Genomic DNA, 72,089 nt, shown 5'->3' with positions numbered 1-72,089 from the left:
ACACATGCGGCTCTTTGGCCCCTTGAGTGTGGCTCTTCCACAAAATACCACGGCCTGGAGAGTCTATTTTGAAGAAGTGGCGTTAGAAGAAGTTTAAGTTTAAAAAATTTTGCTCTCAAAAGAAATTCCATTCGTTGTACTGTTGATATTTGGCTCTGTTGACTAACGAGTTTGCCGACCACTGCCCTAGTATAAACCATGATCATTTTTTTCTCAGTTGTCAGCAGTAACTCTGAACTGGTCTTCTTTCTTTAACTCTTGACTTCTGTAATCTAGTCTCCCATATGAAAGTTAATATTCTACAAATGTTAATCAGATCTTTTTCACTTCAGTTCTTGCTATAAAATATACACTGGCTTCGCATTGTCTTTAGGATGACATTGAAACCTACTATGGTGGCAGCAGGTCTTACATGGTCTGGTTTATCTCTTTACACTTTCCCTCCATGTTCTGGTCTCTCTCAATGTCTGGTCTGCCTTAAAGACCTTTGTTTTTTCTATTTTTCTATTTCCTTTGCTGGAAATTCTTTCCTACCTTTTCATACTGCTGTTTCTTTTCCATCTTTTAGATCTCCATTCTAAGGACCCTTGCTCAAAAATCTATTTCTGAATACTTTTTCTAACTCAGTGTTTCCTGCCACAACCCAACCCCTATGCATTCCATCACTCAGTTTAACTCCCTTGTAAAATTAATCACAAATGGCAATTGTGCAGCTTACTTATTTACATTTTTATTGAATTCACACCATCTTCCTGCCTATATCCAAGTAGGCTGGAAGCACCACATGAACAAGAACCTTGTGTGCCTTTAAAGAGGTAGTTTGGAGCAGTGGTTAGGCTATCACACTCAAGATAGATTTCTTGGCTTCAAAGCCCAGCTTTGCCACTTATTAGACATATGCCCCTAGAAAATTGTTTGACCTCCTATACTCATTGGTAAAATGAAGGCAGTAAAAGAACCTGATGCATAAAATTGCTGTTAAGAGATCACTATCCATATGACATCCATGGCACAATGGTACATACTCAGCAAGTCTTAGCTGTCACTATTGTTAACCACATATCTGTTTAACACACATTTGCTGAATGACCGATACATTAATTTTATGTATTCAAGGAAGGCTTCTGTTATCTCACAGAACAGATATAGAATATACAGTGAAAGGGGTCCCTGCCTGGGGGCTGAAGAGTTGAGTCCTTAGTAACTGTTCAGAAGCTGGCTGAGAGAGCTGCAGGTGAGGAGACAGGTGGGGCATAGCATGTTGAAAAAGAAAATGGTAGCAATAGAAGCCCAAGTTCATTTAGTACTTATTCTGTGTGAAGTTCTGTGAGCCATTTTTTCTATTCCCCCCTTAAAGTCACTGATGCATTACTCTGAAGTTATATTATGAAGTACTTTTTACGGTTCCTTGTTACACCAACAAGCTATGTACAGTGTTCTCCATTGCCCCAATAATCTTCTCATCATATACCCCCATGCCTAGTTATCACTTACCTGTCTTCAACTCTTAACCACAATGCCATTTCCTTGAGAAGCTTCATCTGACCTTGGTGGAACATTCCGGGGGTTCCTGTATGATGTGTTCATCATGCCAACTACGTTTCTTGTCTTGTATGTACCATAGCTTACATTAATTTACATGTTTATTTTAGTCTGTTCTCCTGACTAGATTCTATACTTTGTGGGGCCAGGTCTCGGTCTTGTTTTTCTCACCAATGTATCCCCAGAGCCCAAAACACTGCTCCCCAATGGTTGGCACACAGGAAATACTGAATAAATAAGTGGGCATTAATACTTCAGCAGAATGAATCTGTCCCCAAACCTAACTATTCCTCTTCTTTGAAGATTGAAAAATGAAAAAGCCAGTTTTATTTGAATTGACTTTTTGTGCTTATCAACTCCCATGCTTCTTCCTTCCTTCCCAACTGAATTTAACCCCAGATAATGATGAAAACAAAATTTGTATTAAGCTCTAGAAGAGAAGTTACAGAAAGAAGAAAAATGAAGAGAGATAGCAATGGGAACTGGAAGATAAAGTCAGAATATTTTCTAGAATTTAAACTTATTCTATTGACAGTTTTTAATAAAAATCATAAATAATAAATAATTATATTTTTCTCTTTGAAAGTGAACAGACACAGTCTCATCTGATTCTTGTACAGAGTTATCTGTACATTCACTACAACTCCACTGAAAGTTTGATTTTTTTCTTTTAAATTTTAAATGGCAGTAAAGACTAATTCTACTGATAGCATCAAACTTATAAATGAAAAAAAAAAAGTTCTGGTCTGATTAACATTATTTCTTAAAAGTCAGCTTCAACAAAACCCAAGAAAATTCAAGAGAAAAGAATCACAAAATAATAAATTTTAATCATCACTTGATGTCAAGGTAATTCTTATCAAAATAAGAATGACTTTAATTCATTATGAACCACACACATGGTTTGCAACTTTTGGTTATTCATGCCAATGATTTCCATTAGGGCTTATTATGAAACTAGCTGGAAGGCTGATGGAATTCAGAGAGAGAAAAAACACACAACAGATTCACAATGATGAAAGTATCAGCAGAGATGTCAAAAATGAGGGAAATACCAAAATAAGCTATTGTTTTCCCACTCAATTGATGGTTTATGAAAAGAGAAATGCTTCTGGGGGGAGAGATAAGAAGGAAACATGACAAGTTTGAATTCAAAGATAATTTGTAAGATATTTATCAAGTCCAATTGTGAAAAGTCCTATTTCACATGCAAAAATCAAATTTCTTATCTGGAATTTGACTTCTTCCTAGCTGCTAGCAAATAAATATTTTAGTCAGGGATACAATTTTTCAGAAGGGCATATGAAAGGTATATTTACCATTTGTATTGGATGTAAGAACAGGAAACTGAAATTACATTATTGATGAAGTAACTGAAGACCTTTATAACGAAGCTCTAGAACTTGGAGATGCTAATTCACACAGCCATGTTAACCCTCGAGGAAAACTCTGAAGGGCAAAGGAAAGAAAATAACATAAAAGTTGGGGTTGAGGATTGAAAAGGTCACTCCAACTAGAAGTCAAGGATTACTTTTCTGCCATAGCATCATAATGAAGTGACTGAAAAAATCTGGAATTTCAAGCAATCTATCCACTGAAACATGTTTAATGTATGTTTTATTTTGCAGACTCTTTGTGTACTTATTTCTACATAATGGACTTTTAAAAATTGACACATAAATCATAATAAACTATATTAAAATGCACTATATCCTTTTCTGCATCTATTCTTTACTCTGTGTTCTTCCCACTGATTGGAGAACACCTCTGCCATACTCTGAAACTCCTACTTTTTATTCAAAACTAAGCTCTGAGGGCTACTCATTTGGGATTTTTTCCATGAGCACCCCCACCAACGCTAGGTCAGGTACTCAGCTCTTTCGCACAACATTAGAACCTTCCCAATAAATCTGGTCATTGATTACATTACAGATTCATTTTTTCACAAGTTTATAGGCAGGTTTGCATAGTGGTTATGACAGGGCTCTGATATCAGAGTTCTAGAACTAAAATCCTGGTTCAACTAATTCTAATTGTGTGGTCTTGGACAATTTCTGAACTCTGACTCCATTTCTTTATTGGCAATATGGAGAATTTTAATAGCACTAACCTCCTAATAAGAACAGGTGTCACGATAACACAAGGTAATACCATTAGTAAATTGTTCCCCACTTATTCAGCACTCTCTACATATTAGCTATCATTCTTAGTAGTAGTAATAGTGTGTCTCATGCTGGAATCTTTGTTTTTTCTTAAGTCTGATTGACATTGGAAACCCCAAACCAATAAGTACAAGAACTTTCTAATATGTTTAGAGTTCTGTGTACTTAGAGATAAGTACACAGAAAGAAGGAAGTCAAGATATGTATAATGATATAGGGGAGAAGGCAGTGAACTCAATGTGTGATACAACTTCAAAAATAGGTTAGAACTTATAAAGAAAGTGCTTTATAAATCTTATTTTAATAGTGGAGAGATCAGTCTGGCCAGAAGAGACATTTGAATCAACCCTGGAATAATATAGATTAGAACTTTACAAAAAGAGCTATTTTGAGTTATCTTTCAAGGTGACTTTGAATTAGATTATATTAAGATCTATTTTAAAGGACTAAAACTTTAAAAAATTATTATTTTATTTTATAAACGAAATTATAGACATTATATAGTACATGAATTTTATGTTTCAACAACAAAAAACATAAGGTAATTCACCTCTTCTGATGAATTCTCCTTCTCCCTATGCCAAGCATTTATGAAATAAAATGGTTAGATGGGATAATAGCTAAGGCAGATTACAGTCTTTTAAGATTGCCTCTACTTCTGACATTCTGACACTTTAAGAAATTCTGTTTTCCCAATTCTAAGGTAGAGAAGGAATAGTAATATAGCAACATCCTTTGTAGTGAGCTTTCCTCAATGGAAGGTCATTTAGAGTTTAATGGGATTAATTTGGCTGACACGTTCCATTTTAAAAGGAATCTCAGTTCCTGTGCCAACCGGCATGGATTTTGACTGGCAAAAGGCTCAGATCCTGCCAATTTCACCCGGTGTACAACCCCTCAAGCCCATGACTCTGGCTGAGAGCCGCTCCGCTGGCAGACACTGGTTGCTGAGATGATGAACAGACAGTTGGACAACATGTTCCTGGGCTCCTATGGAGCAAAGCCTGCTTGTCCTCCAGGCGACTCCAGCCCTGTCTCTAGGACCCTCTTCCCAATCTGTGCTAAAGGGCAATCAGATTAGAGGGGACCTGTGTCCCTCTACCTCAGGCTTCATGCACAATTGAAGATGCATTTTGTACTAAGAAGGCTCATTCCAAAAAGGCAAAGCCAAAAACTTCCTTTCAGGGACTTAACATTGGCAGCCCCATATATTCCCTTCTCCCTGTTCAACCTTTCCCTTTCTGTATCTTCAGAATCTCCAAGGAGTGGCTTTCAGTTTGTGGTACCAGCATTTTTCAACAGCAACTGCTCTTTTATCTTTCTCCAATGCGGGGAGGGCCATTTCTTTTAAATTCTAGTTGCTTTAAAATTTTTTATTTTATTTTACGTTTCTTCCTATGGATAGGGATGGCATTGGTGACTGAGGGCAGAAAAGTTATAAATTATTAGGACAAATCCAGCAGAAGCTGAACCCACTGGGATTCCAAATAGATTTTCCCTTCACACAAATACCACCAATTAGCTAGATAGATTCCATTTTTATCTTTCTTCTAAAGCTGTGGGTGAAGGAGATCATACCAGAATAGACAGACATCGATTGATGAAACACATTTCTGTGACCACTATATTTTTGCACATTGAACTTAATTGATTTGAGAAGACTTGCCTTGGAGGAAATGCATGGTGATGCCATCAAACTACCTCATGGCCTTAGAATCTGGCCCTGAAAGGCAGTATCTGTACTGATGAAGATTTATACTTTGGACTCAAACAGACTTGGCTTCAGCCTAAGACCCACTTCTTACTGTACATATATGTGGTAACTGGGCAAGTTACTTGATATCTTTTTATATAGTCTTCCCCTCTCTATGCTAGGATAATAATAATGTCTGTATTATTATAGAACTATAGTAAGATTAGGTGAATTAATTTAAATGAGCTGTAGTAAGATTAGATGAATTAACTTAAATACTTACTAAACACCAGCTAACATGAAGGCTTGCACAGTATTTTCTTTACCTCTGTATTCTTTAACCCTGAATCCAGGATTCTTGGCCTCAAGTGAAGTATTTTATAGCCTAAATTATACTGGAGGTAGAGGTATGGAAAAGAAAAGGTTAGTTTACAGAGACTTAGCAATAAAAAAATAGGACAAGGTCAATCCTTTTATGAGAGATAAGAGTGAAACCAAGAATAAATATTATATTTGGAACTTCAGAAACAAAGAAGATGGTGATACAAAGGAATGAGAAGTTAGGAAAGAAAAATGTTTTGAGGCAGAAGATGAAAAGTTTAATTGCTGCTATATAGGAGTTGAGACATTGATAGAGTATCCAGGACAAATGTCCAGCAGGAAAATGCAAGAATTGGGAAAATAATTTTGTTGAATATTTTTAGAAATTATGAAAAGATTCTCAATATAGTATGATTCTGATAACTTTATTTTAGATATTTTTGCTCAATATTTTTCATAGTACAATTACCTTCTTCTGTTCACCAGCATTTGAATACATTTTTAATTTAATTTTTAAATACAATTTTCTTTTTGGAGGAACTTTACATTATAATTTGTGTGTGTGTGTGTGTATGAAGGGGGAGTAGATTCTATTTTAATAAAAATAATTTTACCATTATCTGAAAATATCTTGCTCTTTATTCTAATTTAAATGTCCGCAGAGTTAATGAATAAAGTATACTTCCTAGAACCTAGGGGTTCTAACTACACAGGAGTGTGTTCATTACTTATTGCTTCATTAATTAGCAAATCAGAAATCTCTCAGAATAAAACTCCATTAGGAAAGTGTCTCCTTTTTAAAAAAGAGGTTCTGAGAATAATCCTATTAGGCTAGAAGCTTGCTAAGCTTATCAACTCTGGACACATTTCTTTACTAAGGGGAGAAAAAGATCCAGCTAGAATGAATGTGACAAGTAAATGCTGATAGAAAAAAAATTTAACCCCAGAAAATAAAAATCATATTATATCCAAATGTCAGTTTCATGCCAGAATAAATTTGGTGACCTTTTACGATCTAAGCTTGATAACATTTAGACACGAAGTGAAAAACTCAGTCTATCTTCAAATGTTAGGGTCAATGTAATTCTTTAAATAGGCATATGTATTTTTAAAAATTAAGAGAAAAAAAGTCTTTTGAATATTTACACATATGTCAATTCTAATGCTCTTTATTATTTCCTGAAGATTTATGTTTCTAACCCCTTCAGCCTAAAGAACCTCTTGAAGTCCAGGTCTAAAGGTTATGAACTTTTAGCTTTGTCTTATCCAAACATGCCTTTGTTTGATCTTGAATTTTGAAGGGTAGTTTTGCTGAAGATTAAACTACACATCCACTATTTTAAAATTATTTTAGCACTTTAAAGATATTGTTCTGATGAGAAGTCAGTGATTCTTGTTCCTTTGCATGCAATGTGTTATTTTTCTTTGTCTACTCTTAAGTTTTTCCCTTTGGTTTTTAACCGGTTGACTATGTTAATTTATTACTTTAACCAAATTTGGAAAAAATGTAGCCATTATTTTTTAAAAATTGTTTTTCTACCCCATACTTTCTCTGCTCTCATTCTGGGACCCCTATTACACATAGCGTAGACCTTTCAGTATTGTCCTACACATCTCTGAAGCTCTGTTCCTTTTTTTATTTTCAATCTTTTCTATTCTTTAGATTAAATCATTTATATTGATCTATTTTCAAGTTGGCTGATCTCTTTTTTGTCTTCTCCACTTTGATCCACTAAACCCTCCAGTATCATTTTAATTTCAGATATAGCATTTTCTAGGTATAAAAGTTATATTTGATTCTTTTTACAGTTTGTTTTTCTGATGATATAGCCTAATTTTAACATACTATTATAATAATGATAATAGCTGCTTTAAAATCCTAGTCAGATAATGTCAACATCTGGGTCATCTCTGGATTGATCTCTATATTGTCTTTACTCTGGAAAATGGGCCATGTTTTCCTGTTTATTTTTATGTTGAGCAATCTTGTATTGCATCTTGGACATTGTGAAGAATGTTATAGAAACTCTTAATTCTATTATGGTTCTTTGAACAATATTGATTTAAAAAAAATCAGGCTGGTAATTTGGTTAAAGTGAAATCTAAAAAATTTTGTCTCTCCAGCAGTAGGTGGCATGCAGCTCAAATTTCAATGCAGTTCTTTTATCCTTGAGACTGCCTTCTATCTAAAGCTATACAAATTGGAATTGTACCCATTGCCACTCTCTTTTTACAAATATTGACTCCACTCCATTTTTCACCCTCAAATGCCTTCAGTTGGTTGCTTTTTATACCTGTTCTGAGTTTGTAGTTGTTATTTACTAGAGGGTTGGTCTGATAGGAGCCACTCAAGCACCCTGGAAGGTGAACTACATAAATCTTTCCCCACTGCCCAGAAAATGGAATGGCTGTTTGCACTAAATTCATTGTCTTGAGCATTTACTTGGTCTGATCTCATCTACTGTTCTTTTTTCCTTTCCTCATCCAATTTTCCTGAAAAAGTGAAGTGGACTTTTATAAGTGAAGATTAAAATGTTTGAGCAGATGACAAAAAACTGTCTCCTCTTAGTCCTAGAGAACTAACACATTATTAAAGTGCAGGGAACTTGCCTATACTACAACTGGGCAGGTGGTTTCTCAAGAGAAAGAACAGCCTGGCTGGTGTGGTTCAGTGGTTCAGTGTCGACCTAGGAACCAGGAGGTCACTGTTGGATTCCCAGCAAGAGCACATGCCCAGGTTGCAGGCTTGATCCTGGTGGGGAGTGTGCAGGAGGCAACCAATCAATGATCCTCTCTTATCATTGATGTTTCTATCTCTCTCTCCCTCTTTCTTCCTCTCTGAAATCAATAAAAATATTTTTAAAGAGAAAGAACAGTAAGTATATTATATAAATAGAAATAAAATGCAGCGTGAGTCTGAATTGCAGAGATTATTTTAAATCTGCTGCTTTTCTACATAATGGGAAGGCTAATATTAACTCTTTGACTAGAAAACCACAGGTACTGAGTATAAGAAGATGAATTTATAAGAATTCTTAAATTAAATATAGTACATTAATCATTATTATCTTGTAGAGTATTTCATAAAATTTGTTGAGATGAACATGTATCTTAACATATTTCCTGGACAAAGGGCTATCTGATTTGAAAAATTTGAAAATATGGGAAATAGAAATATGGTTTATTACCTCCCATAAGTTACAGACTTACCAAGACTGGGAGTGCAATAAAATCCTCTTCGCATTGGTTAACTGTGCTGACCATGATTAGTGTTTTCTTGGATGATTCAGAAAGTACACTGAGATCTTTCCTTGCCTTGCTTTCTCTTTCTACTATCTCTGTCAAGGTAACTTCATCCTTTTTCATAGCTTTAACTGCCATCTATGAGCTGCTGACTCCCAAATTTATCTTTTTGCTATCTTTTGATAGTCAAAACCTCTTCTCTGAATACATTCATTAGTCTATCTGGCAGCTTTTCTTTGATGTTTCACAGACATTTCAAAATTAACATTTCAATCCCCAAATATATTTCTACCTAGTATTTCTCATTTCAATAAGTGGCATCACTATTTACTCATGCTAAAAAGTTTGGAGTCATCATTGATTCTTCTCTTAAATTCAGTCCATTAGTGAGTCCTGTTTTTTGTTGGTTCTGCTAAAAAATGTATCTTGAGCCCATTGACTAGTCCAAGGTTTACTATCAGTTAAATGTGGAGATAAAAAAAATGTTTATCATGTTATTTTCTGAGAAATTAAAATTCTATCGATTATTTTCAAGCCTAAAATGTATTGTTTCATGTTTTTAATTTCTTTATTATTACCTGATTAATGAAGAGTAGAAAATGTAAGAGTCCCTATGATAAATAGATCAGGGTTTGGTCAGAAAACTTTGGCTACAGGCCATATCTTGTCTGCCTCATGTTTTTGTAAATAAAGTTTTATTGGAACACAAGCAAAGTCAATTCTTTTAAATATGCTATGTGGTTGCTTTTGTGTTCCAATAACAGAGTTGCATAGTTGTGACAGAGGCTGGGTGACCCACTGGACCTAAGATATTTACTATCTGACCTCTTACAGAAAAGGCCTGATTTAAATAAATGCTGGAATACTTTAAAGATAGTGACTTTTTAGTTTTAAAATTAGTGAGTATTTGGGAAATTATCTCTTTTTTTTTTCTACACAAGTGCAGGTTACACTTCTTAGGGAGTGTCAAGGCATGAAAATCATGAATGAAAACTAAAAATATCAAGCATCTAATATTCTATCAAAGTAATTTGCATATCCTGCCAACACCTTAAAATGATGATAATCGATCAGTCATTTTAAATAAATGTGAATATAATCAATGTTTGATGTTGTATATTGAAGAAGACAATGAAAACAAATAGCAAGACAAGATTAATAACAAGATAGCTGTAGTAAATCCTTATCTATCAATAATCACTTTAAATATAAATGGATTATTTATCCAATAAAAAAACATAGAATGGCTAAATAGAGTAAAACACAAAACAAAACACAATAATGATATACTGTTTACAAGAGACTCACTTCATCTATAAGGAGACACATATGTTAAAAGTAAAGTAATAGAAAAACCTATTACATGTAAATAGAAATCAGAAGAGAGTAGGGATAGCTATACTTATATAAGAAAAATATACTTTAAGTCAAAATTGTAACAAAAGACAGAGAAGGTCATTTTATAATGCTAAGAGAGTCAATTTATCATTAGGATATAGAAATTATAAATATACTAGTGGCCCAGTGCATGAAATTTGTGCACTGGGGCGGGGGTGGGGGGTGTCCCTCAACCCGGCCTGCAACCTCTCCAATCTGGGACCCCTCAGGGGATGTCTGACTGCTGGCTTAGGCCCGATGCCTGCCTGCTTGATTGCCCTTAACTGCTCTGCCTGCCAGCCTGATTACCCCCTAACCGCTCCCCTGCCAGCCTGATCACCCCCAACTGCCCTCCCCTGCTGGCCCGATCTCTCACAACTGCCCTCCCCTGCCGTGACCCACCTCCTCCGCCAGGACCGGCCTCCTCCATGCCATGCGGAGCCGCGGGACCCTCAGGCCTCACTGTGCGGAGCCGCCACCAGGCCCCACCTCTGCTGTGTGCGTTGCCATCTTATGGTGGCCATTTAATAGCGGCCATCTTGTGACGATGTCACACGCGAGGGCCACCTAGGCTTTATTAGTGTAGATATGCACCCAACATCAGAATACCCAAATATATTAGGCAAATACTAACAGACCTGAAGGGAAAAATAAACATCTATGCAATAATATTAAGGATTTTAATACCCCACTGTCAACAATGAATAGATAATCTACACAGAAAATCAATAAGTAAACACTGGTCTCAAACTACATTTTAGACCAATGGGACTTAGCAAATATTACAGAACATTTCATCCAAACAGTAGCAGAATACACATTCTTCTTGGTGCACATGGAACATTCTCCAGAATACATTATATGTTAGGTCACAAAACAAGTCTTAGCACATTTAAGAAGATTAAAACATCAAGTATTTTTTCTGATCACAATGGTATGAAACTAGAAATCAATAAACAGGAGGAAAATTGGAAAATTCACAAAAATGTGGGAACTAAACAACATACTGTTGAACAGTCAAAGAAAAATATCAAAGTTAAATTAGAAAGTATTTTGAAACAAAAAAAAAGGAAAACAATACCAAAACTTGAGGGGCAACAAAAGCATTTCTAAGAGGGGAGTTTTTAGTGATAAATGCTTACATTAAGAAAAAATAAAGATCTCAAATAAACAAACTAAGTTTACACCTAGCGGAATTAGAATAAAAAGAACAGATAAGCCCAAATTTAACAGAAGAAAGGAAATAATAGAAATCAGAGCTGAAATAAATGAAGTAGAGACTAGAAAAATACAATATAAATGATCAGCAAAACTAAAAGCTCTCTTCTTGAAAAAAATTAACAAAGTTGACAAATCTGTAGCTAGACTGACTACAAACAAAGAGGGAAGACTCAAATAAATAATATCACAATTAAATAAATAATATCACAATTCCTCAACTTGTACACTTTAAATATATACAATTTTATTTGTTAATTATACCTCAATAACACTGGAAAAATATGTTATCTTCAAAAAGTTTGGATGAATATAAGAGAACCAAATGCAACAGAAATTTAAAACCATGTTTTCCTCTAACATGAAAAATTTGATATTTTATATTTCATTGGATAAATTAGTCAACATTTGCTAAACTGTGAGGGTGTATATTTTATAATGTGGCTGCTATATAGTTGCCACGATTGGCTTTCTGAAATAGTTAATTTAGTTTCTTTTTAATACATATAAATTTATATTCCCCACAGGGAGAGAGCATAAATTATTTTATTGCATTTATGAGTTTCCTGTAATAATAAGTTCTATGAATAATGTAGATAATTACTTGGGAAAAATAATCAAAATTTATTGGCTTTTGAGAGTGAAATTTTTTATAATGTTGATCCAAAATTATGGGATTAAGAAATGTATTTTATCTTGGAAAATAAATGTATTAGCAATAAAAGTAGTATTTAGTAAGTTTACTTCTCAACTTTCAAACTGTATGTCAGATTGGCTGAGTGTGATGCTGAAACTCAAACAGCTAAATCACTGTCTTATGACACATTTCCTCTAGTTAGTCACTGAGTCATAATTCATCTTTTTTCATCTCATCTACGCAAGAGGTTTCAAGATAAACACTAAAGTACTTTATGTTCTTTTCAACTAGGTGTGGAAGTATCTAAGCACATCCTCATTTTTGTGGATGGGCAGCAACATGAGCAATCATTAAACACTGTCTAGAATAGCTCAGGCTCCTCCTCTTCATTTTCCTATCTTGCAAATGTTTTCTCCTTTAAACTCTCTCTAGCCTTCATGGCACCCTTTATTTTTTTAAAAAAATATATATTTTTATTGATTGCAGAGCAGAAGAGAGAGAGAGAGAGATAGAAACATCAATGATGAGAAAGAATCATTGATCAGCTGCCTCCTGCACACCCCCCCTACTGGGAATCAAGCCCACAACCCAGGCATGTGCTTTTGACCGGAATCAAACCCAGGACCCTTCAGTGTGCAGGCTGACGCTCTGTCCACTGAGCCAAACTGACTAGGGCCACCTTTTCTGCCTCTAACACAACTCACGTAAACTAACCTTGTTGATTGGAACTGATTTGAAATTTGCCCATTAATATCCATGAATGACAACCAGAAGCATTGCTAGGGCAAGATCAGATAAACAGTCTCCTTGAGCACATTCTGCAAATGTGACTCCTTTTCAACAACATTTGTATAAAGAGTAATATGTTGCCTAAAGTTAACAACACTGTATTCTGCACTTAAATATTATTAAGAGGGTAGATCTCACAGTCAGTGTTCATATTTCATACAAAAAAATAACAACAAAGGAAAAAACAAAGGAGCAAAAGGAAACTTTTGGAGGCGATGGATATGTTTATCTTGATTGTGGTGATAGTTTCATGGGTATATGCACATGTTCTAACTCATCAAATTGAATACATTAAATATATGCAGTTTCTTGCCTATGAAATATACCTCAATAAAGCTGTTAAAAAAGAGTGATGTGCTAACTGGGATGGTTATGCTGAAAACATGTTAGAAAAAGCAAGACTGAAATAGGAAAAAGGTTCTTATGGGGATGGGGAGAGGATATATCCTCCTATATAATAAAGAGGTAATATGCAAATTGACCATCATGCCCTCACACAAGATGGCCACCACCATGTGGTCACAAGATGGCCTCCACAAGATGGCCAGCTAGGGAGGGCAGTTGTGGGCGATCAGGCCAGCAGGGGAGGGCAGTTGGGGGTGACCAGGCCTGCAGGGGAGGGCAGTTGGGGGCAACTGGGCCTTCAGGGGAGGGAGAACAGTTGGAAGGATGAGGCCTGCAGGGGAGGGCAGTTGGGGGCGACCAGGCCTGCAGGGGAGGGCAGTTGGGGGTGATCAGAACTGCAGGATAGGTCAATTAGGGGCAACTGGGCCTGAAGGGATGGGAGAGCAGTTGGGGGGGATCAGGCCAGCAGGGGAGGGCAGTTAAGGGTGACCAGGCCTGCAGAGGAGGGCAGTTAGGGGTGACCAGGCCTGCAGGGGAGGGTAGTTGGTGGTGACCAGGCCTGCAGGGGAGGGTAGTTGGGGGCGACCAGGCTGCAGGGGAGGGCAGTTAGGGGCCTGCAGGGGAGGGCAGTTTGAGGCAACTGGGCCTGAAGGGGAGGGAGAACAGTTGGGGGAGATCAGGCCTGCAGGGGAGGGCAGTTAGGGGTGACCAGGCAGGTAGGGGAAGGCAATTGAGGGCAACCAGGCCTGCAAGGGAGGGCAGTTGGGGGTGACCAGGGCGGCAGGGGAGGGCAGTGGGGGGGGGGGGATCAGGACTGCAGGGAAAGGCAGTTGGGGGGGGACCAGGTTGGCAGGGGAGGGAAGTTGGGGGCAATCGGGCTGGCAGGGAAGCAGTTAGGCGTCAATCAGGCTGGCAGGGGAGTGGTTAGGGGGTGATCAGGCTGGCAGGCAGGAGAGCGGTTGGGAGCCAGCAGTCCCGGATTATAAGAGGGATGTCTGACTGCCTTGTGGGATCGGGCCTAAACCAGCAGTCGGACATCCCCCAAGGGGTCCCAGATTGGAGAGGGTGCAGGCTGGGCTGAGGGCCCCCCCCCCCCCCAGTGCACGAATTTTGTGCACCAGGCCCCTAGTATATATATATGTTGCCCCACCAAGTAAGGACACAGATCCTCTGCCCCTCATCTCCACCCAGTCCTGAGTATTGGTCCCCTTGAAGTTAGAATTGTTGCACCTTACATGACAAGGTGAGTGCAAAAGGTAATAGGTGATCTACTACCTGAAACTGAGAACAGTGTGAATGTGGACTCTCAAGTGTGGGTAGTGAAAGTGTTCTTGGCCTTCCTCTCAGAACTGACCTTGGAGGCTGCTGTGTCAGAGAATTACTCTCCTGGCCTGCAGGCCCAGGTGGATGTTGTGCCATACACCTTGACAGACAAATTCTATCATCTTGTTGTAGATATATATATTTTGCCTTTCTAAAATGCACTGTTTTTTTCTTTTTCAAAGCTTAGTAAAACCAGTCTCTCAGCTTCTCCAAGGTTATTCTAACATTAATGAGAAAAAAGTTTGTTTATTTTGAAACCCAGAAGCCAGATCACAGTGTTCCCTAGACTGAGTCATAAAAAGGAAGCTAAGCGCATTACCTGGTCCTTAATGAAAAGCATGGATATGAGATCTCCCTGAAGTTCATGTGATTCACAAGAAATAAATGAAAAGGACAGCCTTATGGAACAGTATCAATTGATCTTTCCTTCTCCTGGTAATTACAAGGCTTCAATTTCATTTGGATTCAGCATGTTTAATGAAGGAAGATCAGTTTCTATGGAGAATCATTTCACTTCAATAGTCACAAAACACCTTTTAGCTATGGAAGTCATACTTTTCATTTGGTAATTTTAAAAAACATGTTACAGTCTCAAAAGTATTCAGGGCCTCAAAGTGCTGGTGAGATTGACACCTACGATGGATGCTCACCCTTATTTTAGAGATTGGAAGCCTAAGAAAAAGAAATGTTGGAAAACAGGCTAGGAATGACAAAGATGGCCAGCAAAGGAGCAGAAGTGAGGGGGAGGCGGGCATGAAACAGATCCTCACAGCCCTCAGGAGGAACCAATCCTGCAAACCCTTCATCTTGGACTCCCAACTTACAAACAGTGAGACAAATTTCTGTTGTTTAAGCCATCCAGTTATGGTACTTTGCTATGGCCAGCAAACTAATATACATGATATTGTTTTGACAGACAACGATTAGGAAAAAGGTGCATGCATCTGGTAGAGGAAACAGCATGAACAAAGACACAGAGGTAAGGCATGTTGTGGTAGCAGAGGTGTGAGGTAGCTATAACACAGAGTCAGTGTGTATACATGGGGGAAGGCAAAGAGTGGCTTTAAAAATATATATATTTTGCCAGAAAGGTATGCTTGGAAAGATTGTGAAGGATCTGCAATTCCTCATTAACCTTTTGCACTCGGATGTTGAGTGTGACTCAACACAGTTAGCATCGGTAGCAGGAATCGAGAAAAAAGCAAACGAGTGCAAAGGGTTAAGGGTTATAGACCTTTTCTTTGGGTATTGAGGAGCTATTGAAGGTTTCTAGTGGGGGAAGGTGAGATATTTAGAGAGATCTAAATTATTTTTATCTACAGGAGACACATTTGGAGGAAAACATTGGAGGGAATGCTCATGTAACCCAGTGTAAGGAAACGGAAAAAGTCCGTTTAGCCTATAAATGCTGGAGCCTTTTTTCTGCACAATTCTATCTCATACTCACATGCTGCTGCCCTACTCCTCACCTTTAGCAAATGTCACTGTGCTGCTTTGCAGGAGGTGTTTTCTAACAGACCCACTGTCCCTTGATTGTACCAGAAATTGATTACACCGACTTTTCAGACTCCTAGCTTCCTGAATGTAGTTGGCAGATGTACAAAACAATTGCCCACCACTGGAGTTTAAAAGGAGAGGAATTGTTGGATAGACTAAAAGGGACATTTTTATTTGTGGTACACCTCATTTCCCCCCAGGCTCCCAATTTAGAAAAACAGGATAATGATACAGTAGACTTGACCTAATGTGTTCGTTGTGAAAACTCAATGAGAAGATGCATGTAATGTGCTTAGAGATTGCTAAGAGAAATGTTAGGTATGATTATTACTGGTAGGACTGAAGGAGCTGGGATTCAAATCCCTGTTTTTTTGACTCTGAATTCTGTCTTCTTTCCACCCCTGTGCTTGGCTTTTCTATGTGGTGTTGATCTCTTATAACTATAAGCTTTATCTTTCCCTCCTAGTGGTTTCTTATCATTACTTTTTTTCTCCTGACACATGTTCCAGCAGCATCTTTCCATACAAACTCCTCATCCATGACAGACATTGACAAGACTCTAGGGGTTATCCAAGGCCTCAGAGAGGAGGGGCTGGGAGCTGCCAGTGCCATAGGTGAACAGGGGGCCGTGGGTTGCTGGTGTTGCCCGCAGTCACAGCACTGGTGGATCACAGCTGAACAGACTTGCTCTCCAAGGAGATGGAGGAGGGTGGGGTGGGGAAGGGAAGGGTGGAGAAGCGGCAAAGTCTTGCACACAGTCAGGAGACTGCACATTAGTGCAGACAAAGGCTTTCTCTTCTAATGTCTCAAGATCTCATTCCTATGAGTGCTAGTAACTAATTACAGCAGGAAAATAAAAACAACTGGGCATCTGGTTAAACATGAAACTGAACATCTGGCAAGAAGTGTATTCTGCCAGGGCCTTTTCATGTTTGCCTCTGCAGGAATATTTATACATAGATCTGCTCTCGGCATCCTGGCAGATGATCCATTGCTTGAAGAATCTGATCTCCATGGTGACCACAGTTCATAGGGAAAGCTGTACCTGGTAAATAACTACTTTATTCAGAAGCAAAACATTCTACCATCAACTGACCAGGAGAGCTAGGTTATGCAGCAGTAACAAAGATTCCCAAAATATTAGTGGCTATGGCAGCACAGCTTTATCACTCTTACTTGGAAAAAAAAAATCCAGCAAGTTTATGGCTCCTCTCTCCTTTATTAACATCTTTTTTACTATTATTATTATTGAGTATCTACAATATGGCAATCATGAGACTGGTGCTTTGCATAACATACCTGCTTTAATCTCACATAACTCCATGAGGTTGTTGTTAATTCTCTCCTCTTTGCAGGTATGAAACTTATACACAAGTTCAGTGAAGAGTAAGTGGTATACTGGGTTTTGGATTCAAATATTTCTAATGTTTAACCTGTTAATTTCAACTGCTACTTTTAAAAAACATAATCCTTAAGTTTTAATTTTTAAATGTAAATTCAGTAATGTTATCTTTCCAATATTCCTAGGAGAAAGGAAGATTCAGGTATTATTATACTAGATTGGCAAACCAAGGCATGAACGATCATGTACTTTATCTATCCTGACTAATACATTTAGTGACAGAGTTAGAATCACCCTGTCTGGCTTATGAAAATGTAGGTTCCTGTTGTACTCCTCTGCTCCCCAGACATCCCAGAATGGGATGATTCCCATACTGGTGGTAAAATACCCAGGTCTTCAACTCTCCCAGGACTATTGGCATATGGTTAGTGAAAGTTGAAAACTGTTGGGGAGGACACAGTTGAAACTCTGCAACCTTGCTACTGCTTTTGCCCAGAGAGGGGGCCTGAACTTGAAGGTTGACTTTTAGAACAGATTAAATTCCAACCTTAGCATAAGCTATGCAAGAATATATTGTCAATGTCTACAGTATATTCAAATTTAGAAATCTGAGAAGGTAATTGGTAATTAATGAGTAATGCCAATCTTGGTGATATTATCATAGATTCCACAATACCTGTTTACTTCTGTCATTCAATTTTATATGTCATTTGAAATTGAGATGGAAATGGTGTGTTTATAAGTTAAAAGAATTGTTCAATTAGGTGGGGTAGGAGACTGAACAAAATATCGAATTGGCAATTCAAAGGCAAAAATGTCTGCTGGATTATTTAAATCTCTCCTATGTCAAATATGGCTGATTCAGCATTGTGGCAAGATTGCTTAAACGTAAAGATTACATACTTTGATTTTTGTTTGCTGCAATGTCATTGGAGGTGGCAGACTAGTTTACCAAAAGTTGATTTGATTGTCATTTTTGCTTCCTAAGTCAGTGTTACTAAATTGACTTTCCATCAATTGTTGAGAGCTGGGGCACTTTACAACATGCTGATTCCCTGGGGCCCCCTGTGAGTCTGTATTTTAATCTACTACTTTTTTATGCAAGAAAATTTGCCTTCATCCTCAGGCTAGCCTCTACCTATAAATTAATGACTCCCCAGATGTTGACCATTTTAGGTCTTGGAATATTTGCCTGTAGGTTAGCCAGATTCTTTCTAGTTTCACACTAACTCTCCATCAGAGCAAAGATCCCACCTATTCATTCATTCATTTATTTAACACTAGAGGCCCAGTGCACAAAATTTGTGCATGGGGGGTGGTGTATGTGTACCTCAGTCCAGCCTGCACCCTCTCCAATCTGGGACCCCTCGAAAGATGTTAGACTGCCCATTTAGGCCTGATCCCATCAGGCAGTCAGACATCCCTCTCACAATCTAGGACTGCTGGCTCCCAACCGCTCGCCTGTCTGCCTTCCTGATTGCCCCTAACTGCTTCTGCCTGCCAGCCTGATCACCCCCTAACCACTCCCCTGCCAACCTGATCGACGCTTAACTGCTCCCCTGCTGGCCCGATTGCTCCTAATTGCCCTCCCCTGCTGGCCCAGTCACCCCTAACTGCCCTCCCCTGCTGGCCTGGTCACCCCTAACTGCCCTCCCTTGCCAGCCTGGTCGCCCCTAATTGTCCTCCCCTGAAGGCCTGGTACCCCCAACTGCCCTCCCCTGCAGGCCTATTTGCCCCCAACTGCCCTCCCCTGCAGGCCTGGCTCCTCCCAACTGCCCTCCCATGCAGGCCTGGGTCCCTCCTAACTGCCCTCCCCTGCAGGCCTGGGTTCCCCACAACTGCTCTCACCTGCAGGCCTGGTTACCCCTAACTGCCCTCCCTTTCAGGCCTGGTCCCTCCCAACTGCCCTCCCCTGCTTGCATGATCACCCACAATTGCCCTACCTGCTGGCCATCTTGTGGTGGCCATCTTGTGTCCACATTGGGGCAGCCATCTTGTGTGTTGGAGTGATGGTCAATTTGCATATTACCCTTTTATTATATTACCCTTTTATTATATAGGATTCCTAAAACTCTAATTTTGCTTTTCTAGTAGCAGTAACCCATTGTGGCCTAACATGCACAACCCAGCAGTTCCTCTGAATTTAATCAAGATCATACATTTCTGTTCACAACACACGAAATAGGTTAAAGAAGGAAAACTTTGGGAGATGGGAGATGAAACTTTTATCCAAATGATAGTGAATGGAGTGGGACTTTGGAGGAGTGGCCATAATTTGTCCAGCAATTTGGCCTTGTCCTTTTAATTAAGACTTATTAGCAAAATCACTGCTTTCTGCCATTTTGATATTTTCTCATATAGGGAGATGAATCATACATAATTCATCAGGGGAAATAAAAAACTGTTCACACCCATAACTTCCCTGATTCTTTCAAGGATAGCGGAGGGGACCCTTCAATTACTGGTTTAGTATTTTGAATCACAGTAAGTCACTTCCTCAGACCTGACTCGATTTACATGACTTAATTTTCTTAAAAACTCTACAACACCAAAATAATTAAATTATTGTTAAAACTTTTTATATTGACAACCTAGAGATTATATTATATAAGTAATATGATATATAATCAAATGTAAAATTTTAATATAAAATAACACTGTGCGTAGTTATAGATGCCTAGATATATTATTGTTTTCTGATATTATGAAAGGTATCTAACACCAAGCTTAGCTCATAGAGCAATAGTTCTTTGTTTCTGAAATAGTTTATCCTGGGCAACAACATTTTCCCACTATTTTTTATTGCTGCCACTTAGCAGAACAGTTAAGCTACAAGCTAAATATGTTTTGATGGTCTCAGTGAGATACACAACTAATCGTTATGACACAGTGATAATGAAAAATGTTCTATAGTGACAAGGAAATGTGGTGGCTTGGGAACTATTTCTTCCTCTGGAGGGGGTCTGGCAGATGTCTAGCTCTTTTGACCAAGGAAGTCCTCTGTGGCATGGCCCCATCATATATGTAGATATTTAAAAACCTTGTTTTTATAAAAAATGGAGACTCTGGTTTCATAGTAATGAGAATACAAATAACATAAAAACAAGAATAACATTTACTATGTGTTTATTATATTCAAGAACTGTGTTAAGACAACATATTTTGTATCACTAATCACAATGCCTTTAAGAGAAAACTGAGCCTCAGGGAGATTGAGCAACTTAACCTTCAAGTGAGCAAAGGTCAAGAGAAAAGCCAGGATTTGATCAGCCTGCTTCAATCAAAAAGCATGTTGCTGCCCAGTTGGCATGGCTCAGTGGTTGAGCGTTGACCTATGAACCTAGAAGTCACAGTTTGATTCCCAGTCAAGGGCACATTCTCAGGGTTGTGGGCTCGATCCCCAGTGTGGGGCATGCAGGAGGCAGCTGACTAATGATTCTCTCTCATCATTGATGTTTCTGTCTCTCTTTCCCTCTCCCTTCTTCTCTGAAATCAATATATATATATATATATATATATATATATATATATATATATATATATATATATATATGTAAATATACATATATTACAAAACATGTTGCTTCTTTAGTGTGCCCTAATATCTGCTTATACTTCTATTTAAGAAAAAAATATGCAAGTTATCCATTTTGTACAAAAATGGTAAATAAAATCAGTATATAGGGAAAAATCACTCATAATCTTACCCAGGATTATTATTATTCCCTTTCTACATTGAGAAGCCCGAGGCTTAGTGATTGAGTCCCTAGACTGACATTTGGACTACATCTCTGTCAGTTTTTAGCTATGACAATTTTTAAACTTTGGGAGCCTTTGATTTCTCATCTGGAAGATGAGACAAACAAACCCCAATCCGGCTGTAGTAAACTCTAAATGAGGAAACACCTGTAAAATACTTAGCATAGTGACTGCCATTTGGGAAACATACGTGTTTGTGATTACAACTGGTATAATTATCATTGCTATTAAATAAGACATTTTATGTATGTATAAGTATATACATGCCCACACACTCAGAACATTATCTTGTGGCCCAAGGGAACAAGCAAATAAACCATAATGTGGCCAAAAAAGTCAGGTAAGTCAACTTAATTAGATATGTAGCCTACCAGGTTGTTGGTTTAGCTGGGACGCTTTGAAGTGGACAGCTAAACCTTGCCTTTTATTAATATGCAGAGGCAGGACCCTGTAGGTGCTTATTAAATAGCAAGCTCTGAAAACTATAGTTATTTGCTAATAAATATTAGATCTCCAGAAAAAAAAACCCACAAATTCCTCTTGTATTGTTTTTCTTAGGAAGCTCTGAACTGTTGCCTATTAACAATCAGATCTGAAAACTCCACTCTGACATGACTGAATGGCTGATTGGTCATTTGAAATGATGGTTTTGGGATTAATTAGAAATTAAAGCAGCTGGCTGTGCTGTCTTTAAACCTCCTTCCCTGATAATTAAAATGTGATCTGTAATCCCAGGTGACTGAGTCTGGTTTGTTTGTTTGTTTTGGTCATAGATGTTACCTCCGGAAGTTTTTCTTCAGTGCCAATTATTATTTACACAAATTTTTTACTTTTACATTATAGCCATTTAACAAGAGAAAGGAAATGAACCGCAACACTCCTGTTTTGTGGATAAAATAAATGATCTTTAAAACTATGAAGAATTGTTTGGGCTCTTTAGGAAAAAACTAGGTAATATACACACTTCTCTAAATGTCTAGAGTTTTTAGAGAAAATAAAAATAAGAAACTTTTTTGAAAACATCTATATATATAAAAGGCTAATATGCTAAGTGTCCATCCAGGCAATGACATCACGTAGCAATGCCCAGCTTCCTCTCCCTAGTGACGACTAGCCTCCTTGCAGTTTCTTCAGCCCAGGAACATGACTTGCTTTATAGTCAGGTGGAAACATTTCACACTGTAACCAAATCTCTGTGAAGCATTTTCCCATGCCTCATTTCATTTGTTCCTCACAGAAGTCCTGGAGTAAGTAGGTAGGAGACTCAGTGGAATCCTATTTTCTTTTCATTAGTCGGAAAATGGAGATTTAGAAAGTTTAGAAACTTGACCCGACTGAAAAGAAGTAAGAAATGATGGACCTTGAAAATGACTTCAGGTTTTCTCACTGCGCAGAATATAGCCAAACACTGCTGCAGTTAAATATTTTACCCTTTGTTCTCCCTGCGTGATCTACAATGATAATCTGCTTCATGTTGATATTTACTGCTGTGTTGCTGACAATTACCTGAAAGAGAAGTTGGGGTACTTCACTGGGCTGGAAAAAGTTTAGCTAAATCAGAAAGCAGGTCTAATCAAGCAAATTTATTTTATATCTATAAAAGGCTAAGTTGACTTGTGCATGCTTGACACATATAAAGCTCTCGCTGGCGCCAATTGCACACCTGTGTTTCCATCTGTCATTGTCGATGGTGAATTTGGTTGACACTTCTATTATAGAGAAAGGGCAAATAGCGATATTGAAATATTTCTTCTAATTAATTTCCTTTCAATGTGCACAAATTTGTGCACTGGGCCACTAGTAAACTATATTAGTCAGAGTTCTCTAGGGAAACAACCCACAGGATGTGTGTGTGTGTGTCTGTGTGTGTCTTTAAGAAATTGGGTTAGGTAATGGGGAGGCTGGCAAGCACAAAATCTGGCAGGCTGGAGACCCAGGGAGGAGTTGATGTTGCAGGTCAAATCTTAAGGCAACCTGCTGGCAGAATTACTTCTTCCTCGGGGAAGTCAGTCTTTTTCTTAAGGCCTTCAACTGACTGGGTGAGGCTCAACCACATTGTGGGGATTAATCTGTTTTACTTAAAGTATCTAAAAACTACCTTCACAGTAGACATCTAGACTGCTGTTTGACCAAATATCCAGGTACCGTGGGCTAGCCAAGTTGACCCATAAAATTAACACCACAATGGCTAATTTCAGGGAAATAAAAGGAGTGGTAGAAATGTCTAAGTACTAGAATTATAGAGAATGTTGACTGCCACACCATAGGAGCTGCCTGGTGGAAATGGCTGCACTTGGTCATGACATGGGCTGTGCAAGGACAGAAAACAGTGTTTTGTTGTTGCTGTTGTGGTAGTTATTATTTTTGTCTTGTTACAATCACCTTTAAACCCATTTTTCATTCAATATTTTTACCGCTTTATTTATATATTAGAGGCCTGGGGCACAAATTCATGCATGGGTGGGGTCCCTCTGGGTGGCCTGCAGGGATTGGACCAAAACCCACATTCCAATGCCGCCTGCAGCTCCTACCTGCCACTCCCACTCATTCCGGCCCCACTGTGCCTGCCATGGGCTTGCACCCAATCAGTCCCAATCGGGAGAGGCTTGCACTGCCGCAGCAGTACTCGCCTGTGGGATTGGGCTGAAACCAGTTCTCTGACATCCCGGAGGGGTCCTGATTGTAGGAGGGCACAGGCCAGGCTGAGGGACCCCATTGGTGCACGATTGGGCCGAAGGAGGGCTCCAGGGTGTGTCTGGCCCATCTCACTCAGTCCCAATCGATTGGCTGGACCCCAGCAGCAAGCTAACCTACTGGTCAGAGCATCTGCCTCCTGGTGGTCAGTGCACATCATAGCGAGCAGCCAGAAGCCTCTCCTGCCTCCACGGCAGCATTACCAGGCAGCGGTGGCAGGCGCAGCGGGGCAGGGATGAGTGGGAGCAGCGCAGTGCCCGGCCCTGGCTTGGGCTCCTCCCTGGCCACCTGCCGCTTTGTGCACTGCTACATCCCTCGGGGGATGTCAGACTGCTGGTTTCAGCCCAATCTCCAAAACCAGCAGTCCGACATCCCTCAAGGGGTCCTGGATTGCAAAAGGGTGCAGGCCAGGCTGAGGGGCCCCACTGGTGCACAAATCTGTGCACCAGGCCTCTAGTACATAGATAAAACTGCATATATTTAATGTATACAATTTGATTAGTTTGAAAAAATGCATATACCCATGAAACCATCACCACATCATGGTAATAAACATATCTATCACCTTTGAAAGTTTTCCCATGCCCACCCATTTTTTGTGTGTGATAAAAACACTTCACATGAGATCAACCTTGTTAATAATTTATTGTAAGTGTGCAATACACAATGGTTAACTGTAGACACTATGTTTTACAGCAGATCTCTAGAACTTATTCATCTTGCATAACTGGAACTTTATATCCATTTTCCCCTACTCACACCCAGCCCCTAGCAACCACTGCTTTACTCTCTGCTTGTATGGGTTGACTACTTTAGATTCCTCATGTAAGTGAAAGCAGGCAACATTTATTCTTCTGTAACTGGCTTATTTTGCTCAGCATAATGTCCTTCAAGTTCATCCCTGCTGTTGCAAATTATAGGATTTACTTCTTTTTAAAAAGCTGAATAATATTCCATTGTATGTATATACCACATTTTCTTTACTCATTCATCCACTGATGAACACGTAGGTTGTTTCTATTCATTATTCATCTTTGTTATAATGAATAATGCTGCAATGAACATGAGGATGAGACAGCTCTTCAAGATCTTGTTAATAATTCTTTGTGGATATATATCCAGAAGTGGGATTGCTGAATCATATGGCAATTCTATTTTTAATTTTTTGAGGAGCCTCAATTCCATTAGTAGCTGCACCATTCTAAATTACCACTAATGCTGTACAAATGTTCCAATTTTTCCACATCCTCAACAAAACTTGTTATCTTTTTTTATTTTTTATAATAGCCATTCTAACAGGTGTGAGATGATATCTCATTGTGGTTTTGAGGTGAATTTCCCTGATGATTAGTGATGTCGAGTATCTTTTTATATACCACTAGAGGCCCGGTGCATGAAATTCGTGCACGGGGTGGGGGGGGCGGGGTGTGTGTATCCCTCAGCCCAGCCTGCACCCTCTCCAATCTGGGACCCCTTGAGGGATGTCCGACTGCCCGTTTAGGTCCATCCCCTAAAGGGCAGTCGGACATCCCTCTCACAATCCAGGACTGTTGGCTCCCAACCGCTCACCTGCCTGCCTTCCTGATTGCCCCTAACCACTTCTGCCTGGCAGCCTGATCACCCCCTAACCACTCCCCTGCCAGCCTGATCGATGCCTAACTGCTCCTCTGCTGGCCCAATTGCCCCTAACTGCCCTCCCCTGCCAGCTTGGTCACCCCTAACTGCCCTCCCCTGCCAGTCTGGTTGCCCCTAACTGTCCTCCCCTGCAGGCATGGTCACCCTCAACTGCCCTCCCCTGCAGGCCTGGTCCCCCCCAACTGCCCTCCCCTGCAGGCCTGGTAACCCCTAACTGCCCTCCCCTGCTGGCCTGGTTGTCCCCAACTGCCCTAATCTGCAGGCCTGGTCCACCCCCCCCCCCCAACTGTCCTCCCTTGCAGGCCTGGTCACTCCCAACTGCCCTCCCCTTCAGGCCTGGTTGCCCCTAACTGCCCTCCCCTGCAGGCCTGGTTGCCCCTAACTGCTCTCTCTTACTGGCCTGGTTGCCCCCAACTGCCCTCCTCTGCCGGCCCGGTCACCCCTAACTGCCCTCCCCTGCAGGCCCGATCACCCCTAACTGTCCTCCCTTGCAGGCCTTGTTCCTCCAAACTGCCCTCCCCTGCTGGCCATCTGTGGTGGCCATCTTGTCTCCACATTGGGGTGGCCATTTGACCATTTGGGGGCGGCCATCTTGTGTGTTGGAGTGATGGTCAATTTGCATATTACCTCTTTATTATATAGGATTTGTATGTCTTCTTTGGAGAAATGTCTGTTCAGATTCTTTGCCCACTTTAAGATTAGGTTATTAAGCGTTTTTCCCCCTACTATTGAGTTGTAGGAGTTGCTTGTATGTTTTGGATATTAACCACTTATCAGATATATAGTTTGCAAATACTTTCTCCCATTTTGTGTGTTTCCTTTATACTTTGTTAAAAGTCCCCTTTGCTTTGCAGAGCTTTAATTTTGAAGTAGTCCCACTTGTCCATTTTTGCTTTTGTTGCCTGTGCTTTTGGGATTATACCCAACAAGTAATTGCCAAGGTTAACATCAAGGAGCATGCAGTAATTCAGGAATATTTACTGTTTCAGGTCTTATGTCTAAATTTCTAACCCATTTTGAGTTCATTTTTGTATATGATGTGAGATAAGGGTCCAAAGGCCTCTGGATCCATCTGGATAACTAGTTTTCCCAACACCATTTGTTGAAAAGATAATCCTTCCCCACTGTGTATTCTTGGCACCCTCATTGAAGATTAGTTGACTGTTTATGTGTGGATTTATTTCTGGGCTCTCTATTCTGTTGTGTTCTATTTGTCTATGTCCATTTTTATGCCAGGACCATACAGTTTTAATTACTCCACAGATTCAGTGCAATCCCTATCAAAATCCCAATGAATTTTTTTTACAGAAACAGGAAAAGCAATTCTAAAATTTATATGGAACCACAAAAAATACCCCAATAGTCAAACCAATCTGGAGAAAGAAAAAAGTGTGTTGATTGGGTGTGGGTTGAGCACTGAAACCAAAGTTCCCGAAGAAAGCTGGGATGGGCACTGTCCTAAAGAAAGGAAATGTTGAAAAAGAATAAGCACCTATTGACTCTGCAAGGCAACAAGGAAGCTTTTCTCAGGTACACATCAGGGTGGGTGAAAAATTAAGTCTCTGTTGGGAAATAAAAACTGTGATCTCATAGGTTTGGAGTCTGAATTCTAATTATTTTTGTGTTGAGGAAATTCCAGGATAAAAATTAACATAAAAAATAGATGTGGAGCAGAGATTCTACTGGAACATGTGGTAAAAATAAGATTAAAATGTCTCTAGAGAAACATTTCAATAACTGATACAAGAGAAGAAAAACAAGTGTCACTTAAAGTAAGGTCAAGTAAAAAATTAGAAACCACATAAAAACACTCAATTTTTAAAAATCAGATGACAAAAAGGAGTTGGAAAGACTATGAAATAGGAAACATATTTAAAATGATTTAAAGCATGATAAAACATACAAAATGAATGTGGAAATATAACAATACATTAAAAAATAGGTTTTAAAAAGATCCCAAAATAAGGAAAATACATACAGATATTAAAATGAAAAGCTCAGTGGGCAGTTTACATGGCACAGTAGGCACAGGTAAAGAAAATTTAATGAGTTAGATTCAGAGCTGAGAAAATTACCAATAAAAATAATAACAACAATAAAAATGCTAACATTGATGGACCATATACTATGTGTTAGTCATATAACTGCTTTAATATGTTACTTTCTCTGATCTTCTGATTTTTCCTATGAGAAAAGCAGTACCAAATCCAGGTGAGATAGCAGATATAATAGTTCTAGCTTAATTTAGAAATAAATAAATATAAATTTGGAATGTACTATGATCCTAAAGGTACAATTATAGTCTACAAGTAATAGCAAAAACCATATCTTAGAAAAGCTCTATATTAGGACTACCTAATCTTATGTATTTCATCTTTAGTATCAAAAGGAAGAAAGGACTGTGTAGAGAAGAAATCCTAAATAATTTAAAGACAAAATTAAACGTTAGAATTCCAATCGAGTGACCTATGTGACAATCCAGGTTTTGTTACTTTTACTCCCTTTATAACTTTAGGTAGGTTAAATAATCTATTTTTCTCTTTATTCCTCATCTCTGAAATGGGACTAATAATAGGAACTTATATGTTCAGCTTCTGGGGCATTTGTGTTGTCCCTTAGTCAATTAAAAAAAAATAACCTTTTTATTTTAGAATAATTTTAGATTATAGAAAGCTTGCAAAGATTATACAGGAAATGCCTGCATATCATTTACACAGCTTTTCTAATGATGTAACATCTAATGTAACATCTCACATAACCAAGAAATTAAAATTGGTACCTTACTGTCAACTAAAACCTTGACTTTATATTTGAATTCCACCCGTTTTCCCACTAATATATTTTTCCTGTGTCAGAATTGAATCTAGTCTAAGTCACTACATTATATATAGTCATCACATTTCTTTAAATCTCCTTCAATCTCACTTTTAATTTAATTACAGAACAGTTGCTAAAATGCTTAAGAAATTTTCCAAAATTATGTTTTTCTGCTAACTGTTGCTAAATGTATCCTCCTATGAAGCATATTCAAAATATTTTTATAAGGTAAAGTGTGAGCATAGTTATTCCTCATATTTTCGTTAAAATGCATTAAAAATACATTATCCATCTAATCATGATAATCTGCTTTGGTCATGACAAATGTATTCTTATCACATTTTTTTATGCTATTGCTAATATGGAGGTAAACAAAGCCATCCTGGTCAGGAGGAAGTTTGGGTTTGGGTTAATAACAAATATTAATAATAATAATAATGATAATAATAAATAGCTCACCAGCGGTACCAGACATTGTTCTGAGAAGCACCTTTCCATATATCACATCATTCAATACTCTCAACAAGTCCATAAGTTAGATACTACTATTCTCTCATAAGAAAATCAAATCCAACAGAAATTATCTAGTTTGCCCAGTTACAAAGCCGGTAAGTGGCAGAGTTTCTGAGTGTGTGTTGCAAGTACTAAAGTTTTTCAGAAGTCAAACAGAAGAGAGGAAATGTTGGAAGAAGTATTGGGAAGAAGGTGGAAATCAGATGCATGGGAAAATCAGCAAGTCTTTACATCCTCCAAAGTCTCTTCAGGCTTGAGTGTTCATTTTTTATCTTATTTTTGTCATTGTAAAGAAACTCTGAAGACTTGACCGTTTTGTAGACAGGGACTTTTCACTTTGGATGAACTGAGTAAGCCTGACAGGGTCATGTGGTAGTCTGCAATCTCTTTCAACATACTGTATCCGTTAGTATGTCTCCAGCTGCCATTGATATAAGCACTTAAAAGAAAATTTATTGTCTCACAGAACAAAGAATCCAAGGTAGGTCTCTCCAGGGTTTGTTAAATGAGGAGCTTGGTTATATCATTGAAGACCCAGGTCCTTTTCATTGTATGGCTGGTGGAAATCAGGCTCTTCCACAGAATCATGAGGAAAACATTCTAAAGACCCACGTTTGGGAGATTGTGGTGTGACAAGATTTATTTGGGAAGGCTGCCACTGGGTTTCCAATGTCCCATCTCTCTCTGACTGGCCATGGAAAAAGTCAAAGTATGTCTTCAACAAGGCTAAAACAAAGGCCAGTGTTCAGAGTTTCTGTTTCTTATTAAAGCTTATGGAGTTGCTTATTAAAGCTTTGGAGTCACTGTGGCCTGCTGCATGCCCCAGTTGGCTGCTAGACCTGCATGGTTGCGTGTGCCCTGGCAAGCGGAAGTGCAAATGTTGGGCCAGTGCATCACTAGCTGGGCAAGGAGAGCTTCTTTGTTAAGCTGGGTTTTTATCATCTTAGGCTTGGGAAGAAGCAGGAGTTTTTGCAAAATAATCAATCAACTTCCCAAGATTATGGCCTCTGATAGGTCCACCCCTGACCAATAATCCCTTTTCCAGATTAGACTGAAAGTCCTCTATGGTTAAGCATTTCCCCCTGTGCCATTTTGGCTTCTATTGTGCATGTACTTACCTCCCCTTGTTCCCCAAGACAATCCAGTACTGGAGGGCAGGCAGTGCTCCTGGAGAGATTTCCTGTTCCTCCAAGAGGAATAAACCTCCTCGGGGGCAGTCCCCTGGAGTGTGTGGATGAGTCTGTAGCTTCCTGGTGAAGCAAACAGGCTCAGTGACCATTCCCTTTGCCTACTTCCCTTTAGTAATAATAACTAGCTAACTATGGTAACAATTGGTCTATTCCACCACCTTCAGAATGGCAGCCTGCCCTCAGGCTCACCCACCTCAGGGCTGAAGGATGGCTGCACAGTTCCATGGCTACATCAGATTCTGACAGACAACTTGTAATAAAAGAAGAGGTATTGCCTTGTTCGTATGCCCACCCTTAAAGTAATCACTGACAAAGGGAACAGGATTATCATAAAAAGCTAAATTTGATTCAGATTCACCCTGGGATTGAGTCTTCAGCCATCATCTTTGAACCTATTATATGGAAGAGGGTGTGCACTCAGCAAGAAAGAATTAGGTGACAGATGCTGGAGGGGTAACCAATGTTTCTACAAGTACCGTATATTGATTTGAGTGAAATTATTGTATGTTTTTCTTTTATTAAAAAAAGAGTTATGATCTCCTTTTATTATTCCCTGTTAACAGCTCTGCACTTTTCAAATTTATTCTTCTTAATTATTTTTTTCTGATGCATTTACCTGTTAGTTTGAATGTATTTAAAAAATATCACTCTGACCATAAATGAAGAATTGTGGTAAAAGTAATCAATAGTTTTGGATGAAACCAACATTATTTTTATTTTGGGAAAAATTTCAAGTAATTCTGATGTAGTCTAATTGTGATTTGTAACTTTTAAATGACATAAATGAACATGTCCAAGCTACTGTAATAAAAATATATAATGATCTTGAAATATTTTTAATATTCAGGAGAGTAAAAATAAAACTTTTTATTTCTTGTAAAATTATCATGAGTGATGAAGAAATATCTGCATTCCAGACTGAAAACCCCTATTCACCAAGAATTACAGGTGGAAGGGTCAAGTCTATTTTTATATTCATTGTCAACTAAAGTTTCTTCCAATTGTCTAATTCTTAATTTTTGTTTATACTTATACTTAAAAAACTTTAACATATATTCCCTTTGTTGTGCATTGAGAGTGTTGAATGAATTTAACATTAGTGATTTTTTTCTTTGCCTTGATCAAAGATAGAGCAGCAATTAAGTGCTGTTTCAAACCCTTGGAAACAGATTAGGAGCATTTTCGCAATTAGTATTACAAGCTCTCTTACGTTTGAGACCCCCTGCAGCAAAGAGTTAATGTTTAAACTATTAAATTTCAGTGGTGGTTAATAAAGCAGTTTTAAGACTCTTTCTCATTTCATGACCACATCAGATTTTTCTGATGTGGTTTTTCAATTATTCCAGCTACTTTTAAAGAATTGGATTTCTAACTTCACTGCAATTTCAGGTGAGTGTTTTAGCATGTTAACTCGGTTTTTGCAATTATGCTATAAGCTACCTTTGGATACTGTCACATCTTCAAATTAAAAGGTTAGAAGCAGAAACCCTAAATTTCCTTTGTATCTTCAGAAAACCAAATTCCCCTGGCTTCTTTTGTGACCCTTCTGTAAACCATGAGGAAAATATGGACTCTCTAATTTCATTCACTTCTTGTAATAAATGTTGTATTCTTGATACAAATGGCCACCATAATGCACAAACAGTGGTTGGTTGGCCTCATACTGTGTGAGAAGCAGTATGACATGTATGTATTGAGAATTCAAACATTTCTAGGGCAAGTCTTGGCTCTTAAGGAGCTCCCAGTCAATTGGGGAAGATAGCCACCCAAACTAACAATACAAGTGAAATTAATAGAGGAACCAAAGACTTAGGTATATGCCCTTATCCTGGAAGGGGAGTGTCAGGCAAAGTTTGTGTTGGAGGAGGTCACTGAGAGGACATGACTGCCTGTTGACTGGAGCTGGCTGGGCAATTGGAGGCTTCTCCCAGCCCCACCCCCATCTTTGGAATGTACACTCTGCTCACAATTCCCACACTAGGAACCATTTCAAGATGTAGCCTTGAGAGAGTAAGGTCCTGTCGTGACTAAATCCCATTAAGGCCTCTATATAAACTTTTAAGATTCTGGTGGGTGAGTGTGGAGATCTACATGTCTGTGGCTGCCCAGACCAAGCTTCCTGTGTAAATTCCTTTGCTTATCACACCTGCCACCTACCAACCTGGAGTGGTCTGTCTCTTTCTTCTGTCTCTCCTTGCCCTCCCTGTGTGTGTGTGGGGGGGGGGAGTGGGGGGCGCGGGGGTGTAGATGTCGGGGGGTGGGGGGTGCGATTTGAATTCAACTGGGGAACTCCCAAGGTGGAAACCAATTTGCTAAGGAAATAGATCTGAGTTAAGTCTTGAAGAAAATGGAAGAGTTTGTTTGCCAAGTTAAAGGAGACCAAGGGCAAACAAACCCTAACTAAAAACACTGTACCTGGTAACACATTGGAAAGACAGTGGCACAGAAGGCATTGAGGATATTGGCTGATCCTGCTTGAGGCATGAATCCTGCAGACTCAAGTGGAAAGGGAAGGAAATGATGACAGGATAAGGCTGATTTAGAAAAAAGTAGAGGGCTCTTAGCCTGGAAATCAGAAAGAAATTTAAAAAAATGTTTTAGGAATAGTTGAGTGAGAGATATGGAGAAACTGGAGAGAGGAGAAAAACTGAACGTATTCCAATTCTTTGGAGTTTTCTTAATATTGCCATCTTGAGGATCTGTTTCTTTTTATTTCAGTAACTGTGAGCATTCCTACAAAGGCATTAATATACAGTCCTGACAGCTGAAGTGAAAAAGGCTAGAGTACTTTGTCACCTTGCATATGTTTTGGAAATAAAGAAAAAAAAAAGATATACTTCAATGAACAATTTCAATACAGAGCTGCAAATTGTATCTTTTTCTACACAGGCTCCATGCCAATGGAAGAAGATAATAATTAGTAAGCACACTGTTGTTCACTTTTACACATTTAATAGCCCAAGCTTGATTCATAGATGCTACAAAACAGAGCAGTTACAGTAAAGCAGAGCATTTTTGTGTTGGACATATTTACTTTTAATGGAAATATTTGTGCTGTGGCATACATAGTGTAACTGCCTGGCTGTTCCTGCTAGCCCCATTTCTTTCACTGATGCCATTTTCATAATATGTTATTCTTCTGGGAATAGTGCCCAATGTTTTATTCATACTTTATGTGAAACAAAAAGAGCTGAGTTCAGAGGACAGTTGTGTTGTGTTTTTGACGAGGGCCCTGTAACTCTTACCTTGTGACATATAGCAAGCATTTCCCTGTAACCACTGCTATTTGGCTGCCTATTCTAATTAGCACTTCTCCCACCCTATTTTTCCTCCAGATTTTGATCTGATTTGTAAGATGGGTAAATAGTATAAGTAATTTTCCTTAGACAAAATTATTCACTACACTCTTTGGATAGCCTTGAAGACTGAGTAACATCATGAGGACATGTTGGCTTTCTTCCTTTTTAGTCACCTTTCACTTTTTATTTACAGAAGATTCGTGCCTTATTGTCCAAAACTGTCCACTGTGGCAATCTACCCAATGTCCTCACCTGTCCCATTGCCCTTCAAGAATTCAGTGATTTATCAATAAAGGAGCCCAGTATTCCTGTTAAGCTACTTCTGATGAAAAATTTCTGAGTCATTCTCCTTGGGGGTGTGACCATTTACTTAGTAAGAGAATGTATGGAGATAGAAATAAAATGATCAACAATCTATAATAATAAAAGAGTAATATGCTAATTAGATCAGGTGTCCTTCTGGACATCCTTCCAGACGACCTTCTGGACAAAGCCAGGGCTGCGAGGGAAGCCCGGGTCTCAGTTGCCTGCTGGCGACCAGAGGGAAGCCCAGGTCCCGGGTGCCAGAGAGAAGCTGATGCCGGCAGCTGGGGGAAGGAAGGCCTACTCTTGCAAGAATTTTGTGCATCAGGCCTCTAGTTGAAAATAAAGCAGTATAATGAGTGTTTGGTCTAGGGAGATATTTTAGTTCTCATTGATCCCACAAGGTAGGTGAACACAGACATGGTTTTAATTTACTGTAAGTACAGTCTAATTCTATGTAAAAGCTGATGTTATTTAAATTTTAAAAAGTTTCTTTTTTTCTTTTTGTTATTTAGAAACTATATCAGTCAGGATAGGCTAAGCTATGCTACAGTAACAAATAATCCCAAATATCATAGTTTTATTTCTCAATCAATTTCCATTGAGTAGGAAGTCTCTGTTAATCATAGTCACTCAGTGACCTTGGCTGAGAGAAACACTACGTCAACACCGTGTACTACCAGTATTACCTGAGCTGGGGGAGAGAAGGAGGAACATCATGGCCTGGCTTTTTAAAAAGTCTCACGTACATGTTTAACTTCAAAGGAGATAAAGGAATTCAATTCTCTATGGGCTTGAAAAGCAAAGAGCAAGAAATATTTATCAAACAGGACTAATAATTTCCATAGAAGAAGTGCATACTCACTGAAGAAAATTTAAGAAGACCAAACAAACAAACAAAAAAACACACACAAAATAGGTAAGAACAAATTATTTTACTCAGCTCAGGCTGCAATAACAAAATACCACAGACTGGGTGGCTTAAACTACAAAAAATTATTTTATTTTCTCACAATTCTGGAGTCTGGGAAGTCCAAGATCAAGGTGATTTGATTCCATTCCTGGTGAAAACTCTCTTCCTGGCTTGCAGATGGCCACCTTCTTGCTATGTCCTCACTGCAATTATAAAGGCAGTATTTATTAAAATACATTTCATTTTCAAAGTTGAGCTATCAGCTGTTAAAGTGTGTATAAATTTTTTGAGACACCCTATATATCCCTATGCCCTGATCATGCCATGCAGCCAAAGACAGGCTCTCCAGAGCTAGGGAAGCAGATTGGTATAGAGGCTCCCACCTTAGAATTTTTTGACTCAGGTCCGGGCTCCATCAGCCACTATCTATAGAGCCCAGGATTTGTTACCAGCCTCTCTCAGCCTCAGTTTTCTCAACTGTGTAAAGGGGCTGATATTAATATTTACCATAAAGGGTAGTTGTGAGAACTGAGTGAGACAATCAAATAAAGGGTTTATTTTAATATAGTACCTAGCATATGTTAAGAGCTCAAGAAATATTAGTTGTGAATCAGGGCTTATAATTGAAATGTTTTAGTGGTAGGGCATGAACAGAGACCAATCTAAATTGTCACTGCCTGAAGATGTTATACCTTTAAGTAACTAGAAGGTGGGCAGGCCAAGGGGTACTGGGTGTGTGGGAGACTTGAGACAGGGAAATATTTCAATATTTTAATAACTTTCATGACCATACTTCTGAGCAGCAGGCCTGGTTGTTATTCTGATGATTATTCTGTAGAAGAGTATTATTCTAGAGGCATGAATTTGCTTATCACATTAAATAACTTATTTATGCTGATAACTCACAGATTTACATCTCCACCCCTCTTCTGCTCCACTGCCTACTTGACATCTCTGCTTGGATGTCTTCAGGCATAGCAGACTTAACATTTCCAAAGCAGACTTCTTGATCCACCCTCCCCCTTCCTGCCCGCCCCCCCCGCCCCCCCCCCCCCAGGACGTTCTGCTCCTCTCCTCATCTTTTCTACCTTAATTAGACACAGGGATTTGGTGTGTCTTGGATGTCATGATTTATCCACATATAAGAGGCTCAGTAAGAGAATAAATGGATGTGTGCTGCCTCACCATGAGTACAGCACTCACAGATGAGCATGGGTTTGGGGGCTGTTTTCAGAGTGAATCGAGTGCAGTAGAGCCAGACATTGATACGCATTCTAAGAAAGAGCATTTGTAATGGTCAAGATCCTTTCCGAAGGGTCTCTACCCTTCTAATTTATAGTTTACTGTCTTTCATGTACGTTTTAGCCATTCTAGAGATTCTCTTTCGAGTAGCAGAAAATGAAAATCTGGGACATTAAGGCATCCTCTCCAAGAGGCAATAATGTGGAGCAGTTGCTTCTTGACATTTGAAAAATAACCTTTTTACCAGTGGTTGTCTTTCTTTATAGGACAAATGAGGTGTTTTAGATTGAGTGTACTGAAATAGTACATTCTATTCATTGTCAATCTGCTAAAATATCTAATATAGATAAAATGTCACCCGAGTAAGTTGTAGCTATTAAAATTTTCATTTCTCTAGTTCCACAAATTAATGGAAACAAATCAAATGTCAGTCAGCTTCAGATACCTTATTCCACCCCAGTCAAACTCTCAGGTTAAACTGCAGAGACAAATAGTGCTTGGTGACATGGTAAATTGTGATGATTTTAGGGTTTTCTCCCTCATTCTTACTTCAACAACAAAGTAAATTTATAGTTTCTTCCTATGTGTCAGGAAAGAAAAAAAATTGTGAAGTTAAGGTGGAATAGTCAATTCCTTAATGCTAAATTTCAAGTCTAGGTTATTAAAAGACTCTGGAATTAAAGTATTGGACAGGATAATTTATTAATCCTGTATAAATAGTTCTCTTTTCTTTGCATAAATCTAACTGTAGTGACTTTTGGTGATTAATGCTAAGTTGGCTTCTCTCACATTTAGGCTATTTGGTACCAGCACATAGACATCCTAATTGCCCAAGACCAGCAGCATTACAGATAGTCATATACTTTCAGTTAAGAATCACAGAAGCAATGGAAATGCATTCCCTGCAATATTGTTACCTATGTAATTTTAGACATAATTTTCATCTTGGTGGAGGTACCCTTCTAGAAAAGAACATAGTAATTAAACAAATAATTAAAACTGTAACTTGAATGCTATGGACCAGTTGTCCAGAGGGCTAAGGAGCATGACCTGTTTACTCGGGCTCAGAGTTTCTTTCTGTTATAATCTTTTTAAAAAATCTTTTTTTTTTTTTTTTTAAATTTCTTTATTGATTAAGGTGTCACATATTTGTCCTCATCCCCCCAATCCCATCCCACACCCCTCCCCTTGGATGCCCCAACCCTCTGTTGAACTTAAGCATTGGTTAGGCTCATATGCATGCACACAAGACCTTTGGTTGATCTCTCCCCCTCCCCCCACCCTCCCCTATCCTCCCTCTGAGGCCCGATAGTCCGATCGATGCCTCCTTGTTTCTGGTTCTGTTCTTGTTCATCAGTCTATGTTGTTCATCATTTCCCCTAGATGAGCGAAATCATGTGTCACTATAGATATACTTATAAGAATTGAATGTGCGACGAGCAATAATAGTTATGCTGACAGGCAAATGAATCAGTCTGTAGTGAGTTTCTTTCTGGACCAACAGTTCTTTTGAGACCCAATATCAATGTCCACCGGTTCCCTATGAGTACATGTCGGCACTGACCCCTCAGCTCTGGATGGTGGACAAATGGTGGTAATGCAGGTCCGACTCCCTCTGGTTTGGTCTCAGCTGGACCCAGGGGCACTGCTTCACCCGGATCCAGGGGCCCACGGCCTCACCTGGACCCGGGGCCAGGCTCACCCGGCTCCAGGGGCCCGCGGCCTCGCCCGGACCCGGGGCCCAGGGCTCCCCCGGCTCCAGGGGCCCGCGGCCTCGCCCGGACCCGGGGCCCAGGGCTCACCTGGCTCCAGGGGCCCGCGGCCTCGCCCGGACCCGGGGCCCAGGGCTCACCCGGAAAAAATCTTTTTTCTTTCACTCAGCTACTAACACTGATTAATCACTATTTACCTAATGTGTACTGCATGCCTAATCTTGGGCTGGCTGGGAATTATGAATGCCCTGCCTGACCTTTGATGATAGATAAAAGAGAAACAAAGTCCATCAACACCCAACGATGCTTCCACCAGAGGAAAAGACAAACACTTGGGACATGATGATGTAGTTACTAATTAGGGAAGAGAACTCCATCAATTCCATGTGTTATTGGCAGCTGAGAAAGGGAGGGACTACTGTGTACTGATGTGATGAGAGTTGTGGGAGAGGTACAGCATGAGCCAGGCAAAGAAAGATGAGATACATGTGCAGCAGAAAGGAGCAGAAAAGAGCTTTCCTGTTGTCTCCACTAATTGAGAAATTGCAGATCAAAGTCAGGGAGAATACAAAGATATTTGCAGTTGTGAAATGTACCTGGGGAGTGACACCAGGTCTCCACTGTATTGCTATGTCCAAAATCAGCAAAAGCACACACACTACAGGGGAAAGGCTGTCTCTGAGGAGCAGCAAATCTATTTTGGATTTGCTTTGAGGGCAGAGACTCAAGTTGTTGAAGGAAATGGTTTCGGGGCCTTTTTCAAACCCACTGCAAGTCAAATTGTTAGAGAGTGTTGAACTGCTGCTATCATTATTCTGATTAACAATTCAAAACATGATTTTGAATTATTCAGGTTGTTTAAATAAGTTATCAGCATGAACAAAAGTGATGTGAAACTGTTGCAATTAGAAAAGCTTACTTAAAGCTTGTAGACAAATATCCTTAATTAAGTATTATTGCCTATTGGAGATGGAGTTTCCAGAACCAAAGAGTAATTGTGAAAAAAGGAAGTCCAAAAGGGCCAAAAAAAAAAAAAAAGGTGGGGAAGGGCACGTTAGTGTAAGCTCATGTTTTAGAATCCTTAAGGAGGCATTACGTAGGAGTCTTAACAGGTTTATGACTGCCTCAGGAGAGTCTAGTTATATTGTTAAAAAAAAAACGCACGAAATTTAGAATATGATACATTCACCCTTCAGTTACTTGCTGGAAGACTGACAAGAATGGAATGGTGATGCTGATATATAGATAATCAAAAGTAGCATAAAAAGTGTTCATCTAGAGGCAAAACAAAACAAAACAAAACAAAAAACTAAACAGGCTAAGGATGGGTAGGACTTGAATCTTAAGCTAGCCCAAAAGTGAGACATTTGAACACCTAGAGAAATCAGGAAGATCCCTGGTTATATTTCATCTGTTGTTCCTACAATTCCTCTGGGAACCATTTATTCTTAAATCCTCAAAAGTGAGGAAGAGGTTTAAGATAGATGGGAGACTACTCCTTTAATAAACATGTTCCAAAAAAAATCTATAATGTGCTACTGGGATAGAATCCAAAGCTCCAAAGCCAAATGTCACCTATTTCTTGTCTCTTGGAGAGCTCATTCCCTGTTAGAATCTTTCTACACTCTCAAGGCCCAAGTTAAGCTCCTGTAGCCTTTCTCATTATTATTGGCTGGCTCTTCCTTTGAATTCTAAATCGCATTCTAAACCTCCAAATGTCTCAACTGTATTGTGGGCTAAAATTTGTTACTTTTTCTGAGTGCTCCAGATTTGACATCTGCAGAAAGTTGATACAGCATGCACTCCAAATGTACCTGGTAATGCAATAAAATGATAAATTAATAAGAAAAGGATACCTAACAGAAATCTCACATATTCTATCTAATAATAGAGTAACATGTAAATTACCATTACTCCGCTACGCCCACGATTGGGCGGCGGGAGGCTGTGGGGCGGGACTCGGGGTGGCCTATCCGGCCATTGAGAGGCACTGATCCGCTGCCACTGAGGGGGGCTACCCTGCTGTTGAGAGGCACAGGGGGCAGGACTCCCGCCCCCTGTGCCTCTCAATGGCCAGATCCGCGGCCGCTGAGGGGGCCTGTCGCGGACACCCAGCTGCGCCTCTCAACGGCAGGGTAGTCACGTGTCCGCGGAAGCCCCTCTCAACAGCAGGGTAGCCCCCCTCAGCGGCCGTGGACCATCAAAAGTGGGGGAGCTGGGTGCCTGTCTGCTCTGGCACCAAGCCTTTCAGAAGCCGAGCCGGAGGCTTCTGAAAGGCCTGGTGCACCAGCGGACAGGCACCCAGCTCCACCGCGAAAAGTGAAAGTGTGTAGGGGACCCTACACGTGCATGATTCAACCATGCACTGGGCCTCTAGTAAGGAGATAATATCTTATTACTAAAAAAAAAAACCTAAAGTCAAGAGGAAGTCATAAAGGAAATGAAGACATATCAAGCTTAAATTATAATGAAAGCATTAATGTCAAAATTTGTCAGGCACATCTACAGAAGAACTTTGAGGGAAATATATAGCTTTAAATATATTTATCAGGAGACATCAAAGATTTAAAAAATAAATGAGCTAAGCCTATGACATGGGAAAAGAGCAGCAGAGCAAATAAACAAAAAAGAAAAAGAAGCAATGAAAATAAATTAGATGTCAATGTAATGGGGATAAAGAATAAGAGAGAAGATTAACAAACTCAAAACTGGTTTTTAAAAGTATTAATTCAAGAGAAACATTTGGCAAGAAGAATTTTTAAAAGAAGAAGGGAAAATGGGAAGAAAGATAAAATGCAGAAGGGGAAGCAACCACAAATACAACTGAGATTTAAAAATAATCAAAGACTCTTATGATAACTGCATCTAATTTATTTGGTAAACTAGTTGGAATAAATATATTTCTAAAAAAAAACACAAGTGTGAAAATTGATATAACAGGAAATAGAGAAATTAGTGCATCAATAAGTATTAAAGGAACTCCTGCTATGCACCCACCTATTTGTGTCCCCAACCCAAGCGCAGAAGGCTTCACGGGATCTCCACCAAACTATCAAGAGCACCAGATTCCCAGGTTATGTAATTTCTTCTAGAAGATAATAAGACAAGAGCAACTCAGCCTATTTTATAAGACTTGTATGATCTTGATTCCAATGCCATATAAGGAAAAATATAAAACACAGAATTATTTTTGAATAAAATATAACCTAACCAACTAATATTATATTTTAGAACATTATGACCAAGTTATTTCTCAAAGAATGTAAAGATGATGCAACATACAGAAATCTAACAATGAAACGACCTATAGTAATTGACCTACAGTAATAAGCTAAGGAATAAAAATCTAATGATTATTGCAATCCATGTACATAAAGCATTTATAAGATTTAAGATTAATTTGTGATAAAAGCTCTTCACAAACTAGGAATAAAAAAGAATTTCCTTAACTTGATTAAAGCTTTATTTAAAAGAACTTATGGCAAATATTATATTTAATAGAGAAACTATAATAATTACATGTAAGATCAGTAAAAAAAACAAAGATCCCTTATTTGTAAGGGATATAAATGACTAATTATTATGTTGTACATCTGAAACTAATATTGTATGTCAAAAATTAATTAATTAATCAAATTTTAAAAATAGACAAAGATCCTTTATCAGCACTTTTGTTATCAGAGTCCTGGAGATAAAAGTGATATAAAGATTTAGAAAAAGAAATAAAAACTGCTGTTATTTGCAGGTGATATAATCACTAATCTAAAACAATCAAACAACATCAACATTCAAACTTTTGAACTGACAAAAAGATTAAGTATGTTAGAAGATATGAGATTAAACTTCAAAGAGCAATACAATTTTTCTATATCAAAACTGTAAACTTACTAGTAAAAAATGTAGACTACTTTGTTTACAGAGATAAGAAAAAAAACCACACACCTTGACTACCTTAGGATAAAAAAATGATAAATTTAATGACATCTAAATTAAAGATTTCTGTTCAACAAAGGATACTACAAAGTTAATAGATGGCAGAATGGGATAAGATAGTGGTAATGAAGAAAACTGATGATAAATTAATAACCAGGCTCTATAAGACAGCAACCATAAGAGAAAAATAGGCAAAAAGATATAGTTTAACAAGAAGAGGAAATCCAAAAGACCATCGAGCATACAGAGGGTCACTCAAACTCAATAATGCAAATTTAATTAATGAAATATCACTTTACACATATGAGTTTGGCAAAAGTGGGAGACTAGAAAATGCCAAAGGCTTAGCCAGGATGGGAATGCAAGGATAGAGGAGCTCTCAGGAGCCTGTGGAGAGCACTCTGGCCCTAGGAAAGATAAGAATGTGCACGGATGTAAGGGGCAGGCACAGGGCTGTCTTCTGCAACATTGTCTGCAATGATGGAGAGTCGGTATTCATCACGGAGTCAGTGGCCAGGTAATGGGTGGGCATTCATATTGTTCAGATTAGATGAACACCTAGTAACTGAACCATAGAGGTACAGTGGTAAGTGGGGAGGGGGGGAGTGCATAAAATGGAAGGGGACATCTAACACAATACAATTTACATAAATTAAAAACACACACACATAGAACAACAAAGTCCATTTTGCAAGCTCACAAACAAGCAAAAAAGATACATTTTAAACACATTCGTATGCTTGCCTAAGGGGAGGTGGCTAGGAGTTGGGGAATGGCAATGGAGAATGGGAATACAGGGGAATTTTTAAAAACTTGCCTTCTGGGAGAAGCAAGCTACTTAATTGGGTTTGGAGGAAGGATCATTCGATGCGAAGCGCTCGGGTTGTCAATTAAGAAACAACAGGCGAAGTGTTTGGATGCGTCACCTCCCCGGGCTCATCATCTCCGGCTGGAAATAGAACCGGGGCTCTGAGCCTGCCTCCCACAGATGGGGTCAGAGGTGCTGGCTGCTGGGCTTCTAATTGGACATGCTGTGCCAGAGAACAGAGCTGGCTTTGAGCACGACGCACAGGATGTCCGTTTAGCCTCCGTGACGCATTTTAAACAGCAAGCGAGAAGCAACAGTGGCACTCTTGCATCCTGTGAATAAGCCCTAGCAGTTGGCTATCAGTGCTATTATTTCAGTTTCACCTATGTTAACCGTCACTCGGATTGTCTTCCTAAATGCCCTTGGGCATCAATGAATGTATTTTCAGAAACACTCTGCAATGTCCTAAGGGTGTGCTGAGAACACAGATGGCTTCTTTCAGATAAATATAAAAAAGCAAGCTTCTATTACAGTCAACAATACTGTATTAGATACTTCAAAGTTGCTAAGAGACTAGATCTTAAACGTTCTCATCACACACACACACACACACACACACACACACACACACACGAAAGAAACGATAACTGTGTGACATGATAGAGGTGTTAGTTATGCTATGGTGATAATTATATTGCAATATATAAATGTATCAATCAACATGTCATACATCTCAAGCACAGTATTATATGTCAAGTATATCACAGTAAAAAATAAAATTATCTCTTAATCCCTTTAATGTATTCTCACTGGGTTGTATACCTAAAACTAATATTATATTGTAGATCAACTATAATTGAAAAATGTAAAAATTATTAAAATACAGATAAATAAGTAAATAAACAAACAAATACACATGCACAATACAAAGTAAATTCTTGACCACTTACGACTTTCTGGTTAGCAAGGTGGAGCCTCCATTTCCTGCCCTCTCACTGATGTGTGGTTTTTGCATCACCATATTGCTTAGATGGTAAAGACCCGCAGGTGAAGTAAGTGGCCTGTGGAGGCTCACTCGGGGTGGGGCATACACGTCTCATACAATACTGCTGATTCACCAGTCAGTTTGACTGTCTCTCCAAGCCCCAGACCCTCTCCACAAGCCATTGATGCCTTCCTTTAGTCTACATACCAGTGACCCGGACCTAAGTGGGACTGGGCTTATCTCTTCAGCTGATGGGTTCTGGAGATGGTACTACTGCGATTCACCTGGCATCCTGTCCACCTTAGAGGAGCTCTGGGTACCTACCTAGATTTAGGTGTCCAGGCTGTTTCCATGCTTGGCTGTGTCAACCTGGTCATTATGGCAGGTTTCTGCCTCACTCTTCCTGTGTAATTCTCTTAGAACTTCTCATGGGATTGGGAATATTTGGGTTTTTTTTAGGGTATCACTTAAGAGCTAGGTACTGCGATAACAAAAGTAAGCGCAGACAGATATGCAACATTCTCTTAGGGAGCTTACAGTCCAGTGGGGGAGATATAAAACAGTCTGTTATAGGAATGATCAAGGGAAGTCCGATCACAATAAATGTGTTAGAGTATGCTGGTGTTTGAAGCTGTTTTGGTACAAAATCAACAGATGTGGAAAAGATTGTCATGAAGGAAGAACTCCCTCCCCAAGTTTCATTGAGATATAATTGACATACAGCAGTGTAAAAGTTTGTCTAAAGCATAATAATTTGACTTTAAATGTCATGAATTTATTACCACAATAAGTTTAGTTAACATTCATCATCTCATATAGATATAAAAAAATAAAAGAAAAAAATATTTTTATAAGTATAAGAAGTTTGTACTCACAGATGCCTATAAACAGGAAACAACACATGCCATGCAGGGCCACATGGGGAAGCACCAGGGTCAACCAGGAGGCCGAGAAGTGAAAGAACACAGCATGGGTCAGAGCCTCTATTGGGATTTTGGTCAGAAGGTGTTCTGAGTAAGTTTAGGTTTGGATAGCTTGGATAATTTTGGCAGCCTCTGCAGGGTAGGTCCCTAATTATCCACTACCTGGTCCTGGAGTGATTTAATAGTGCAGGGAGAATATTGACTTAATGTGTAAGAGTTTGATAAAGGAGATAGTGCGACAGTGGGCTCTGGATTGGTTGTGTTTTTTTTGTTGTTGTTGTTGTTTTGTTTTTTAAATATCAAAGTCATGCTTGCAAAGGGAATCTTTTATTATTTCTTATGAATTAGCTATCCCTGGGAGGGCAGTCTCTCCAGGACCAAGGTTTTAAATGCCACAGCATTAAGACTACAGAAAACGAAGGCCATACAGTAAGGAATTGGGTTCTCTGAGAGTTTATAAGAATGGAACCTGCTATACTCTGGGGTGTCAGGGATGGTATTCTTTAGGACATGATGAGTGAAGGGAAGGCTACAGACTGAATGGAAGTTCATTTGTATGGACTAGAAGCCATGTTCCACATTTAGGAGATGGCCTGCACAAAGGTCCTGGGGTGATAGAAAGCGCTGAGTGATTGAGGAACAGAGAGGGAAGACTAGAGTGGAAGAAGGTGAAGTTTGGGAGACAAGTGGAGGCAGGATCTACAGGAATTGGTGAGCAGTGTTAAGGGTTGGGATGTCAATTTGAGAGCAATGGCTAGCCATTGGAGAATCTTAAGTAGGGGGTGATTAAGAGCCCACACCCAACTTGCTTGGTTGGTCTCTTGCATCTGACCTGGGAATGAGCAAAGACGCCTCTGGGTAAGTGGGTCCTGTTGCTATCCCTCTGGCTATTAGGGTTAGCATCAATGCTGCTACATTCCCATTTTGGAGTATTACCACGCTCCTCTATCTCATCCAGCAGATGGACCTTCCTCAGACAGACAGCTGCCCAACCAGGTCTGCATCTGCCTCTCATTAGATGCCTTTGCAGTATAGCCTGAATAGTCCCTCAACTCCCATCCAACAGCTCTGGTCCTCCTCTCTTAGTCCATGTAGCTGCGGTCCCACGAAGGAAGGGACATTCTAGTGAGGTTTACTTTAGTCAAATGTGCAACATGTTGAATGACTTGATGAAAAGTGGCTCCTCTGCCAGAAAGCACTCTCTCTTCCAGAGACACTCGAGCTAATAAATGAGAGATTGGTATTCAGGGGAGCAGAGAGCTGAAATCAGGCTGCACTTTTCTCATTAAAAAGTGCATGAATAAGTCAGCAAGGCTTTAACGCAATTAGATGCAAAACCTAATTTGTAGCAATTAGGTGTAAGGCAAATAGCTCCATGTGTCCGCTTGCGAAGTTGCAGGGGGCGGGGGGGGGGGGGGGGGAGTCCCACAGCGGTCTGGAGATGCATTTCTCCTTCTTGGAGTCCTGTGTTTAAAACACAGGAGGAACTTGATCTTCTGCATCTGGTTCCCTTGCCTTCCCAACCTGATTTGTTTTATTTAACTCTTCTCTGGGTACATCTAGATTACTTGTTTTGGTCTCACCTTGGAAGAACAACAACAACAAGGAATTGACAATAGTAGGAGGTAGCCAGGCAGTGGACAAGAGCACCTTGAAGGAGCCTGGGGGTGGGGGTGGGGGGGCTAGGGGGAAGGAGGATGACAAGAGGGGCAGATTACAGCCTCCCTTTTGCAACCTAAGTAGCAGGGGGAGCAGGGGGAGCAGCAGTGCTCCCCCTTCCCTGCAATAGTCGTGTTTCCAGGCCTGGAGGAAGCTGGGAGAGGTTGGAAGTACAGCTGTGTGCAGCCTGCTGGCATGCTTCTGACTCTGCTGGTTTAAATATTAACTCAGGAAGTTTAAACCTGACTCCTGCCGTGTAAGGAACACAGAACTTGGAGACAGACGACCTGCTTTTGGATCTGTTCAGCCACATTCCAACTGCATGAGTTTGGGTAAAAAAAACACACAAAACACACACACACACACACACACACACACACACACGCACACACACACAACCCTCAGACTTTCACTCTCTTTATCTGTAGAATAAGATTGATTTAAATAACTTCATTTGCAGGGGAGGAGGTTGGAGTGGGTTTCTTTCTGCAGAGAGCTACTTTCTCAAGATGTGAGAAGGGTCTCTAAGCTGATGCCCACCCTCAGCTTCATCTGGAAGCCTCTAACATCTGGGGCTACCTCAAAGTCTGAACTTCCCTTGGTTAAAGACTCTATCTTGAAGCATTAAACGTTCTCATTAAAATGCAAATATATTCTCCACACAGCTGCCCCACTAGTTTTCCTTGTGTTGTCATTTATTTCCTTTCTCTACTGAGACAAGGTGACAATACGGAAGCCCCAACCCCTTCACTTGGCATCCAAAGGGATTTGTATCAAGACTCTAGCCTTGTTCGGCACTATCCAGCAGTTGGTGCAGGTGTGGGGGCATGGTTAGCCAGCAGGCAGTGTGGGGGTGTGGTTGCAAGGTGGGCTGTGTAGGGCTAGTTAGGAGGCCAATCCCTTGGGGTTGTCTCTGCTCTTCTCTTTAGTAAGTAAATGAACCTGGGAAAGTTATAGGTTCTTTTGTGGCTTCAGTTTTCTTCTATGTAAAGTGGGCATAATAATAAGATTATCTCATAAAATTATTATAAAGATTAAGTGTTATCATTTATGTACAACACTTAACCCTGAGCTTGGAACAAGGTAAACATTTAATACATGTTACCTGTTGGAGTTAGGCAAACTAAATTCAGTTTTCTGCTGCAGATTTATTTCTTCCCCTCTGCACCTTGCTCATTCCTTTCCCTCAGTAGAGCGTATCCTTACCTCACCTTTATTCTACATGCAATCTTTCTTCCAGGCCCTGTTCAAATGCCACCACACCCATGGAAGTTTTCATGAACTTTTGGGAAAATGAATTACTCCTCTTTCCTCTTGGCCCTTTCCTTAAGCCTCCCTTGGGAATATATTTTATTCTGTCTTATCTAACAATGATTTATGCGTGTGCCTCTTTCACCCACCGCCATGCATCTACCTAAACCTCCAGCCCCTAGCCTATGGGCTCTCAGAGGGCAGGGAAGACAGCTCACTCCTCCCAAATAATTCAGTCAGTTCAATAAACATTTGATGAATGAGCAAATGACTGAATAAATGCATGAGCAGAAGGTTACTCAAATGGTGTTTGCTGTCATTATTACAGACTGGTTCTATCAGAGAGCAGGACTTCATGGAAGGCTAAGGTCTGAGGTTTGCAATGCAGCTGTGGAGGGACAGGCCTGTGTGGGGGTCAAAGGATGTGTAGAACCCCCAACAAGTACTATTCCCATAATTTCTAAAAATAACCTCTATGGTCTTGATTTGAGTTGATGGTGACAAGAAATTACATGAGAGATGACGAATAGACAAACAGAATGACGTACATCTGAATGTAGTGAAGCCCATACCCATCTTGCTGAATTTTGCACCTTTACTTAAAACCTGCTGAGAAATGGTGGCTCTTGAAGGAGGCACTCACTTCTATCAAAGACTTATGGGGTAGGGTGGGAGGCTGAAGGAGAACACACTCTCCATGTAGCCGTGTAAGACCCAGTTATACAAAACTGGTTCCAGCAATCCCCAATGAGATTTAGATTTGCTCAGTGGAGATTTCACTTATATAAAAGATCATCATTAAATTCTCAAGTTTAAACTTATTTCACCTAACTAATCACATTTCCAAGTGGGATAAAATAGCAAGGCTATGAGGGTGAAACCTGTAAGCTCAATAGTGACTAGTTTGAATCATGTAAAACTGTCTATATTAAACCACTTTTTATCTAAAAATGGTAATTTCATATAGTTCAACATGTAATATTCCTTACCTAATAGGTCAGTTGTAAAGGTATAGTAATTGTCAAGTACAAGGCAAGTAGTAAACTTAATAAACATTAGCTGTTATAATTATACTGCACCCCTCATTTTCCTATGGTACCCTTTCTCATCCAAGAATTCCTAAAAAGTGTTTATCTCAGTGTCTGTCCTATTGGGGCCTTTGATAAAAAGCTATGAGAGTCTAATTCCAAGGCTCAAAGACCAGAATATTCTGATAATGCAGAATACCTTGGTTTTAGGCAAGTCCCTTTCTTGTTCTTGTAATGGATCCATTATTTTTCTGGCTTTAGTATCTTTGTGTTTGGGAGACACAGCTATCCCCTGGGACATGCAGGACCTTCTGGAGGAGCACAGGTGTGGAGGGAAGACTCTGGACCCACTGGTGAGGCTCCAGAACAGCCACATACTCTGTCACCATTCAAGAAAGCTCTGTGTAAAGATCCAGACTGCCTGGGAGGTGAGGATGAAGCAAGAGCTTCTACTCCTCTGGCAGCTTTGATCCATCTTAGCCACTTTCAAAGGTTCCAGCTACCTGAGATCTTCTCCAGCCCCCCTATGCAGAATTAATTATGGTCTCCTCATGCACAGATTGATCCCAGCCCACTGCAGTTATGTGTGTATAGATATTTTCCCCCATGGACTCCCTGTGGACAGGCCCTGAATCGTATTCGCATTGTATCCTTGATGCCTAATGCAATGCTTGACACAAAGAAAATACCCAGTAGATGGTTACTGCTAATAATTGTACTATAGTTATTGAATGCTTATTGTTCTGGATGAAATACACAAAACCCTAGGATGGACCTACTATTACGAATTATATTTTATGGATAAGGAAGCAGAGGCACAAAGGGAATAAGCTGACCAGGCCTGTGCAGCTAGTAAGTGCAGATGCAGGGTTCAAACTCAGGCAGTCTGGTGCCAGAACTTGCCCATTAACTGCCTCTTTCTCCTAATGGATGATTCTTGACTTTTGGCTAAGATGAAGAGTAATGGAGCATAGCTCAGAAGGAAGGAATTCACCTTTGTAGGCAAAACAACAACAACAACAACAACATTTTACATCCTCGGCTTTTGACTGCTATTGTTAAAAGACACCAACTCCTGCATCAGCTAATGGATACTAGTGATACAGACACAGGCTAATTACAGATCTCAGAGTTGAGGCCAGGAAATAAATGCCCAAAAAAGGTACCCTGAAGAGTCTAATTGGCTCAGAACATTTTAATTGTCTCAGCAGCCAACGTGTCTGTGAGCCTTGGGGAAAGCAGTCATTCCGGGGTGTGCGGCGAGGCCCCTCTGAACCTCGGCTGCCGCCTTGTCTGTGTTGTCAGGATCACGTAGTTCTCCCATCAGGAAAAGACGCCAAAGCGTCTTGACATTTCAGCCTTGTTCCCGAGACTCATTAGGACAGAGGCAGGGGATGAATGTAATGAATGGCTGCGCCTCTATGAATGCATAATGTGCAAATTGCTTCCCCTGTGCGTGTCCCTTTGTGCAGGGCTGAGCTGAGAGAGTGATGATTAAACCATGAACTTGGCCCTGGGCTGAGGAGGCGGCTGCGCGGGGCTAAAATGAGGTGTTCGGCTTTCATTCATATCTGCTGCCGATTCACCTGCACCTCTCAGCCCCCGCGGAGCGTGACCCACGTCTCATTCCCTGTAGTCTGGTGTGTTTTGACTTTAAATTCATCCCTTTGACGCCATGAGAGACTGAAGTCAAGGCAACTGGAGCTAGAGGCCGGCTCCCAGAAGAAACTCCACCTCCTCCGGCTGGCCAGAGAGCGGAACTGGCTTCCAGCTGTTACGCAAACACTTGCGTTTGTTTCTTCCCTTCTTCATTCTAGTTGAGGGACGCTGCAAACAACTTGCCTTGCATTGACGTCCAGAAATCTGAGGGAAATTCTTTTCTTAGGTTGGTTACAATTAAAAAAAAAAAATTAAGGATCGCAAACCCGGTTGCCGTGAATTCCCAGGGATTGGAAGGTGAATAAATAATCAGGCGGTTCTTCTGCAGAATGCCTCAAATGTTCCAGAGCATTTCCACAACTAAAATATAATTGGATCCTTGCAGCTACTCCCAGAGGCTGTTAGCCTAGGTAATATTACCTTAGTTCAGCAAATGAAGAAACTGAGGCCCAAGGAGGTTGAGTAATTTGCCTGAGGCCACACAGCTAGACAGAAGCCCACTAGGAGTCTACCTTCTGCGGTACATTACTGCCGCCTGTTGAGTTTGTTCTGAGGAAAGTTTTACTGAAGAACTAAAACATTTTTTAAATGAAAAAAAAAAATTTTGTCATTGAATATAGCATTCTTGGAGATGGGAAAAAAGAGGAGGGAGCTGTAACTGTTTTGGATCCAAAAATGAGGATTAAGTCTCACTCGAGACTGAACTACAGTGTAACACAAATTTCCAAAAATGTAGTCATTTGAAGAATTATTTTATCTCTAAGCATTATAACTACTATTATTTACTTAATATATATTTTTCTACATTGAGGCTTTGGTTAAACCTAAGTATAAGGAGGTTTGTATCGCTGCCTCAAATTGAAAAATTGATCACCTACATAAATAGGAGGCAACCCAAATATAAATTAAATAAAAATACAAATATATTAATAAATCTCTGGTTAGATCCTGCAACCTGCAGAAAGTCTGAGCCTAAGGCCAAAAAGGGAAGATGTGCAAGTGTTAGAAAAGTGTTACAGACACACTAGTCCAGAACTGAGCTTTTTGTCTTTATATAACCAGGAGACTTGTGCAAGGAATGAATTTTAGACTACATAATTTAACGTTATTTGATGTTTTGTCTATGCCTAGAAGCACTCTATAATATACACATTATTTTATTATATTTTAGAGGGGCTGGGCAGAGTAAAACTGTAAATTAGTCAGTCATGTCACTCGTTTGTTGCTTTTGACTTCATTTTTTCACCAGACTTTTCCCATGGTCAGCATTCTTACCTCTATTCTAGGGTCTTCGATGATTCTCAGGGTCCACCCTATAGCCCTTCTCTCAGGCTTGTCTTCTTATGCTCTAATTCTGTGGTCTTCAAACTATAATATCCATTAGAATCACCTGGTGGGTTTTAGGGACCAATCTCCCATTGCTAGGACCCATTACTAGAGTTTCTGATTCAGGAGATTCAGGTCGGGCCAGAGAATGTGCATTGCTACCAAGTTCCAAGGTGATGCTAATGCTGCTGATTTGGGACCACACTTTGATAGTCACTGTTCTAACATGCTCTCTACATCACTCACCTGTAGGATATACTCTTTCTTCAGTGTCAATGTAATTAGATGATTAGATTTATTTCTGGACTCTCTACCAAAAATTCCAAGAAAGAAATTGCCTGTGATGTGGAATACAGATACAGTGGCTGCTAGATTTGAGGCGAAGGTTTCAGGTTGGGGAGAAATTTTCAGCTCCCCACCTCATATTATATATGCAAGTGCCCTACCTGCAGAAGTGATATACACTTTCTACTAAAGTAGCACTCTAAAATCCCTACAAAGTGAACTGTGAAAGTCATCTGATGTGTCAATGGGAACCCTGGACACAAAATGCTAACCTTAACCACAAAGATGCTTAACTTTGACCTTGAAGATATTCCTGCATCTCCCTGGGCCTCTGATAAAAATAGGGGAAGAAGTATGTAGCTGGTTCATTTCCAATAAAAAATATCCTTATTACATGTAAATACTGAAAACATGGATTCACAAAACAATTATGCCCGAAGAATCTGAAAGATTGAGACATTCAGTATTGCTTAAGCAAAGTAATTCACTCTTAGTGCATAAACTATCTCCTCCCAAAACCCACTGAGGGAGCAGCTGCTCAAACATACATGATATTAGATTAAAAGACTGGTATTTTCTTTTCCTCCAAGCACCAGATGGTTCCAGAATCCAAAGACAATGGATAAGACAGCCTATATTTATTTGATTTAAACGGTTCTCACAGAGTTTATGAGAAAGATCATACTTTAGTACCTAGCAGACAAATGCAAAAATAGCTACACAGCTAACTTCTATTTCACATAGCAAAGAGGCACAGTGTTCAAGTATTAGAAGGGGCCTTAAATGTTATCTACTCTATCTAGGGCCACTAGTAATGCAGTATACTGATAGAATAAAAAAAGAGGGGGGGGGGAGGGATAACAACCTCAAAATACTCTCAAAACTTCATGTTTCTTCTGTACCCAATCACAATTTACCAAAATTTACACTTCACTTCCCAATAAGAATCGTTGTTGTAAGAAAAAAATTACAAAGAATAAACAAATAGTGGGGATTCTTAATGGCTCATTTTACTTTATGTGCATGCAACTTCAAATTTTAACTCAAACACTAGGAAAATGTTTTACAAAATGAGAAAAAACTAGAAAGATACAGAATGCTCCCATAGTGAAAGAATATTTTCCTACCCTGCCCCCCAACCAAAACCCAATTTTTGATCAGTGCTTAAAGCTCAAATGAAGAAAGACAGATGATTTGCATAAGGATACTTTGAAAGGGTTAAAAAAATCTCAAGATGGAGTGTGTGAAGCTTTGACAATAGGAATGAGAAACTGTTAAAACAATTCAACCCAATTGAATTGATTGTGTTGGCCAATATTTTTGTGTTGTCCAAGGTACAGGGCTAGACATGTGGGTACAGTGGTAGAAAACAGTTCCTGCCTCTAGTGGATTTTGTCTGGGAAACTTAGTAGTTAAAGTATTAAATTAAGTGTACCCAGTTTCTGATTTATATGTTCTCTGAACAGCAATTTGGCAGGCTCTGCCTTTGCAAGGAAAGTGGAAAAACATTTCATTCCTCTTTGATAGTGAGTTTAAGAAAAAGTCATTTTATGACATGAACATTTATTAATAAAGGAAGTGTGCTATAACTAAAAGAGAGGACTTTTAAGTAAATTTTGAAAGCAATGCACCAGAGAGGTAAAGAGTTAACAAGGAGTGCAAAGAAGGAAAAGTGAAAAGAAGGGAAGGAAGGCAGACAGGTGAGAAATGAGCAATGAAAAGTAGCCCAGGCCTTGGGGGGCCAGGGGAGGGCAGTGCAGACAACGACCCCTATACCCCTACCCCAGGGAATACTGGAGGACCTCAGGCCATAGGCACTGCAGATCAGACTCCTCCATGAGAGTCTTGTCTTCCAAGGAAGAGAAGGGTGAGGGGAGGGAGTTAGAGACAGAGAAGAAGGAGATGGGGGAAATAGGAGAAAGAAGACACATTGGCCTTCTGGATCTTAATTGCTTTCATATAAATTGAAACAAAATGAGAAGTGTAATGGAGTGGAAGAGAGATACGTTTCAAACTGAAGGATTACTAAGGTAGAAGATTGCTTTTATAAATGACAAAAATAAAATAAAAATCTGGTCTGAATGAAATATGAAACTATAAAAAAGAACAAAATGATCAAGATTTAAGGAAATCCAATCATAAAAACAAATTAGTTCATTTTAATTACTTTGATTTAAATTGTTAATGATTAGCTTGCTCTTAACAGCTCCATGGTGGAGATGCAAGATAATTTAGTAAAAAACCATTATCATACACAGCACATAATTATTTTGAAAATGTCCAAGATATAGAGCTTTGCTTCTTAGAGGCAATGATAGTTTGCAATTTGGACCTAACAGAAAATTAAATTTTGTAAGGAACATTTAAAATAATCATATCTTAGGTTTATTGGTAAAAAGCTTTATAGGTTATCTTTAATACATTATCTCTAAAAGATTTTACACCAACAAAAAAGTTTCTTTCTCTCTGTATATATTGCATTTTAACTTCTCCAAGTAGGTATCTATTAGAGAAAATAGATTTCTTTAAAACAAATAACTACTGGCAAAAATTAATGGCTTCTAGAGATATATTAAGTATAATTCATTGAAAAATCTATAAAACACAGGACACTGGAGAATAGAATTTTCCAAATTCAATAACTACTCTCTTGTTTGGAAGATATTTTAATATATCCCATAACATCAAGAAAGTAATTTATTGTTGAGTCTTGTTTTCCATGTTGCTGCTCCAGATAGGAGTCTGGGCCTAGCCTAAGGGGACAGTGACCAGGAAAAGCAATTGGGACAACCCCTGAGGATTTTTGTCAAAGTGACTACATTCTAGACTTGGATTGTTAATTATTGGATCCATGCTATATTAATTTCTGTATTTCTATCACCTAGCAAAGTACCTGGATCATAATATTCATTATTGAAATAACTTTGGAAAGAACTAAGCAAATCTACTTCTACCAATTATAAGCGAGGGAACAGTGGCCAACGTTTTTATTTCTGAGTTTCAGTTTTTCATCTGCAAAACAGAGATAAAAATAGCTATCCATTATAGTTGTCCTGAGGATTAAGTTAGGTTGCTGAAGTTCCAAGTACAGTGTGAAACATAATGGAACTCAATGAGTGATAATTATTTACCATAGTATCTTATAGTAGACAGGAATTCAGTTACCCACATACGGTTCATTGATCTACTGACCCCTTTAGCTGATGGAACCAGTCCATATAGCAGCTGCCTCCTGATATCTCAAGTCTATTTAGAGTTTATATGGTTTCTGAGAGATTAAAGACATTCCCAGGAAAGAGGTTGACTTTGGAATCTTAGAAGGAATATAGCTTCCAGTCCTTGCCAAAAAAGTTCATTCCACGTATGTGAACTAACTAGGTCAAGAGTGACTTTCTTGAGAGCTGTTGAGACCTATGCTGAACCAACTCAACCCTTTAAGAGTAAACTTGTGGAATTTTCTGAGGCTGAGTTGATACTAGTTAGCTCAACTGGCCATACAGAACTACTGGAAAACAAATTTAGTCAAACTCACAGTGGCCTTTGTCAGAATTTAAGAAACTATTATCAAATGTGTAGAGATGACAAAGATATCAGCAAATACTGGTTTCATTGAGATGGTACTTGAGAAATGGGTTTTACTCAGGCCTCTTCAAACTAGAACGTGACCATGCTCTAAAAACCCATTATGAAATATGAGATTATTGGGTGAATTGGCCATAGGATTCCAGCCTGAGCCTATATGAGTTCCATGTCAATCCTCATATAGTCTCTCAACCATTTAGGGAAATCAAATATCTTCACCAGGAGAGCAGCAAGAGAGAATCAGGGCCACTTTTCCCAAGATTTTTTTCCCTAAGGTTTTAAACTATTCCTATTTCCTTAAGGAATTCAAGAGTACTATGGTTTACCTAGCATAGTTAGGTATCAGTTTAATAAAACATGGTAATGAAATATATCAGTCCAGGCTTCTTTTCCCAGGAGGCTTTCCTCCTCCCTCTAAATTTTACCCCCTGAATTTCTATTGAACCAAGTGGCCCTCCATGTCTCCCAAACACTGCTGGCTAACCTCTTTCTTAGTGCTTTCCAATTTATATCAAAACTAGAGGCCTGGTGCATGAATTCTTGCACGGCTGGGGGAGGGGCCGCGGGCAGTTGGGCTGGGGGGGGCTGATCAGGGGTGGAGCCAGCCAAGGGGAGGAGCCATAGGTGGTTGGCCAGCCAGGAGGAGGGGCCATGGGCAGTTGGTAGGCTGGCCCCACCCCCAATCAGGGTGGGAGGAGCTATTGGGGGTGAGGCCGACCAGGGGGTGTGGCCATGGGAGGTTGGTGGGCTGGCCCCGCCCCCTGGTTGAATTCCCAGTCGAACTCCTGGTCGAGGGGACAATTTGCATATTAGACTTTTATTATATAGGATAATGTTTGTCTGTCATCTACACTGAACTAAAGCATTCCCCAAAGCAATATATATATATATATATATATTCCTGGGTTAAAAAGACGACTTTTTAACCCAGGAAAATCTTCTCAAAAGTCAGGGGTTGTCTTATACACTGGGTGTCATCTTATAGGGCGGGTATATCCCAAACTCTATATTTTAACTGGAAAAGTTGGGGGTCGTCTTATATGCCCAGTCATCTTATACACCGGAAAATACGGTATATATATATATATATATACATATACATATACATATATATATATACATATATATATATGTGTGTGTGTGTGTGTATGTTTATATGTGTGTGTATATATATATACACATATACATACACACATACACCTTTATATATCATCTATATGTATCATTATATATCATTCATCTGGCACTTAGTAGTCATTGCAACTTATTGAATGCATAAATCAGTGGATGATTATTCATTAACAGAGATATAAAGGTGTCAGGAGCCAAGAGTCAATCACAAATTAATTCTAACATTGTTTCAGTGAGCTAATGAAGCAGAATCTTGGGAAAAGTGGCCCTGATTCTCTCTTGCTGCTCTCCTGGTGAAGATATTTGATTTCCCTAAATGGTTGAGAGACTATATGAGGATTGACATGGAACTCATATAGGCTCAGGCTGGAATCCTATGGCCAATTCACCCAATAATCTCATATTTCATAATGGGTTTTTAGAGCATGGTCACGTTCTAGTTTGAAGAGGCCTGAGTAAAACCCATTTCTCAAGTACCATCTCATATCTTTAATAAAATAAAATTAAAATTTATACTTGTATAAATTATTAAAATATATAATTAGCACAGGAATGCTCATGAATTACAAATCTGAGAAGTTGGTAGTTAACTAGTATATTATTCCCTGGATTGGTCACATTTTTGGAAGATATTCAATTCACAGATTCAACAGAAGGAAAATATTTATAGTCCAACTTCCTCTCAACTGTAAATAAATTTTAATAACATTTATCACTTTTTTGTAACTGAAAGAATTTGTTTTTCCCTTAATAGAAATATTTTCATTAACGCTGAACTTCTGAGCTTCCTTTATTGAGATAAGATATAAAAGATTACACCAGGTTCATATAGAATTATGCTATACTCGTAACCTTAGGAATGCCTAGTTCAAAATTACAAAACTCTAAAGCAAAATTCCGTCATTAGAAACTTAAAGTTTAATTTCATTTTTAAACAGAAAACTTTTTTATTTAAATAAATACCAATTTAAAAGCAGTGCTGCTGCTTGTGGTCATGATGTGAAATAAAAACTTTTCACATTCGCACTGTGTCCTCCATTCCTCTTAGCGTATACCAGGGAATGATAATGTAATTTCTTTGTGGGCAATGAAGAAGAAAAAATCCTTGTCTATAAAACTTTCTTATAACGATGACAAGAAAAGCATCAACAAGAAAACCTTATCACAAGATACTAGAACACAGTTGAGATGGTATTGCAATGAGCCATGTCTGTCTGGCAGAATTCTTTCTAAGGGAAATTGCGCAGAGGATTTTATTTCAAGCCTCAAAGATTAAAAGAAAAAAGACAACTGCAATTTTTGCCACAAAAAGACAGGTGGCGTAAGCATGCAGCATTTTTTTTAAAAAAAAATATATAAAGTGATTATTTTCTCTCGGGTTCTTTGAAAAAGCTCGCTTGTGCTCGGGTTTGTGGCTTGGCGCGGTGACGTCAGTGTGGCAGTGCGGAGTCAGGCGCCAGGCTCCCTATAAGCCCAGGAGCTGTCCGGGTGCTGAAACGGCCCGACCAGCTCACCAGGCGGACCGGGAGGAACATACTGTAGACTTTCTCTGCCATATAAAGAAGAGGTAAGACTGCTTTTCTGTTTGGTTTATTGGAAAGTTCTAAATTACTTGTTCTTCCCTTAATTCCTAGCTGAGAAGAAAGATCGTTTGACAAGCTTATATCTATAGAATAACTGAATAGCAACCTGCTGCTCGTCAGCCAATGTAAGGACCCTGCATGTGTATATATGTGATTGAACCTATGATTTATGCCACTTCCTGTTAGATATTTACCAATAATAATGTTATTTAATCATAAGAAACATGAAAAGTTAAGAATTTTAGTATCAATACACATATTAATGTAATGTTAACCAAGCTTGACATTTTGTTTCTTTCCTTAATTTGTTGTTTTTCCTCCTAAGAACCAGATACAAAGCCACAGATATAATTTATATGCTTACTATTTTTAACAGTAGGTTTTCACTGATTGAAATGTTAAACACATCAGTCATAAATTTTAGCAACCAATTTTGGAACTACTTTTTTCTTTGACATTTACCTTGCAAGAGCTCAAAATTAACTATATAAAATTATTTTCTGAATTGGTATACTCTGAAAGGGCTTACATCATATTTCCTAATTTTAGTCCTGGAAAAGTAAAATTAGAATTGTCTGGAACACAGGCTTCTTCCTTTATTCAGAGTGAAATATTATCTTGGGTTATAGGTTGAATATGACCATGAATTACAGAGAGATGATAATTTTGAATACATGAGGGAAAAATCCATAACTGTATAAATTACTATTATGCTTTGATTTAAAAGGGTTGTACAATATTTTGTTAGACTTTGAATGGGTCAATTGTGTGTGTGTGTGTGTGTGTGTGTGTGTGTGTGTGTGTGTGTGTGTTTTCTGTATCCTAACTAGTTGAATTGCTTGAATTAGATACCCACCTGTATTTGTCCATGTTTCAGTTGAATTTCAATAGAAAGTACATTTTAATGAGTGGGGCTTTAGTTCAATCCCTATATAGGATGTTAGAGAGCTGTTGAAATCATCTTTGTTACTTAGAAGAGCTGCTACCTGAGAAAGAAATCCCTTGAGTCTTCCTCAAAGGCAATAACTATGTCATCCGAACTGAACCTTATAAATGACCAAAGGCTAGAGCTTGTTAGGTGGTGCTTTGAATAACTGCATTAAGTATTCTGTCCCAATCCCACAGCAAAGCCCAGCTATAAGAAAATGATTTTAAAGACAAGCACATCATTCTTATGTTAAGAATACTTCAGGATAATGGTTTAAAAGAAAATTAGTTTATTAAATTAAAATTGTTTCAAGTGATAATGTTGAAAATAGATTGCCAAGGCTAAATTAATCCTAAAATAATAAAAGGAACAATGCATACTGTATTTTTATTTAGAACTAAGAATTTATGACTAAAATTTATTTCAGTAAACATTAATTCATAGTGAGTATTTTAGAAGTTTTCTCTGACATGCCTTTAGAGATTTTTTCTTTCAGTAAATTAAATGTACTGGTTAATGAGAATCATTTTAATATATATATATATATATGCATCAGTGCTAAAGAAATTTCTATAACTACAATCATTTTGAGGCTTTGAAATTACTTAAATACCAATATGATCTAGTAAACAATATTTTCCACAGTTGATATCTAAGCTAACAGAAACTTGTACCCACATTGTTTATATATCACAAAACCATGATCCAGGTAAGATATCATGAGCAAACTTATAAACTTCTTTTAAATTTATTTTATTTGAAACCAAATTACAAGCATTAAGATAGTTCTTTAATATTTGCAATGCAAATATAAAACATATAAGAACTGACATCCTTGTTAATTCATATGTGAGATAATAAGGAAGTGGAGAAAAATGAATGAAAATTTTTAAGTAGGAAGAATTCAACATATGGTCTGTATATATCTAAATTGAGAGTTACATAGTGGTTATTTTAAGACATTTTAACAGTATGAGTCATTTAAGATTTCACAGGTCCGGACAAAAAATAGACACAGACATAAGACAAGCTGAATCTGAACACTCACAAGTACAGAAATAGATTGGTTAAGTAAACTTATGTTCTCTCTGTAGCATCTGTTATTATTTACTATACACTGTTGAGGGCTGATGAAAAATATAACCATGATTGCATTTTGTAAGACAGTTACAATAAAATTATTAGAAGAAATATGGAACATAAGATATTTTAAAAGAGTTTAATGTATTATTTTAATATGCTTACACAAAAAGAAACTTCATTGGGTTAGTCTACTAGTTCGGACCTGAGAAAACACATCTTGTGGAGGTTATTAAGGTGCACACCTTCCAAAATGGATAGTTAGGTTTGGTGACAGAGTGAGAATAAGTTATTTCTGAAAAATGTATGTGAGTGGAACTCATCCACAAGGTAATTCATTATGACTGACATTAACATGCTGTATCAATTTATTATATGTAATAATATTATGGCTACTATATTTCTACAACAAAATTAGGTGGACAATTTATAAACTAAACCACATGTTTTTTGATACAAGCTTATGGAAATTATTGTGTGTATGTGTGTGTGTGTGTATGTGCATGTGTACATGCATGTTTTAAATTAAGCCAACTAACCTTTTTTGCCAACGATTTCAATAGGAATGCTGTACAAGAAAACTAAAACTCATCTTGGAAAGTCTTCATTAAAAAGAAACAATGCATACTGAAAACAAATGACATGTTTCATAATTAAAAAAATAAAATTTGAGAAACACCAAATCATTGTTTTTGTTAGTATTTTAACCAAGTGTATATCATGCAAAATTTTATGCAAATGGGCAAAAATTTTGCTAGGTTCCTATAGTTAGCTTGTGATAATCATAGTGGATATATTTATAGATTTTAAAAAGTCATTCTAAATTTAATGTGAAGTAATCTATACTATGTTTTTTCCCTCAATGGTCAATTACATCTTTTGCTATAGTGTCTTCTTGTCTGCTTCATTTGTGTTAACTCATGTTTTCCCTTTTTAAGGAAATCTTTCGAACATGGCAGAAGCTAAGACTCACTGGCTTGGAGCAGCCCTGTCTCTCATCTCTTTAATTTTCCTCATCTTTGGGGCTGAGGCAGCTTCATTTCAGCGAAACCAGCTGCTTCAGAAAGAACCAGACCTCAGATTGGAAAACGTCCAAAGGTTCCCCAGTCCTGAAATGATCAGGGCTTTGGAATATATAGAAAAGCTCCGACAACAAGCTCACAAAGAAGAAAGCAGCCCAGACTATAATCCCTACCAAGGTGTCTCTGTTCCCCTTCAGCAAAAAGAAAATGGAGATGAAAGTCACTTCTCAGAAAGTTCAAGGGATTCCCTGAGTGAAGATGAGTGGATGAAAATAATCCTTGAAGCTCTGAGACAGGCTGAAAATGAGCCCCAGTCTGAACCAAATGAAAACAAGCCCTATACCTTGAATTCAGAGAAGAACTTTCCAGTTGACATGCCTGATGATTATGAAACTCAACAGTGGGCAGAGAGAAAGCTCAAGCACATGCGATTCCCTCCTATGTATGAAGAGAATTCCAGGGACAACCCCTTTAAGCGCACAAATGAAATAGTGGAGGAGCAATATACTCCTCAAAGTCTTGCTACATTGGAATCTGTGTTCCAAGAGCTGGGGAAATTGACAGGACCAAACAACCAGAAGCGTGAGAGGTCAGATGAGGAGCAAAAACTTTACACAGATGATGAAGATGATATCTACAAGGCCAATAACATTGCCTATGAAGATGTGGTTGGGGGCGAAGATTGGAATCCAGTAGAGGAAAAAATAGAGAGTCAAACCCAGGAAGAGGTAAAGGACAGCAAAGAGAATATAGAAAAAACTGAACAAATCAATAATGAAATGAAGCGTTCAGGGCAGCTGGGCCTCCAGGATGAAGATCTCCGGAAAGAGAGTAAAGATCAACTCTCAGATGATGTCTCCAAAGTAATTGCCTATCTGAAAAGGTTAGTGAATGCTGCAGGAAGTGGGAGGTCACAGAATGGGCAAAATGGGGAGAAAGCAACCAGGCTTTTTGAGAAACCACTTGATTCTCAGTCTATTTATCAGCTGATTGAAATTTCAAGGAATTTGCAGATACCTCCTGAAGACTTAATTGACATGCTCAAAACAGGAGAGAAGCCAAATGGATCAGTGGAACCAGAGCCGGAACTTGAACTTCCTGTTGACCTAGATGACACCTCAGAGATTGACTTAGACCGTCCAGATATGTTCCAAAATAAGATGCTTTCCAAGAATGGCTACCCCAAAATACCTGGGCGTACTGTGACAGAGGCCCTACCAGATGGGCTCACTGTTGAGGACATTTTAAATCTTTTAGGGATGGATAGTGCTGCAAATCAAAAGCCTCCATATTTTTCCAGTCAGTATAACAGAGAGAAGGTTCTGCCAAGACTCCCCTATGGTCCTGGAAGATCGAGAGCAAATCAGCTGTCCAAAGGTGTCTGGATGCCAGATGCTGAAAACAGACAAATGGCCTATGAAAACCTGAATGACAAGGATCAAGAATTAGGAGAGTACTTGGCCAGGATGCTAGTTAAATACCCCGAGATCATGAATCCAAACCAGATGAAGCGAGCTCCCAGTCAAGTCTCATCTGAAGATGACCTACAGGAAGAGGACCAAGTCGAGCAGGCCATCAAAGAACATTTGAATCAAGGCAGCTCTCAGGAGATTGACAAACCAGCCTCCGTAAGCAAACGGCTCCCTATGGGGCCCCCGAAGAATGAGAATACCCCAAACAGACAGTACTTGGATGAAGATCTGTTAATGAAAGTGCTGGAATACCTCAACCAAGAAAAGGCAGAAAAGGGAAGGGAGCATATTACTAAGAGAGCAATGGAAAATATGTAAGAGGCTTTCATGAAATGCCCTACTTTCACTCCTCTGACCCCAAGAAAACCCCAACTTTTCTCTTTAGTGTGTTGACTTCTATCTTGTTAACAGTGTAATATCTTTAAATGATGTACAGGCAGATGCCTCCATTTCACTGGGTGTCTGCTTCACTCACTCTGAGTTGTTCTCTTGTGTGTTGATATGTGTAAATGCTATGACTTCTGGATAAAAAAGTAATTATATCCCTTATTTAAGAAAGATATCTATGATAGTGTTTAATAGTGTATCTAATGGTCGTGGCCTTGTGGATGCTCACATATGATAAAGAGTGTCTTATAATTCTCTTGAAGGTTTTTAATATTTATTGAATTATTTTGTTATTGTCTGTAGTGTTTTGTGCAGTACTGAAGCAAAAAATAAATAAAGCATTATAAATATATAGTTTTATTTACAAGGTCTTTTCAATGTGTGTTTTATTTTTGATTAATAAATCTTATTTCTGGACAACTGTGGACTCTTCATTCTGGAAAACCAGAGACAATGACTATGGAGCAAGAAGTATGGAGTGAAAAGAGAAAATCATCACCTTCCACAGCCCACCCAGGTAAGATATCATGAGTGATACACATATGATCATGGTATATGCTTATAGAATGCAACATCCTCTAACAGCACACTATCTAATGCTTGTCTAAGGTTTTCATTGTCCTTTTTATACTTTTTACCCTTGATTTATATAAATAAAAACATTTAATTCTTCCATACACATAACCAACATGGAAAAAAAAAGTTGTGTACAGGACAATCAGAAATGACTATAGCCTTAGAAGCAATTTACCTATTCCCAGGTCACCTTGGTCCCCAGAATACAAGGCTTTTGCCTCTTTTTTATGATTCAAGAGGGGTTAAGAGACCCAAAACTGACTGTCAGCTAAGTGAATGGTCACAGTGAGAACACACAAGCTGCCCTCTCTCTTGTCCTAGTGCTAGAGAGAATTCTGAATGGGGTAGGCAGTACATAACTGTTACAATGTGCATCACTTCAGCGGGTGGGGAAGATACCAGCATCCAAACATATCAACAGGAAATCAACAACAACAGCAAGAAAACATATAGAACAACAAATATGACAATGGTTGTTAAAAAACAACCAAGGAAATAATTTTCACTATTTATTGAATGCTTATTTTGCACTGGGCACTATACTAAACACTTTACATACTTTGAATTCATTTGGTCTCTACTATACCACTGTCAAAGGTCTTTTATCTCCCTTTTTCAGGAAAAACAAAACTCAGAAAGGTTATATAGCTTTCCCAAAGTCACCCAGCCTGTAAGCTGACAAAGCCTGTATTCTTAACCACTTCACTACACCGACTCTCTGGGAAGTGCCCTTTCCCCTGAGACTTGGGACTTTGGAGGTGGGATGGTGAGAAGCTCATGACATCTCAGTGTGGGTCACTTCCAAGTGAGGGCACAAGTGTGTGTCTGTGCGTATGTGTATGTGTCTGTGTGTATGTGTATGTGTATGTGTATGTGTATGTGTATGTGTATGTGTATGTGTATGTCTCAGGGGTGGGGATGGGAAACTATCCTTGAATGGCTTAAGAGAAAACACTGAATGTAGGTTTTCCTGCTTCATAATTTTTTCCTCTTTTCTGTCCCAATTGTCATACAATTATATGAAATCCAATAATCTACAAATGGAAGAGCCCTTAGAGGTGAATGATCTCTACCGTGCTTCTAATAAGTGGTCTTTACTCAAATACTTTCTGACCCCCAAAAACCCCCATCCTATGAACCTTACTATCACGCAAGGCAGTAGTGAGAGAGCCTGGATATTGGTGAAGCTTAAAGTACAGCTACATATTTAGATGCCAATGTCCATATCCACCTTCTTCCCATTATATATTCTCTTCAATCTTCTGTTTCATGAGGTAATCCACTCCTAGTACACTAAATCCTCCATGTGACTATTTCCATGCAAGCCCTTAGCAGACATGATACCTTGGACCATCTACACCCAAAAGAAACTTGCTCTCCTGACAGGTTAGGAAGTGAGAGGAAGTGACAGACACAACACAGCTGATGAGAGTCCAGGCTGGGATTGATACACAAACCAGGAGGATGTCAAACCCTGTACTCATTTTACTACAACACAAAGTGATGCTTTTTCTTAAAGTCTCAGTTGAAATTCCACCATTCTCTAACGATGACATTTCAGGCATCAGGATTGGCAGTTGGGGAGATATTTAATTTGGGATATATATTCTCTGCCTGACTTCTCTCAGACAGCAGTCAGCAAACATCTTTGCCTTTTTGCAGTACCACTGTGTCTCCAGCTACTGAGTCATCAGGCTTATTTCTTTCTTTCTTTTATATATATATATTATTGATTTTTTACAGAGAGGAAGAGAGAGGGACAGAGAGCTAGAAACATCGATGAGAGAGAAACATCGATCAGCTGCCTCCTGCACACCCCCCACCGGGGATGCGCCCGCAACCAAGGCACATGCCCTTGACCGGAATCGAACCTGGGACCTTTCAGTCCGCAGGCCGACGCTCTATCCACTGAGCCAAACCGGTTTCGGCAAGGCTTATTTATTTCTGATCCAAATACTTTTTCATAAGTATATGGCTCACTAGCATAAGAAATAAAGTTATCGCCCTAACCGGTTTGGCTCAGTGGATAGAGCGTCGGCCTGTGGACTGAAGAGACCCAGGTTTGATTCCAGTCAAGGGCATGTACCTTGGTTGCAGGCACATCCCCAGTAGGGGGTGTGCAGGAGGCAGCTGATCGATGTTTCTCTCTCATCAATGTTTCTAACTCTCTATCCCTCTCCCTTCTTCTCTGTAAAAAATCAATAAAATATATTTTAAAAAAAGAAATAAAGTTATAAGTACTATTCAAGGACGTAGATGACAAATTAATTAGAATTAGGGCCACAGTATCGCTTTTCCTTCCCAGGAGTCTCTTTCAGCAGAAGTCATGGAGTAGCTGGAGCCCACCAAGCAGGTGCCTTCTGAAGGCTTCCACTGGAAGGAGAGAGAACCTGTCTGTACACCAAGACTGCACCTCTTATAGGAGTCCAGGCCTCCATCAGACGGAGTCATATAAGAGCTTCGCATTCTGTATGATCTTGGCCAGACTCTCACCTACCCAGCCATCCCTCCCCTCAATATTCACAGCCTCTCCTCCTTACCTGCTTTGGGGACAATTAGGACTAAACCAATTGTGCCATTTAAAATAAGACTTCCAAGTCATCCCTCATTTCCCACACTCAAAGCCCCCCCCCCCCCAAACTTTATCACCTTTTAAACCCCAGTTCCTACTCTTTTCCATATTCTATAACATTGTTCATCATGCCCTTTAATACCTAAGGTCAGTCATCAACAAAACCCTCTGCATCCTCAACCTCTCCTGTAAATGTTCTCTTTACCTTCCTGCTCTGAGAGGACCTATCTCTCCACTGAAGTTGCTGCTTCCCCTGACACTCTCTTCCTTGCTCCTTTTTGCTGCTTATGGAACATTTTTTCTTTCAACCTTTTTTGAGGGGAAATGGTATGCTTTATTATTAGTGAGGATTATCTTACATGCAAATGAAGTAAAAGCAAGTCAAATTAGATGTATCAAAAACATGAATAGAGCCTGGCCAGCGTGGCTCAGTGGTTGAGCATCGACCTATGAACCAAGAGGTCAGAGTTCGATTCCTAGTCAGGGCACATACCCAGGTTGCTGGCTCAGACACCCAGTCAGGGACGTGCAGGAGGCAGCCAATCAATGATTCTCTCTCATCATTGATGTTTCTATCTCTCTCTCTCCCTCTCCCTTCCTCTCTGAAATTAATAAAAAACAAACAAACAAAAAAAACCCACAGAGGTTCACAAAACCCAAGTAAAGGTTAAGACAAAATGTTGGACATCCAGAACAGCTAGAATAATGGTGTTTTTTAAAAATTAAAATATATGCAACATGTAACACTATGTAAATTTAAGGCTTACTCTGTCTGGATTTGCCACTTTAAATTTCATGCCATCACCCAGTAGCCATTTATTACCCCTCCCTCACTGTCGCAATCATCTATGGCCCCTCATACATTAAAAACAGTAACTCCTGCTTACTGTCACTTTTTCTAACACTTGTTGATTTCAATATCCATGAAAATGACCTTTCCAACACTTTCCAGCCTTTATCCTCCATCAACTATGCACTTGCATAGTTACCCCTTGATCTTTTCCTTACCAGTAAGTGCAACCCATCCTAAATCTAAATGCTAAACATTTCACTCTAACAACCACCTTGTATATTTCCAGTGCAATTTCTCTAGTACCTTTGTTCCAATAATTCCCCACACCCACCAAAAATGTAATCCATGGATCTTGTCATCTTTCTACTCTCTCTCTCCCTATATTTTTCACCACTCACATTGTCAAGCTTAAATTTCATGTTTGTCATTACAGTCACTCCTTTGTATACATTCTTTTTTTTTTTAATATTGATTTCTGAGAGGAAGGGAGAGGGAGAGAGAGATAGAAACATCAATGTTGAGAAAGAATCATTGATCGGCTGCTTTCTGCACTCCCCCTACTGGGGATTGATCCCGCAACCCAGACATATGCCCTTGAACGGAATGGAATCTGGGACACTTTAGTCCACAGGCTGACACTCTATCCACTTAGCCAACCCGGCTAGGGCCTTTGTAAACATTCTTAACTTCCTTGGGTCTCTCATGTTTCTTTATTTTCCCTTGTAATGAATTTATTGAGGTGACATTGGTTAACAAAATTATACAGGTTTCAGGTGCACAATTCCACAACACATCATCTGTACACTATATTGTGTGTTCACCAACCCAAGTCAAGTCTCCTTCGATCACCATTTATCCTTCTATCCCCTCTTCTACCTCCTCCTAATGCCACCTCCTCCAAGCAATCACCACACTGTTATCCATGTTCATGAGTTTTCTCTCTCTTTTTTCTTTTTTGCTCTACCCCTCCACCACCCAACTCAGCCCCACAAACTCCCCTCTCCGAGACAGCTATTAGCCTGCTCTCTAAGAGTCTGTCTCTGTTTTGCTTGTTAGTTCATTTTGTTCATTGGATTCCACATATGAGTGAAATCATATGGTACTTGTCTTTCTCTGCCTGACTTATTTCACTTAGCATTGTAATTGCTTTATACACAAGAATTCTAGTTAATTCCAATTCGCCACCCACTCTTACCTTCTCTCCTACAACTGAACATAGCAGGAAAACATACCATTACTGATTGATTTCACTTAATTCATGCTCACTGACTTCAAGTGGCCCATAATACGCTCCTGGAATCCTATACACCCCCAACCCATTCAGTTTTTCTCGCTCCTTAGATAATATTGTATTTTCCCCTCTGTCAGCAAATATCTAACCCTCTCACATGATTATATTGCTTCGTGTTTCACTGTGAAAAATAAAGAACCTGAGGAGAGGGTCTTCAGATTCCCATGTTCATTTTTACCCACCTTTCTGCATTGAGGTGATACACTCTGCTTTCCTTTCCTTGTTGGTAAGAAACTCTTTAAAGAGTTATGTGTACTTATCCAAATTCTCCTCTTACATTCTAAAACCCATTTTGGTCAGGTTTTTACCCCAGCTTCTTCATAGAAATGGCTCTTGTCCAGATCAACAATGACCTCCACATTGCTAAATCTGATGGTCAATTCCAAGTCCTTATCTTATTTGACTTAGCAGCTGTTGACAATATAATCTCTTTTTCCCTTGTAAATGCCTTCTTTGCTTGGTGTACAGGTCATCACACATGCCTGGATCTTCTTCTACCTCACTGGCTACTGTTTCTCAGTACCCTTTGCTATCCCCTCATCTGCCCAACTTCTGGTAATTGGAGATCAGAGATCATACCTGGAAACTCTTCTATCTGTCTATGCTCATTCCTTAGGTGATCCCCTCCAAGCCCCATGGCTTTACCACCAACTATTGGCCAACAACTTCCGAATCTATATTTTCAGCTCATAATGAGTTCCTGAATTCCACTGTTTAGATGGCATCCCCACTCGGATGTTCAATAGGTATCTCAAAGGAAACCTGGCCATCAAAGAACTCCTGGTTTCCTACTCCTTGACAAAATTCCAGCTTCTCTTCCAGACTCTTGCATCTCAGTTCTTCAGACCGAATCCTGTGGTTTTGTCCCTGACTCCTTTTTATCTTATAACTCATTTATGATTTGGCATCAAATCTTGTTGTTTCAACCTCAAAATAGATCCACATTCCACCTTCCTACCACCTCCACTATTACCAATATACTACGAACCATGATCATCTCTCACCTTGGTTTTTGGAATATCCTTCTATTGGTTTTACCAGCCTTCACTCTAATTTCACTATATTTTGAATAGCAACCAGTGTGATCCAGTTATAATCTAGATCAGATGATATCAATGAGTGAAGGCCAAAGCTATTGCTATGATATTCAATGCCCTGCATGATTTAATTCTGAACTCTTTCCTAGCACTCTTCCCATTACTCCCTCTTTTGTACTGACCTCCTCACTATTCCTTGACTATGCCAAGCATACTTCCACCTCAAGACTTGTGCATTTGCTGTTTTCTCTTTCAGAAGTGCCATTTCCCCAAATATCTGCATGGGGTTTTCCCTTATTTCCTTCAAGTCTTTTGTAGAAATATTGACTTCTCAATGAAACTTTTTCTAAATCTTCAACTCTTGTATATTTTCCTTATCTCCTTACCACTTATTACATCTAACATTTTAATTTACAATTTTATCTTATTTATTGTTTACTCCTCCATCACTAGAATGCAATTTCCTTGAGGGTAGTTATTGTTTGCTTTATTTATCATTATACCTCTAGTTCCATAATTCAATAACTGGAACATAGAAAGTTCAGAAAAAAAAAACTAGTTATTGACTAAATGAAGGAATTGGGAATGAGGGACAGAAAAGGAAAAGAAAATAGAAACAATGGACATGGACTTTGAACCTAGTGAAACCGCATAAATTCTTGTTGAAAAAATAAACATCAATTTTATTATATTGATACAGATTTAAGACCCACTTTTAATTTTACAGAATGAAATTAATGAAAGTTAATGACATTAATAAAATATTAAATTTTTACAGCATGAAATTATAAAATTCCTGATCTAAATTTCAATACCTTTCTATACCAAGCCTTTCATCTTCACCTAAAGGAAATGCATCAGCAGCATTGGAGCTCAGTGCCCTCTAAGACTTCACAGGAAGGGAGTAGATAGAAGATGTTAGCCTGTGACAATTGGATCCAGATATTTTTTCAACTTCACTTATGCATGATCAGAAGGGACTATGCCATGGTGAGGTAAGCCTCTAAGATGCCGTAGTTTTCTAACATTGCAAAATTATAGTAATTTTGACATTTTTATTAATATGAGGGAGAATTATAGTTATTTTATCCCATAGAACAAAGAGATTACTGTTATTATAAAGACAATGGAGATTAGTCCTATGCTGATATAAGTTATGCCAGACCAAATACGTAGCTACTACAGTTAATGCTATTTATGCTGCGACTATTATTCCTGACTGCTGGAAGTCTAGGAAGCCCTGTGGGTTTTGATCAGGGAACTTCTGAGGGGTGAAAAGAACCAGGGACTGAAAAGCCAGTGGAGTTTTCCTAGCAAGTTTAAGTCTTTTGATTTGGAACAATGATGGCAATTTGTCTGCAAGTGTTCAGACACTATTTACCTTCCAGAAGGTTTATTATAGCGATCATCAGCAAGTTTTTCTAGCGAGCCAAAGCCACATGTGCATATATAATTAATTTCCATATCATTTACATATGTTTATTTCCACTCTGTTTTCTATTCTCAGGATATTTTCAAGTAAGAATGTATTGTTGATATCTTGAGGTTTGTTATTTTATCAGACTCTTTTCTCCCCTCTTGAAAGCCCTTTATTAAATCATTATCATTAACTCTGGTCAGCATAGGGGGATAATGGTGGTGGGGTGAAAGGACTGGCTGAAGAATGGCTTATGATGTCTGTGCTAAGTAGGACATAATGTGGAATAGTCCCATTGCTACTTCCTGTTGCTCCAGTACGTATTTAGATTTTGGTGCTTTTGCTTCCTCAGCCTGAAGGACTCTTCCAATGTTTTAGTCATTCTTCCAGGCTTAGTGCACATGCTGCTACCTCTATTAAGAGTGTACTGATTGCCTTTTTTTCCTGGCTTTCACAGTAATTTTCTTTTATCTTCTTTGCAATATTTGTTCCTCTTGGTTTTACTATATATATCTCTGGATATTCATGTTGACCTGTCTGCTCCATCTGTTGAATTGTAAGCTCTAAAATCAGGGACCTGCTCTGAACAGCCTCTCAATATCCTCTACTCCAATGGCCAACCTATGCCTCTTCCATGTGAGCTGCTCAATGTACATGTGTTGAATAAATAAGCAATGTTCTCATACCTTTCTCTTTGCTGTCTCATGCTTTATGGAGTCTGTGCATGTACTTTCTATAACATCGGCTCAATTTAATAGAAAAGAATAAAGCCCCTACTGTGTATCCCCCATGGTTGTCTGAGAAGCTCTTTGACTTTGGTGTTTTTAGAACATCTGATATCTAAGATGGTGCCATAGTTTATGCTTTAAAGAGAATCTAACTTAATGTTCGCCTTAATTTGAGTTTTAATCCAACCCTAGATTCCCACATTGGCATTTCTTTTTAACTGGCAATTTTCTAATCCTGAGATCTAGAAATACTCAAGAGCTTGATGTTTTAATTTATAATTAAGTTTTTACTCATGTATTATAGGGTGAGTTTGGACCACCCCATAATAATTTAGCCTTTCTAATGTTGGCTGGCATACACATTCCTGTATCACAGTTCAAAGAGCCTTCAGGTTGCAATTCCAGCAAGTCTTCTGACTTGAGGGAACATTCACTTGGAGAAGAGGCTTTGGGGCCAATAAAACAAACAAAACAAAACCAAGTAAAATCCTGGCTTTGCTATTTATTAGCTCAGGCACTTACTCCAGCTGGATCTGAGGTATTTTTTGTGAGGACTCATCAATAATGTGTGTGAAGTGGTTTTGCAGTGCCTAGAACTAAATATAAGGTAGAATTTCCCAGTTAATTAAGCAACAGCTACTGACCATTTGCAATGTGTACATTCTAGTACTGGACAGTTGTACAGAGAGGGATATAAGAAGTGCATATAATGTATTTACACAAAAATGGACCACATTGTGAGAGCACTTTGGCCTCATTGGCAAACAGAATTATTTCTTATACTGAAGCTATTTTGAGAAAGTGGTTGGTTATGAAGCAACAAGTTCGGATTCCATCTGTCATGGGTTCCAACTTAGCTGGGGCCATTTCCCAAGAACTGGAAAGTTCAGAAGTCTGTAGGTTGTATGAACCAACACTTCTGGTTTATTTTTAAGCTTAAAATCCCAATTTATGCTAGTTATCCAATATGGGCAAGGAAAACTGACAAGATCAAGTTTCAATTTCATGTGATTGTTCTTTCTACACAGTGCCCAAAATCCCATCTTTTAAAAAAATGAATTTTTAAT

General features: G+C 39.0%; 1 protein-coding gene across 1 annotated transcript; it reads left to right on the top strand.

Annotated features, from left to right (window-relative positions):
- The first annotated feature begins 32,166 nt into the window (after positions 1-32,166).
- On the top strand, positions 32,167-62,562 carry SCG2 (secretogranin II). The gene is made up of 3 exons (XM_079782692.1): positions 32,167-32,220; positions 57,529-57,703; positions 60,666-62,562. Exon 3 carries the CDS (start codon positions 60,680-60,682, stop codon positions 62,537-62,539), a length of 1,860 nt encoding a protein of 619 aa, XP_079638818.1. The 5' UTR covers positions 32,167-32,220; positions 57,529-57,703; positions 60,666-60,679; the 3' UTR covers positions 62,540-62,562.
- Positions 62,563-72,089: the final 9,527 nt, after the last annotated feature.

This window comes from Cnephaeus nilssonii (assembly GCF_951640355.1).
Source record: "Cnephaeus nilssonii genome assembly, chromosome: 10".
NCBI lineage: Eukaryota > Metazoa > Chordata > Mammalia > Chiroptera > Vespertilionidae > Cnephaeus > Cnephaeus nilssonii.
This window is presented reverse-complemented; position numbering and strand designations above follow the sequence as displayed.

What these genes read in the sequence shown, in the direction of transcription:
- SCG2 (XM_079782692.1), top strand. Translation starts at nt 60,680, where the DNA reads ATGGCAGAAGCTAAGACTCACTGGCTTGGAGCAGCCCTGTCTCTCATC.